The 72,089-nt window shown below is 38.6% G+C and overlaps 2 protein-coding genes across 2 annotated transcripts in view; both read right to left on the bottom strand.

Annotated features, from left to right (window-relative positions):
- tars1 (threonyl-tRNA synthetase 1) overlaps nucleotides 1–2,308 on the bottom strand; it is a 15,804-nt gene extending 13,496 nt beyond the window's left edge. Inside the window, exons 1-3 of the mRNA XM_051422945.1 lie at nucleotides 2,150–2,308; nucleotides 1,186–1,263; nucleotides 756–946 (exon numbers count right to left, since the gene is read on the bottom strand). Of these exons, the coding sequence (XP_051278905.1) occupies nucleotides 756–946; nucleotides 1,186–1,263; nucleotides 2,150–2,209 (329 nt within the window). The 5' untranslated portion in view covers nucleotides 2,210–2,308. The remainder of the gene's footprint in view (nucleotides 1–755; nucleotides 947–1,185; nucleotides 1,264–2,149) is intronic.
- Nucleotides 2,309–34,967: 32,659 nt separating this feature from the next.
- tmem8b (transmembrane protein 8B) lies at nucleotides 34,968–71,109 on the bottom strand. The gene is made up of 13 exons (XM_051422694.1): nucleotides 70,651–71,109; nucleotides 66,154–66,343; nucleotides 65,405–65,612; nucleotides 61,997–62,130; nucleotides 61,082–61,350; nucleotides 58,541–58,923; nucleotides 52,127–52,223; nucleotides 51,359–51,482; nucleotides 48,156–48,298; nucleotides 46,618–46,796; nucleotides 45,447–45,593; nucleotides 40,682–40,798; nucleotides 34,968–36,063 (listed from the first exon to the last, which is right to left on the bottom strand). Exons 1-13 carry the CDS (start codon nucleotides 70,733–70,735, stop codon nucleotides 35,728–35,730), a joined length of 2,412 nt encoding a protein of 803 aa, XP_051278654.1. The 5' UTR covers nucleotides 70,736–71,109; the 3' UTR covers nucleotides 34,968–35,727.
- Between the last annotated feature and the right edge of the window lie 980 nt (nucleotides 71,110–72,089).

Here is a 72,089-nt window from a genome sequence, read left to right as displayed (position 1 = left end):
ATGTATTTTTCAAATGTTTAATAACAAGACTTAACATAACATTAAATTAAATAATAAAGTCAATTAAAAAGGGATGCATCTTATAGTATGGTGCCACCCCTTTGAAGTTCCCCCCCATGCTTCTGAAATTACAATACAAAACTGTCTAATTGCCTTGGTCATGAGAACAGAGAAACTGGCTTAAGGATTAAAAACAGTATGAACCAATGTGCACATTGCATCATAAAGAAACTAGAGGTTAGGCTGTGGTTGGTGCATTTAAGTCACATAAAGCAATGCTTGCTTCCACTCTTACAATGATGGTGATAGAGCTGCTGACATTTCCTAAAGCATTTTACTGTGTTTACTGTGCAGTCTGCTCATGTGACCTTTGGTTATCAACATTTAATCTCTTTTAACACACTCTTGACACCTATTGTATATTGAACCATGCTAGCAGAGAGATTATTCTCAGACTATCCCAAGGCAATGTTTCCTCTACTTTTTAAACACTAATGAGTTTTTTATGTCAGCTATTTTCTTGTCTTTGGTTGGCGGGTGTCATTTCCAATTACTGTTTTCATAACATCGGTGTTGTGAAGTCTTCTGAAACTATGTAAATGATTACAGGCGGTACAAATAATTGTGACAGCTAGTCTTTGGAAATTACATTCCTAAAGAACCCTTGAGGTTTTCCTTTTTTGTGCTACAGTACATGAAAGCAAAGTGTCACATTTAATAAGTAACAATTACAGATTTCCCATCATCACGCTGACCTGATTCCACAGGCCACCTGGTACGGTGTGGTCTTCCAGGACTCAGCATCCACCACCTTTCCATCGGGCAGGGTCACCTTGATGGCTCGGCTGTTATTCGTAGCCCTCTCTGCCATCAGGGCTTCATGCTCAGTTTTTAGCTTTGTGTACAAAGTCAGACGCTCATCGATGTACTGAGGTGGTGGCGATAACTGAACAGCAACAAAAAAAGAGGAGTATGGGGGTTGGTTGATGTGTTCTACCAGATTAAATGGTTGACTATGCTAGAATCTGATCATAAACCTCAACAACCAACAAGCCGGTGGGTGGCTGCTTTCAAATATTTAGGCACGCAATGATAGATATACATAAATACTAGATATACACCAAGATTAAGTTATTGTAAAACAAGACATGATTATGATGTCTAATAATAGTATATACAACTCACCTCAGTCCTGCCTCCAGAGTCACCAGCAGCACTTTTAGCCTTCTTCTTTCCTCCATCTTTACCGCTTTCAGTTCCTCCCTGTCCAAAATTCACACCGTAAGGTTAATGAACTTTTATCAAGAAGAAAGAGGATTTAATACAAGTTTAGTACAAAGCTGGTTCAGACACACTGTATTAACATACAGATGGGAAAGATTGGGTACACACCTACACAATGTTTGCACTTACACAGTTAACATTATGGACATAGCCACATTAACACTACACAGAAATCTGTTATTTTAGAATTACTGGTAGTTATTTTGCCCATAGTAGTTAGATTATGACTGAAGACTTTTCGCAAAGGTGCTGGGGTAAAATCCAGCATGCCAGTGGTTCTCGCCACCTGACAGCAACCCTCCAAGTTGTAACTAATACTAAAGGTTATTGTAAGACATTGGTGGGAGTACAAACCAGTTTCAAGAAAGAGCTTTATATTTAAAAAACACCGCTTGGTCTATTGTGTGCGAGCCGATTTAAAACAGCGAGCGTAAGGGATTCATGCAAGGTGCTATTTATTACAATAACGCGTGTAAGCCTACAAATAATCAGTGAGACATGAAAGTGCCAGAATTTTGAATTGAGTTTGGCGTAAGGTGCTCTCCCTGACCACACCGAGCAATACGTGTAAGAGCTACGTTAGCCAAGTCAAACTAACGTTAGCTGACTGGGCTCGCTTAACTGCAATGTGCCCCAATTCACCAGCTAAAAAGATTAAAACAGAAATGAAACTAATGTTTCTGTTATCCTGAGAGTATCATATTCAGTAAAGCCAACATAACGTTACTCTTTAAAGCTATGTAGCTAGCCTTTAGCACCGCACTGCTTGTGGCTAAATGACAGCATGAATCTGACTACAGGCTAGGCTAGCTGCTAGCTAGTCAATACGACTTTAATGTAGCCGATCACGAGACTACAGTGTCACCTTTTTTCCGGCGTCCACTTGCAATTCGCTCATTTTCTTCACGACAGTCGGGTCAGCCATAACAAATGAAAAGCTACCTCACTTTAAGAGACTTTTGCAAGCCTGCATGTACTGTAAGCAGTCCGGGTGCCGGGTGATGGCTGATGACGTTACCCGGATATTGCGATTCTGATGCAACCTTGCCGTAGAAGTGGGCGGGGCGTGAAGGCGACCATCAGCAGAGTAGGGTACCTCCTAACTAGTGAATAAAACTAGTGAATATATATGAATATATATATGAATATATATGAATATAGTAGTGAATGGTTGCAAAAACATGTAGCAGTCGAGTGCAATCAGTAGTCTATTATTCATCCCAAAATATTTGCATATTACTATAATATTCTGTAATAAGACCCACAATGATGTGTTTTCTAATAATGCTAAATTTTTATTTCAATTTTTTTGGCCACAGTGGTTAGTATAACTTTTTGACATGACTCATTTTTAGAGTTGAAATTAATACACAATGTTCTTCCTTTATAAGTAATGATCATCATTGGGAGGTAATGTGTGTATATATCACTAACACTAAAGGAACTTAAAGTCAAAAATATGTCATAGAAAATGTGTAGGCTACTAACTTAAATCCCCTAGAAACCATTTAATCATCAAAGCAGTAGCCAATTATAGAAACAACCCCTAATGTACCATCAACCCTATCCCCCAGTAATAAAGTAAAATAAATAAAATGCTCTAACACTTGTTTTTAATTAAAATTACTTTTAACTGTTCATTTATATTTTCTGTACAATTTATTTTCTTACTTAAGGTCAACATCGACACACTACCAGGAGAAACATTTTGGTGGGAGAATATGAAATACTTCATAGGCCTATTGATCTTTATTATTTATCTTTTATTTGTTTATTTATTTTATTCATCTAATAGTATATTATATATATGGTATACGTTTATAAAATCTAAATATACTAGGATCAGCCTAACAGAGGACATGACCTCATGATCCCCAATGGTATGACACTAATCATGACACTAAATGACACTTACTTCATACAAGTACTTGGGTGTCACACTGGACAACAAACTGGACTGGTCCACTAATACAGAGGCCATTTACAAGAAGGGCCTGAGCCGGCTTTACTTCCTGAGGAGGCTCGGGCCCTTTATTGTCTGCAACAGGATGTTGCAGATGTTTTATCAGTCTGTTGTGGCAAGCACCATCTTCTTTGCTGCGGTGTCCTGGGGTGCAGGCATCAAGGCAAAGGACACCAACAGACTGAACACATTCATCAAAAAGGCTGAATCTGTTGTTGGCTTGAAGCTTGTCACCCTGGAGGAGGTGGTGGAGGAGAGGATGCTGGCAAAACTGCTGGCAATCATGGACAATCTCTCTAATCCCCTCCACACAACACTGGACAAGCTAAAGAGCAGCTTCAGCAACAGACTCATTCATCCCCGCTGCTCTAAGGAACGATACAGAAAATCGTTCCTCCCCACTGCAATAAGATTCTATAACTCATCTGCCTCTGTCAGATCCACAATTACAGAACTGGACTAAATCTACCCGTCACCTGTTGCACCCTAACACTCCACTCCACAATACTGGAACTATTAATATTGTTCCTTGCACCTTATCTGTACCTTATCTATACCTTATCTAATCTATTTTATTCTATTGTATTTTTATTGTATTTAAATGTACCTGGCTTCTATGACAAACCAATTTCCCTTTGGGGATTAATAAAGTCTATCTATCTATCTATCTATCTATCTATCTATCTATCTATCTATCTATCTATCTATCTATCTATCTATCTATCTATCTATCTATCTATCTATCTATCTATCTATCTATCTATCTAATGATGATGATGATCATCACCACCCCAGCAAAAAGGTCCAGGAGACTTCTATTCAAGCAGCAAGCAGAGCTTTCACTTGTCTCTGCTATCGTTGTTGTTTGGAAGTGCTCTTGCACAGCATGGCTACTAACAGCTCAGTTATATATTATATATTGGTGGAGCCATGTTTGCCAGTTTTTATTTCAAGCAAACACTTACCACACCTTCAACCAGAGAACTAGCTTACATGTGTGAAACCACCTGCTGTTACATTTGGCTTGAGCAAAACCTGCATACACACAGTGTGGCCCCACAGCAGTTTGAATAAGAGCAAGTTATCTTTTTCAGCTGATGTTTCTGTGTGAAATCACTGGTTCTGTGAAAAATTATTGCTGATGTGGTTGCCATCAGGGACATGAGAGGGAAGGTGTATTGGCATTGGTAGAGCAGTGTTGATCAGGAGTAAAAGTCTCTCTTCTATTTATTCTGAAATACAATTTCCTTCTGTTCAGTTTTCCATGCACCACCCAACTACCCTTGAGGCTCGCAGCTAAAAATGTCGACAGGGAGTTTTAGAGTTATGTTCTGAAATAACTACTTTTGGATATTAGATCATTTGAGAAGTGGAAAGAGAAGGAAGGGGGATGATCTCCTTAGTGTAAAATCCATATGGACGTCCCGATGCCCACTGTGCTGCCACTGGGCTTCAGTTGAATTATCTGTTGCTAGTAGCAACCACAATTGGCACAGCAACAGCAGTTGCAGTTTATATTTCTACATCCACCATTTTGTCTGTGATCTGTGACCAGGCAACTACAAGCATATTTTATTAAGTCCCCAAATGTCCTTGTTGGAACACCTGTACGTATTCTAATATTATAGCTAATAAATAGCTATATGTTTTGTGATTGCTGGTTGTTTGCTGCGACCAGTTTACTGCTAACCAAGCTTAGCTGTGGTTGAACTGAGGCTTAAGTGTTGCTAATACAACAAGGCTTGAGGGAAAGGCCCCAAAAGTGCTTTATTTTTTTGAGATACCCTTACCAGTAGAACAAAGCATGACAATGTGTTTTTTTTATGATTTCTATGTTTTTAAATGATGGTTACATCTCTCCTCTCTTGTACTCTACGTATGTCTGTTACTGTGATTACTATAATTAATGTGAACTTGCTATGGGGTCGCTTTGCTTTGTTTCGTGCCAGCATGAGGGACAATTTCATTTGTCAAATGAATTCCTACTGTACCAGTTCCTTTGGTCTCTTGTTTGTGTTATTTTATTGTTTCTGATTTGTCATTACTGTCACCAAATTTGTTGTTTTCACTGTTTTACAATTGATTCAAACTCTACAGGTCTACTGCTTCTACCATATACTGTAGTGGACCTGCCTGAATAGTGAGACCAGAAAGATTTTGAAATTTCATCACTTGCTGCACTGTGTAGGTATAACCAGTGATGTGGTTATGGTTTAGCTGTTTCACATTTTGGTTAAAAGTGCAATATGGGGCCTATTGTTGACATTGTGAGCTGTTTCATTTCATTTGAGTGAATACTGCAGTTGCTAGTCTAAAGCTGGGATCATTTGGTCACGGTCAGGACTACAATTTTGATTTTCTTCTTGTTGAAATATTTTTTTTACTATTAAAGATGGGGAAACATTGGGTTTGGGAAATATCACAGCAGCAGGCAAAAGAGGCCTTTATACTCTCACACGGGAGATGTCAACACATACATCTAGTGAAGGTGTTCCTTTGCCTCCAGTTTTGTCTGTTTTTGTCTGCATATATCCCCTTTATATGTTTTATAGATTTGTTTTATTTTGTTGGCAAGTCAAAATTTCAGCTCCTTATGCTCCTTTAATTGCTTTTAATTGATTTTTAAAACTATACAAACTTAATTATGAAAACCTTATACTTGCTGTGTTGTTGCTCACATGTCCAACATATTCATTATTTAGTACCAGTATGTTTTTTAATTTTTAATCAGATGAACCAACTAATCTACACACATAATTTGCCCTCGCAATGCATGCATAATCAAAATAACAAAGAACAGATTAGTCTTGTTGCTGATTAGAATCATATCACTGATTGCACTGCTTACTGAGTGAGTATCTGAGGTTATGTTTGTCCTATATTTTCTTTCTGCCTTGCTTGAAGGTGCCAGACTTCAGACAATGTGTGCATTTCAATTATAGTCAAACAGTGGTTTTAAACTTCTGACACTCTCCAAGGGAATAAAGAAGAAGCTGTAGCACACGGCGCTACCCTGCTGTTCTTGGCTTGTTGTGAGGAGAGGGAATTCTTGAATAATTAACCTTCACTTGAAAAGTCAGGCACCATGTTCTATTTCTTGGCTCTGTATTGGGCCTTAAATACAGTTCCTGTTCCAACCCAGACTCATAGAGTCGTTGATGTACAAGGTTAAACCAAAGGAGAATACATTACAAGCAATAGAACCAGTGCAATATATTTAAAACATAGTTTGAAGGTTTGATTGTGGGCATATACACATTTCTCACATAGGATAGATAATAACCAATAATCATCACATTTCTGAATGTAACATTTGATTTAATTTCACAGTCTAAACATTCTAGGATTGGCTCAGACTTAAGGGTGTAAAACAAACAGATTTTGATGATTTAATAATTTATTATGAGAGCTAGTAATTGCTAAAATAGCACTATTCTCTTTTTCTATAAATAAAGCAGTGCATAAAAGGTGTGATGAAAAAAGTGAAAAGGGGATGCTTATTATTTATAGTGAGAAAGTGAAAAACGAATGTGGCAGAGGCAAAGACCTTGTAGAAGTGGATTTATTCAGGGAGCCCCTGGTGAGGATAGGATTGATGTGTCATGTATTCTCTAATTATGTGGAGGCATTTTGAATATTTTATATCACTACAGCCATTAGGTGTCAGTAGAGAAACCCTGCAAAAGACAAACCTAAACCAGAATCCAATACCAGCCAGTCTCAAACACTCTGTTTTCCGCCTGCAGTTTGCACTCCTCCACAGTTCAGCAGCTGACATTGTCACCTCCCTCAGTGAAGTTTTGATATAGCCCGCATTTGTCTACAGGCATCTCTGGAGAGAGCAGCGCAGAGCTCCTGCCTCGTTCACTCTGCTCCACATTCAAAGGAAATTGCAGAGGCGAATACATGATAGGGTTTGTTCCAAATGCATCATAAATATTTTATCCCTCCATTGTTGTTTTTGTATGAGATCATCAGTCAGTGCTCTGGTCTATCTCAGATGAAACATTTCTCTGAAACAATATTTGGGAATACCTCTTGATAAGAGAATTTATAAATGTTATGGCTTAGGGTGGCCCAATTAAAACCTCACTAAAACCTCCCAAAGCCAACATCCTCTGAACAAAGCTGTGAATCTGTGATGCAACAAAGATGTAAAATCTGTAGTTGTAAAGAATGAATGGAGATAGATGATTAGACAGCAGGAGCTGATTATACTTCTAAAGAGCACTTAATTTGACTTAAGGTCAACAACATGTCACAACCAATCCCAATTTAATAATACAGGTCTGAAAGTGAAAGCATTCTTACAGCCTGGTCTGGGTGAGCCTGCTGGTTTCCTGCTCCAAGGACAAGCTCCAGTAAGAAAAATCACTGTCCTTCAGCTGCCCTCCTTACTGGAAAAGGATGACACCAGGTCAGAGACAAAGACAGGGAGAATCACCGCTCACCCCTACCAGGTAGCGAACCATCTGCTGCAAAATCCTTCATGAGATGGTCCGATCATCCCAGGCTTTTCCTGAGCACTGACACACTGCTCCCATAAGCGGCCCTAAAACTCATGCCCCAAACACACACACACACACACACACACACACACAGAGAGAGAGAGAAAGAGAGAGAGAATCTATGGACTCCTCACAACTCAATAAGTTTGAGTATGAAACCTGCTACTATTTCTATTTATTCAGCAATATGACACCGCAAAAACAACACCAAGGTAAACTCCTCTGTCTGTGCTTCCAATGAATGTGTTTCTTATATGGAAGTTAACAAAAATCTAAATATGGCATTTTCCAGTCATGTTCACTATTGTTTGAATATGTTTGAGTATTGGGTATTGGGTCTGATAATGTGCTCATGTGCTCTTATTGTACTACTACTGCACCTTATACCACTTTATGGCAGCTTGACGTTACGTAACCTCTTGTTAGTTGAGCATGTAGAGCAGCAGTCTGGGGATATTTTAAGCAACTTTAGTGATATTAGCAACACTTAATTTGTTACAGTCAGACAGTGAAGAACATCTGATGAAAATAAAACGTGTTTTCATGTCATTGTTTGAACTGTAATGGTATCAAACTGATACTTGGTATGGGCAAGTGCCCAAATGTAAGTAGTTGTACTTGTATTTGGTGGTATCCCTTGCAGAGAAAAATACTTTTGCCTTGAGTTTCTTTTAAATCATTTCAAACTTCAAATTAGTCTTTGCTTTATTAGCCCGATAAAAAACATTTTCCAAAGCAAACAACAGTGTTGCAGAGTGTATCAGTTAATGCTTTTAGGTACCCATTCTTCATGGTTATGGTAATCCATTACCAAAAAATCCATATAAAAAGTTACCGTATCTTTTTGTGCTACAGGTGTGTTCTTGTGTTCTGCTGTTAGCTCGTAAATCTGAGATATGAGAGTTGGCTGCAAAACAGAATTGCATTCTTAAGCTACATTATCCTAAAATACACAAAATTAGTCAACAAGGACATCCTGAAAAGTGTAATGTGAATTGATTACTCCATGAATCAAAACCAATGGTGATCAGCAGCCAACTGTTGTTATTCTACATAATTTTGATTCATTATTTATATTAATGTATCTTTTTTTTAATAGGAAGTTACTTTACAACTTTAATGTATCAATATCCAAACAGTGCATAATTCTCACCAAATAACATAAATAGAAAATGTCTCAATCCTTCATACTGTATGAATACAAATAACATATTTAGAAATCACTATTCTGATCTACATCAGCCCATTGCTACCCACTCCTCTCCACAATACATGCACATGCATACACGGAGACACACACGCACAGGTCTGTTTCTGGGTCGTTTGCCTTCCTCTGCGGAGCTTCCTACAGAGTTTCTGGTTCAGACAAAGGTGCTCCCTTTGAGTCAAGATTCAAATGCTGATGCACATGAAACAGCTCTGACAGCAGTCAAATGAAGTACAATAAACAGGGAAAAAAACTTTTTCAAAGCAGAGAAAAGAAATATGTTCTCAAAAGTACTTTAGCGCTGAGCTCGACTTGTTTTTATTCAAGGGGAATCACTGACATAAAATGTTTCCCTACTTAACAGTGAAATGGCATGAAGTTACGAAGTATACTGCTGTATTGAAGCAAAGCTTACCCATTTCATTGCATCCATTTATAGTGTAGATGCACCGAAAAAACATGAGAAATCAGGAGTGCAAGTCTGCATATGACCAAAAACTTATAAATTAATCATACACTATACCATTAAAATTGCAGTCACATTTCTGTGAGCAATATTTCTTCAAACCATGAGCATGGGTCACATCTCAGGCTGATGGTAGGGGGTCCAGATTATGCAGCTTAGACTGCCATCTCTGCATTGCCACATGATGTCAAATACACCAAGGGAAGGCTTTAGGAAGGCTGCCTTTTCCAAACCCTCTGTGCTGCCAGGGGAGAAGGTAAAAAGCAGCAGCAGAATGGAAAAAAAATTAAGATACTAGGCTTTTTTTCCTCCCACTTGCATCTTAGAAAGGAATGAGAATCAGTCAGTGTGGAAGACAATAAAATGTACATCACATCGCACCCAGAGGAACATTTATTGGCTTCTTCCCACAGCCAGGGGTGATGGCAGATCAACTGGTAGTGGTTAGTTTGAGGGAGAGAGACAGAGAAGGAAGACGATAGAAGGATTAGGCTTGATTCTGGTCCCTTATCATTCAGTTCAGTCTGCTGGCTCAGCAGCAGTAAGCAAATTGAAACTAACAGGATCTGCTATAGCTACTACCTCCTCACAGTAATATGTGAGCCAAGCCGGGCCTGACTGTCATTAGAGGATTACACTTTATGTCCTCTACCAATGCCAAAAGAATCCTGATGTACTTAAAAGAACAACCCCACCCCATCCCACCCGAAACAAAAATCACATTAAACATTTGATAATATGAGGATGTCTCGCTTAAAAGAAGCCAAGAATCTCTATTGTGATAGTTTTTCACGAGGTTCTACAAGGACAATGTCTTTGTTTCGAACTTAAGCAATTATTTATTACAGTAGTTATGAAGCTGGAAACACATTAGCCAGGAAATGCTCCCTAGGTACCATAATAGTGTCTTTAAAATTCATTTTGACATTCATTGATGGCATCACTGCGGTTCAGACTCATTGACCTGTCCATTTATACAACCATCATATGTCATAGGCTGTTTTGTATGCAGTGCCTTTTAATGTACTGTGTGAGCTAACAGAGCCAGAGACACTTGTGTACTTCAATCTTACTGAATATGTTGTAACCTTGGCTGTATTCAGACCAAAATAGATGCCTAACACTATCTATTACATTACACAATAGTGAAAGGAAGTTAGACTCATTTGGAATACCAAACATACATTACACTAGGTTTATTCACTTCAATAGTAGGATAAGCCCCTTGAGATGAAACAGCTCATTAGAAGCATAAAAACAAGAAGAAAAAACCTAATCGACCTTAGGCTGCAGCACGACTTTCCCTGAGTCATTCCCACATCTTTGGTGAGTACTGTAAGAAAGCCTCAGTGATCCACACAGGTAAGCCGTATTAATCTCAAAAGTTCTCATTTAATTTTACAAATTGAAAAGCTTCCAACAAAATTCAGAAAGCTCATACTTTCCTACAGGGAGCGAGAAACGGAATATTTGATTTTCTATCTTACATGAGAAGCAAAACAAAGCAAAATGTTATATGCAACCCTTACTGCAGATTTAAGCATTTGTATCTTATATACTTTAACACATTTCACTGTGACATGTTTACCTGTTAAATCCACTGCTGGTGATTCAGAAATGTCAAATGATGTTGATGATGTCAGCAAAGAGGCTTTCCAAATCAGGGTGTTTTCAATGCTCACATCCAATCCCAGAGCATAGCATTTACAGTTGTTGTGTGTCAAGAAGGTTAATCACTCCACCTGACCTGCTTGTTCAGAAATCTTGCCTCAAATCTTAAGCATTTTCCACATCCTTCCACATGGAATTGGTTTAAAGCAACAAAGACTCCATCTTGATTTTAAAGCAACACATAGTACAGTTGTTTCTATACTATTTACAGCCAGTGATTTTATTTTTGCAGAAGATTGGGGTTGAAAGTTCAATTTTAATCCTGTTGGATCTTAACACACCATTTGACAACACAGACTTTTTTAAGGGTTGCTAAATGTGTGTGTTGACATCAAAGGCAAAACTCTAAACTGCCTCAGCTCATACCAACACTTACTACAGAAAACCCTTTTTTCAGCACACAGTACCTTGTGGAGTTCCTCAAAGTTCAATATTAGGCCCTTTCCTGTTCATTTACTTGCTTATAGAGTCTTATAGTATGCAAGGCAATAAAGCGTACCTTTTTGAAGATTATAATTCTAGTTCTCTTGTTGAGATTGTGTAACAGGAATAATTTATAATTTATCATGTGAGAAAAAGTAATTGCTGATATCCTAATTTCATAAAACCTGTAACTCTCTATTTTGGCATCAAGTCACACATCTCTCACATTTCCACCTTGCTCTCGATTGCAGCACCTCACATCCTAATTGGTAAAAGCAGAAAAAATCACACCATTCCAATTCAGGCATCTCCTCACGGATTAACTATTTAGAATTGATTTTACATTTCGCTGATTACTGTTAAATCTAGTCCTGGGGAACATAGTACACATTTTAACTCTGCAAGCTTATTTAAGCCCTCTATTTGTCCTCAGGATCCCTACATGCTGGTCTTGAGTCAAAGTTTGAGATTAAAGATGACGTCTGTGTTTTTCAACTTGGAAAAATTAGCACACAGTTAAGTTTTGATACTAATAATCAATAATAAACTATATCTATATTTCACCTTTCAAAACAAAGTTGCAAAGTGCTTTACATTGCAAAAGATTAAAACACTACCACTAAAATCAGGCAGTAAGTGAAGAAAAGTAACTAAGTACATTTATTCAACTAGCTACTGTACTTTAATACACATTTCAGGTACTTGTGATTTACACATTAAAGGCACACTATGCAAGATTTTTACCTTAAGAAAACAGCTTTGAAGTCATTTTGATGGTAAACGAAACTCGTAGTATAGCGAATCATCCCGATAGCAAAGCAGGAGAGGGACGCCGTTGGCAGAACCAGCAATGCAAGTCTGAAAGGTGGCGTCCCGCCAAATCTCGCGAGAATCACAAATTGCTTGACGGTGCGACGTCACATACATCAGCGACATAAGAAGCAGCCTCAATGGAAGATACTAGCAGGCATTCATTCTGACGTTACCTGGTCAGTAGACATCTTCGGAGTCTATCTTTGCCTGTTCGATGTCCGACGCTTCCATCCTACTGAACATGTACCGGTATACAGGGGGGAGGGGATCAGGCCGTGAGTGCAGAGACGCAGAGCCGTATATAGAGACGGCTCTGGTGAGTGGTATTTACGAGAGTTAACGTTAAATACAAGTACTCCGCAGCGACTCTAGGGGTAGCTGTTTGACAAAACCGGAAAACTGCATAGTATGCCTTTAAAGCCATAATAATTATAATAATTATAATAAATGATATACGTTATTCTGCAGGATGAATCCTTTTACTTTTAGTACTATTGCTATATTTTGATGCGAATACTTTTGCAATTTTAAGTTAAGATTTTGAATGTAGGACATTTACTGAGTATTTATACACTGTTGTATTGCTATTTTTACTGAAGTAAAAGATTACTTCATCTATCACTGATTAGAGGAGAAAAACTGTAATACAATAAATTAAAGCAGTTGTAGTAGTGTTCCACTATCACTAAAAGGATTTTGTGAACTATTAAAAAAGCCCTATTCAGTGATTCATTGTATTGTTTTATTCTTTATTCTATCTGAAGAAGTAGATTTTGTGAATAGGTGGTCGGTGATAATCCTTCCCAGCACAAGAATCATCCACACACAAAAGAGCAGTGAGAGTACTGTGGAACATATAATGAGACATGCACAATTCACTAGCACCTGCTGTAGAATTCAAGTAATGGAGAGGGAACACGAAGCAAAAGCCAGTGAACCAGATAGCGCATGAATAAAGAAGTAGGGAGACGGATGGAGCAGGGGCTTCGAGTCCTCCCACCCCTCTCATTTCCTTCGAAGCGGGTCGGGAGGCATCCTTGGCTTTAATCAGGCTCACCTAAGCATACCTCAGCGCTGCCATGCCACAATGATGGATGGCCTGAAGAAATACCTGTAATGGCAAGCTCTCTGCTAAGCCTTGTGTTTGGCAAAGCAGGTGCTTGCTCTCAAAAAAGTATGGTAGTGAAGCAAAAAAACTATCCAGATAGAGACAAGTGAGTGGGCATGTACTTTTCAACAGTTTCACCCTGTTAATTATTGCTTTCCCCCACTGTGCCTTATTTGTATCTGGGGGAGATAATTGACTTTAATGCTCAAACCTGATGTCTTGAAGTACGGACACAGCTGAGAAGTGCATGCTCTCAGGGCATTTATGACATTTTCTGTGATATACCACACAGCAGTAACGTGTATGTCATTCCTTTTTGCCTCTGGACTGACATCATGTAGGGCTGATAGAAAGATGTCTTTTCGCTCGGTCCTGAACGATACATTTTGTTCTTTGAGAAGTGCCAAAGGCTCAGTTTAATCTATTCACACACTCTTTTTCATGCTGTTGCCTTCGAGGGCTGAGGCTACTGCTGCACACAGAGCAGATCTTGTAATTGTAATAAATAATGTATGATTAATATGGCTGATTAAACAGTCTGGGAATCCTCTCCCTGTGGGCAACACTACTTCTAGCAGAATAACAAAGATTACCTCAGAGCTTTCCGCTCTTGTCACACCATTGTCTGATAAGGAGTTAGACAGCCGCTCCAGATCAAAGAACACCTTCATACAATGTAGCTTTGCAAGTTCAGTTTTGAGTCAGTTTGACAATCTTGGTAGTACTACAAAGCGTGCAGTTTGTTGATTCTTAACAGAAAGTTTTCAGGTTTATTTAGTTGCAAAATAGCCTTGTACATTGCATTTATTTGTCGAACGTGAATTATTTCTTCCCCCACATACCAGCCCCATCTCCTTTATGGGGCCCCCTCGTGGCACCACGAACAACATTCCTTGTTTGTGTTGGGGTGAGGACCTTTGTTGCATATCATTCCACTCATTTCCTGTCATCTCTTTATTATAAAGTGTAAAAAAAAACAAACAAAAGAAGATGTAATTTGAGATATTATTCTTATTATTATGTCTTCTGCTCACCAGCAGCTGTTTTTGGCAAAATAGCACTGAAAAATGCACTGCACACTATTTGCTCAGCACCAAACAAAAAATAGACACAGTTACTGACTAGGTAACATATTAAATATTTAACAGCTAAAGAGCCAAATATTTCCCTCAGGAGTTGGTAGAGGCCAAAAACAGAGCTAAAATAGAGTGAATATTGAACATTCATCAGGTGACCAGAAACACAACTCCTGCCTTTGTTACCTAAACCAAGGCACACTCAGGATGCAAACACCAACCATCTGACTATTACTTGTGTTTGGTACAGGAACACAGCACAATTTTGAAAAAAACATTCACAAAATGTTGCTTCAAAAATAAACTAGACACCCATTACATATTTGAGAACAGTAATTAGCAATTTATAATAACCTGTTTTAGGAGACAGGGATCCTCCAAAGCCAGTTCACTGTTTCACACAGGTACCCATTAAAATGTGGGTTAGAGAAGCTGGGATGAAACTACAAATCCTAACAGAGAATACTACCTAAGCTACAGCTGACCCAAACATTAGCATATAGCTACAACAAAAGGTGGTACTCCACCAATTTTGCTCATCAATGTCAGTTATTCTTGGAGAGTACTGCTGCATAAGTGAACAGGTTTTATAAAGCTTTTTGTAGCTGTACGAAACGTTGGTTGGCGAGGAAAATCTGGGTGTGTGTAGTTAGAAACAAGTGACCTCAGCTGTCAATGTACATGTTGCATTGTGGGTAATGTAGGTGTGGCACCCTGGACATTTTAGTGTTTAATATTATACCCAGAATTATCATTGCATTATTTTATGTTCATATTCTTATTTAAAATGCTTTGTGACATTTGTAACAGTGGTAATGTTTGTTAAACTGCTTTTAACTTTAGGTAGCTCTAGGGCTATATCGGTTTTCCCTGATAGCTGTAGTGGCTTTGTTATGTTAGCGACTGGCACTGTAATCCTAGAAGCAAGTTAACTATATATATTTTTGACATAAAAGAAGAAAGCATGGAATAAAGAAATGACTATAATAAAGAATATCTCTGGTTATTCTGCATTGATTGTTAGCCCACCTTTTTTCCAAATTGTCCATTGTGAGTCCGACAATGTTAAAAGGTGAGCAATGCTAAATCGATGGAGTACTCTTAAGTTGTATAATGCATTTTATACAATGTGAAATACTGGGGTTGGATTTAGGCTTGTAACATTATTTTTCAACAAAAAATTTAGGATTTTCAATATCTGCAGCCTTTTACCCACTTTGCCAGTACTCACCATCATTTGTGGATCAGAAACGGTACTAGAAATCCTTTTTATTCTCTCATTGTTAAAATCCCGTAAAAAAAAAATTGCATTTAGCCACTGCACTCTACAGCCCCATGCTTCCAATCCACCCTTGAGTATCACCTTCTCCTCTACCCTCTACTTCAGTTTTCTTTTGGGGGCTGGTAACACATCATCATTACTTGCCTAGATAAGACATTTTGGCCTCCATTTCTCATTTAGAGTTTTTCTGTTTTTCTTTTTAGGACTTGTGGAATGCACCATGACTTTCTCCCTTCAATATCAGACACAAAGTATGACAAATTATATTTCCTGCCTGTTCTACCTGATGAGGACAACACTAAATCTTTGTAGCTATAAATTCTCTCTAACTGTCAAGTTTCCACGCACTTCAGACAAGGTCAGAATCTTCGTCCATGAATAAGCTCCTGATGTACAAAGAGAAAATTATAAACTCAAATGCTTTTGAGGAACAGGTTCTGTCCTTACACTTTGGCTAATACACCTGATGGGACCACTACCACAAGCGGTCAAGCGAGAATGAGACTGTATTTCTAATTTAACTGCCAGTGTCTTTGACAGATACTGACCTTTGGTGGACAGAGGTCTTTAAACACTATTACAGGGTTTTGGAGGAAATAGAAGTCATTTAGCCTAATGCCTGGCTCAGGCACTCACAGAATCCAATAAAGCGGAAAGGTTACAGGCTGTCCATTCAAGTCTACAACAGAGCACTTGCTAAGTGCTGTTATCTCGTTGGGACTCCTGAAAACTCAAACTGATCTGACAGCCAAAAACAGGAGAACAGCAGCTTGATTTACTATAACAGAGCCTTAAAGCCAAATTCAGAAATAAGCTAATTTGTTATATAGTTGTTGTTTTTTGTAATCAGGTTGTTAAGCAAAGTGCTAAGCAAAACATTCACTAAATATTTACAATGAAAAGCTTATGTCATGAACAATACTGAAACATTTTGCTACACTACATTTTTGAGAAACTCCAGATCCATAATAGCTTAAAGGAAAATTATAGAATTTTTTACCTTAGATCTAATGCTGGATTCAGGCAAATGGAAGACGGCAAACCAGATGGCATGTTAGTGGATGAGAGCAAGACGGTAAACTTCAGAGAGGCTGGCAGAGAATACATGCAACGATAATGGTAGATGGCATTGCTGTCCAAAGTTAAAATATTTTAACTTTTTGCCGTTCTCCACGACGGTATTTAATATCGGATGTTAAGTAGCTCCCTAATACAAGAAGAAAACATGGACAATCTGGACAAGGAGATGCTAATAACTAATAAACTGTATAAAATAGTATTGATTCAAGAATATTATTCCATTCTTTGTACGCGATCACCATAGCACCATTTTGCTGTCTTGCCATTCCGTTGGACAGTTTGATTGATTTTCCCGTGCTGTGGTGAAGGTGCTGTCCGTCTGCCTGAATCCATGTGAATACAGCATTATTCTCATAAAGTTCTGGACAATTGTTGGGGTCTTCATAACAAATTAGCACTTTGCAAAACCATGTATATCAAGTTTTCCAAAAAAATAAATCATTGCAAACAGTTGTCTCTGGCTCTACAGTAAACAAAAGTAAGACTGAAAGTAACCGCCTAAATTAGCTATTTATGCTAACTGCATAGCCGTACCTAAGGGGCAACCTAATAAAGCTAGCCCTTTAATTAGCCAACTGGCAAACTACCAATTCATCTGCAGTAATGACAAACATTCATTAGTAGTCCTTTCATATATAGTATGGTTCTACTCAAACAGAGATAAACAGACATTACAAAAATGAAATGAAATGTTTGGCTGCTTTGTAAAGGTTGTAATTGCTTTTCGGTCACCATATTGACAGCTGACTGTTTGTTCCAGCCATTTTCAGATTTTTCTTCTAGTTTAATTTTTTGAGCCATTGCCAGTCTCACACATGTAAACTCACCAGTGTGTGCATATGAACAGGCAGCTGTTTGGTTAGATGGCAGGTTGCCCGTTAAAGGTCCATTGTATAACATTTAGGAGGATCTACTGGCAGAAATGCAATATAATAGTCATAGGTATATTTTCATTAGTGCATTAGTGTACCTGAATATAAGAATCGTTATGTTTTTCTTACCTTAAAATTAGCAGTTTTTTCTGCAGACAAGAAACTTTAAGTTGATCCCATGCCTTATTCTTAATCATTTCCTTGTTTACTTTTGTTTGGACAAGCAATTTAAATGATTTACGTAAAAGTTAAGATTATTTGGATAGCTTTAAGCTCATGTTGCCCCCAACTCCCAAATCTCCTCAGAAAGGTAGCGAGTGTAAAAATAACCCATATTCATAATTATGAGAATACTGTTAAGACTCATTTAAAAAAAAAATCTTTAACACTCTTATTACGAGTTTAAACCCATATGACTCATCATCTCTGTATCGAATTGAATAAATAATATAATTAAATATAGTTTGACAGCAATTTGCTGTGATGAAACTGCAATTGTTTGCTACAGAGTAGTTGACCAGGAGTTGGCTGGTCTCCAAACAAAACACACTGAAGTGGAATATGTGAATGCTGCCTACCAATAAAAGAGGGTGTAGGAGGCATTATGGGATTCATCACAATTTTAAGACTGAGGGAGTGTGTGAATAAATAAATGCAAAAATCCTGCAGACATTTTGGCATTTCATAACAATACAAAATGACAAGTGAAGTGAAAATGAAGAATGGCTGTGATGGTATTTAGCTAATACCAGTGGCATGACTGGTAAACCTTTCCATACAGTAAATTATTAATTGTCATGTTTGTTTGTAGGGTCCTGAAGTATCTCCCAACATGCACTGGGCAGGACTCCAGTTAATAACAGGGCTGACACATATTGACTCACACTTTCATTTATGGACAAGTGATGTTTCCAGTCCAAACAACCTGCATGTGTTTGGACAACATCCAAAAGATATCCACATACACATTGTGAAAACAAATGCAAATTCTAACAGTTGAGCCACAATGTCACCTATTCCCAGCCACTCCAAATTTTGAGATGTGTCTTTGTGTCTGTGTTTTTTCAACAACATCTAGCAGTCAAAAGGATGTTAAAATCCCCCCCAAAAAAGAAAGCTGTCTCCAAAGAAGGACATCAACAAGGTTAATGGTCTGGTTTGCTTTATGACTCTGGAGGATGATTACTTTTCGTGGTAATTTGTTGTTTATATGAATAGAAAAGCCTATAAATAGTACAGCCTTGCAGAGTGACAATGTGATTATGGCTTTGGCAACTCAAGATAAGCAAATCGTGTTGCTCTAAGTAAAAGCTTTCCTGGGATTCACTTTCCTTGACCTAGAAAATACCGTCACTCCCACTCATCCACACACTTATTTCCCCTCAGGATGGTTTAAAAAGTCAGTTACTTTTGGAGACAGCAGGTCCTCCACTGTCCACAAGTAACCTGACGCTTAAGATTTATTTATTTATTTTAACTATACATAACTACTTTTATTCCCTCACAGTACAAGACTTGCATAAGGGTAATAGCTACATATCAGAAATGTTGTTTATTACTGCCACTGCTCGGTTCAGGCTATGAGCTGAAAAGTGAAAAGTGCCTCAGTCAGACAGTCTTTGCCAACCAGCAGTCCTGACCAAATCTCTGATTGAGATTTCTCTTGTGATTGTTAAATTAACAGTCCAATTTTTGATAGACAGATAGTCCTTAAGGCAATAAAACCAGATACAAGCTTGATATTGTTTGTTCCTGCATAATAATGTGTTTTTAGCCATGCTAGCAGCATAGCCCTGGGCATGGAAATGTTGTACTTACATTCATGAGCTAGTGATCCCCTGACTATTCCTGTAGCGCTAAAATTAGGTTGACATTTTGAGTGACATGTTTCGACAACTAATTGATGTATTGTTATGATATTTAGTTTGCTCATTTATGTCCCCTTCAGGTTAGATTCTCCTTACTTTTCATCTAGTGCCACCAGCGGATCAAAATTGAATTTGTCCATTACTTTGCTTGTTTTGTGACCAAATGCCCACATAACTATAATCAAATTCCCATTAACCTCGGCTGTTCTTGTTTAGTGCTAATCAGCAAATATCAGCATGCTAGCATGCTAAACAAAGATGTGTTTCTCAAACCACAGCAGTGGTACATAAGTACAGCCTCAGAGAGCGACTAACTTGGCTTTAGTCTGTTTAAATTATGGATCCATTATTATCTAACATAGACATAACTACATGCTGCAGCTGATATTTCACTCCAGACACTACTTGACCTGCTAAATGTTACACGGAAACATATTTATTTTTATGCCTCAAATGGACACTGGACTTTTTATTGGATTGCATTATTTGCCATATTTGATGATAAGGTATGAAATAATGCTATACCATTATGAAAGCTGTTCTTTTTCAGTCTGCCTTTTAACTTGTCAAGTTGTTACGTGTTTGAAAAACGCTTGTTCAGTCTGTGAGTTTTGGAGCGACAATTTAAAAGACTGGTTCCTGTGAAGAAGATGATTAGCTTTTACCTATTTGTTTATGACAGGCTGTGGAGCCACAATAGCTTGATTTGACTCAATCATCCTTATGTAATGCAGTCCCCAGTGAAGCATGCAATGTTTCTCTTCTCATAACAGAAATAGGCTATATGCTTGCCTCTCAAGTGAAAATCCTTTGTGACTCAGAAAAAAATTTGGGTTTGATGTGGTTATCTAACAAATAACAGATAAAAAAAAATGCTGCATAAATTACACCATGGAACTGCTACTCTGTGAGTGGTCACATCAATGTAATGCTTCTTGGCACAGGCACAGGCTTCGACATTATTGATCATGTTTCCTAATTGCAGATATCTAGTGCTGTGAACTGGCTCTCATTTTGATTTGATCCATTATCTGTAGCAGCCTATTCTGTGCAGGGTTTCAGGGGCAGTGGAGTCTGAGCTCAGTACAAGAACTGACAACATGGAGTATTACATGAAAGAGGCTAACCGTGGCTCAGGTTTTACAATGAACCTGGCACCTTAGGCGAGAAACGCATAAAAAATCAGCTAAAACTGCAATATGGATCCATTCACTCAGCAAAAATGAACACTAGTGAGCTAAATGATGACTTTAACCCCTTTTTTGTAGTTTCTCTCCCATTATATTGTCATTTTACAAGCACATTTACATTACTAATTACATATATAGCAGTAACGCATCATATCACTGTATATTTGCGTCATATAGCATACACTCACAACTTATATTTTATATACTAGTGCAGTGCCCGTAGGAAGTATGTATTGCTATAGAAAATGGGAGGTTAAGTTGCTTTTTCATGGATGGCCAAATGAGGTTGTGTTTGAAGGTGGGACGTCAGGGACATTTAGGTTTGTTGTGAAATGTGTAGCTTGATAACTATTGTGTTTTCATATAATTTGTCTGTTAGCAAGGACACTGTAGGGAGATGAACCCCATTCCACTAATGTTAAAGTACCACACCTCATGGTCAGCGCATATAAATTCTGAAAGAAGAAAGTGAACTACATTTGAAATGGGATGAAACCTGGCAGCATAAACAGACTAACTTGTAGCATAGCCTAGTAAATGAACTGGGCAGGACATATTATTTAGCCCTGTAATATAGGCTAGCATACATCAGAAAGGGAGAGAGAGAGAGAGAGAGAGAGAGAGAGAGAGAGAGAGAGAGAGAGAAAGAGCAATGGCAGTAAGGGTTTCCACATCAAAAAATTGTTTTGAAACTACCAAAATAGTGTGAACGGATAAGCCGGCGGCACGGAGCGAGGGCGTGTCGGTCAGACAGTCTGATAACTGCACAGGTCTCTCACTCAACTTAATAAAGAGAAATGTCCCACAAAGCAACGTTACAGGACCAAACGACAGTAACGTAGTAACTGTAACTGTCTTTGGCAACTTACATGAGGAAAAAAAATACCACAGCTGTACGTGGAGAAGCGTCTTTCCTCCTGTCTGTCCTCCCGTCTGTCCTACCGACTCTTCCGTTACATTTCTGCCTGAAAAACAGCGTCTGTCACCGGCGAAAAACTCACGGAGTGTATGTGATCAAAAATCACCGCGACCGCCAGCCCCCTGGACCGAGACATCAGTTTACTTTCCACCGGAAAACATTCTCCGTCTTGCGAGTGAGGGAGTCAGACAACGTCCAGTTTACTGCTGGTGATTATGTATAATTATGTAATTTAGAGTGAAAAACGTAACTTCGTCACTTTCCAGGATGTTTGGTGGGTCAGGATCTCAATCACTACACATTAGGGCTCTGCAGTGATTGGCTCTGGTGCGCACGTGGCTATGGTGGCTATGGTGGCTATGGTAATGCTAGCGGAATTCTAAATAATTTATGAAATAATTTATTAACTGTATCTTTGTAGTCTAAACAAAGCCGACGTTGCACACCCTTAAACCACACAGCAGCCATGTTGAAACTCTCAGGTCAGTCTGATCCTGATCTGCAGAGATATTTGAGCCACACACACACACACACACACACACACACACACACACAGAGACAGACAGAGATTCCTTGCTTTATAGATAGATAGATAGATAGATAGATAGATAGATAGATAGATAGATAGATAGATAGATAGATAAATAGATATACACATATATACATGGCAAATCTTCACATTTGCAGAAACGCAGCAAATCTTCACATTTGCCAGAAAATATTTTCCATTTTGTCTCTTTTAAACAACTGTGTCCCTTACTCGATTGTCATTTCCAAAGACATGACAAGAAAATAAACCAGGAATAGACAGGGCACTCAGGAAACATAATAACAGGAAGAAAATATATAATAGGATAAAAAAAGGCTTGGTGAATCAAATAAATACTTAAACTGTCAATAAAGTTCATGCTCGTTAAAAAAAAATATGTACAAATTACTTTACATTGCTGTTTGAGTTTGCAGCGATAACATCTACCTGACAAGAGCGGAGTGATCGGTCTGTCGCGCTGTTGGTTTTGCATCTGTGACTGTCTCCCCATCACAGCACCTAAATGACACCCACAGATGGCAACTGTGCTCCAGTGCTGTTAATGTGCTGTTTTTATGACCTTTTCTTTAAGCCTTTTCTCTCATCTGTACCATTTTCTCACTACACTATAATACGGAAATCTTGACAACTACACCAGGCTTTTTTCTTTTAGTCATTGCTGAGTCTGTTTGCCAATGGCTGAAGACATTTGAGGTCTTTGGATATTTAAACTCCTAATAATGTGAAAAAACGACTGTTTTTACAAAAGCACCATTGACACTAATAGGAGTGTGCTTTCTGCTGTTTGCCTTTAAGTCAGGAATAATTTCCTTCATCGTGGTGGCATTTAAATCGACTTTATTTTCACTTCACCACTCTCTGAGTCACGCAAACTCCTCTCTGTGAAAAAAGGATTCATCATTATTCTGAATTCCCTCTATCAGTTTTTCCCGGCTGCAAATTTAATGATGTGGTCCCCATCATATTTTGCAACGCAGTCATGAGTGAAATGTGAATATAGAAGTGAACTAAGGATACACCTCTGGGGTGCACCTGCGTACATTACCACTGCAGATGAAGCGAAATTATCTATTCTCACTGCTTGTTCTCTCTGGTTGGTTTTTAATGTACACACTGGTTAATGATTTAGAGGAATCTATGTTGTGTATATATGACCTTTTATATAGGGAGAAATGCTCTGAAGACAGCAGTATTAGAAAAAATGTTGCACAAAGTAAATTAAAGTAAAACACTTAAATGCTATCTGCCTGACTCTCTATTTCTATTCATCAAGACAGTATACTTTCGGTGGCACTCCACACTGAAATCCTAATGTTTAACAGATCTTGTTAAAGCACTTTTTTCAACCCTCAAGTAAAATAGTAACATCACTTTTCATTGCTGTGATCATGGTTAAACATGGCACAGAACTGTTTTAGATTAGATGAGTTTTATCAGCTTGACAACAAGACAAAGATAAGATTAGTCTTCATGTTTAATAACGGTGACAGAATTACTTATGCTTTCATGTAATATCCACCCTATGACTCCAATACCCTGCCTGTCTGTCGGTCTTATGGGATCATTCCCTAACCTTAACCAAGTAGTTATTATTGTAACCATGATGATAGGATAATGACATGATGACTAACCCCTAACCTTATTGGATTTGTAATTTTAAACCAAGCCATGATCTTTCCCTAACCTTATACAAGTTGTGTTTCTGCTTAAATGCTTCTGTTTGTCGTTCTGGAGGGGCATTATAAAAAGAGGTATTTTTAACCACCGACCACTGCCAGCCTCACATATAAACTAACCAGTGTGTGCAGCTGTTTGTTCAGGTTGAGCAGGTTACCCATTAAAGGTCCAGTGTGTAACATTTAAGAGGATCTACTGGCAGAAATGAAATATAGTATTCATAGGTATGTTTCCGTTAGTGTATAATCACCTGGAAAGAAGAATCTATATGTTTTTATTACCTTAGAATGAACTGTTTCTATCCACAGATTTTGAACCGCCATGTTTCTTTAAACCAAACACTGGCTCCATATCCAGAGACGGGAAGGTTATCTGAAGGAGTTTCAAGGTGATGGGAAGACTTGTTGGATTCATATGCATATATCGTTTTTAGAAAGGGTTCAGATGCCAAAATGTTTGGGAACCAACTGTACTCCAAAAGAGGGGAAATCAGAGTATTCACACAAGCTGGGTTTCTAACAAAAGAAGCGTGTGCAGGCTGGCAAACCAAACCTGTAAAAGAATTCACATAACTTCACACATCACCTGCAGCTTATCAACAGTGTCATGTGGCTTGTTGCATCATCTCAATAATGAGCATGTTTTGTCTTCATTTCTATCCGTGCCACCCACTTAACTCCTTTTTTTTGTTTCTGGCTGCCTTCCAAAATCATTTCTAACCAGATGTCACACCCTCAGCAAATGTCTCTGCCACAAAACACCCTGAACATCACTGAAAGCCAATTCTAGGTGAACAAGGAGATCAAGACCTGCATGGGTTGATAATGTGAAATGGACCCAATTTTATATATACATATTGCTATTTGAATGCCAAAAAACTCCATATTGCAGATTAAGCAAATGTTGCTCCTGGCTCAGCATTGGCACATTTACCACTTTTCTCAGCTTGCAACTGTGTGAGTATCAGCTCCATGATTTCCAAGATAGCAGCACATTCCCAACTGTCAAAAACTAAGAAGAAATTTGCTTTACAAAACACTGTACATTTCCAGTGTAACAACACACCATCTTCTTTATCGAAGAACCTATAGAAACAGCAACAAGCTGTTCAGAGCTGACCAGACTCGACCCAGTGATTGACCCAACTTGCTGGGCTCCCTGTCCCTCACCTCCCAAAGCAATATTCAGAGCTCTTAATTGGGAAGACTGTGGGCTTATAGCAAAAAATGAGCCAATCAGGATGTCTTCCTCTCCACAGGAGTGGAACTACATGCTGGCTGTGGAGCTTGTTAAGGCACTGTAGCATCATGGGAGCAACAGCACACAGCCACACACAGGTACACACCAAACAAACAGTTACTCATATCCCCACGTCTCTCCACCATTATAAAGTATCAAGTAGAAATGAATGTGGTATATTAGAGAAAAGTACATAACATCATAGTCATCATATTACCTTTCAGACCTTCCAAATCAAAGCCATTTGGCCAAGTCAAACCATGGTACAATTAATTGAATGTTTCCATCAGATGCCATTTCAGACGTCTTATGTTGTTGTTATTTCACCATCAGTTCATATTGGTAATGGATGTGGATTATGTTGCACTCTAAAGTAGATACACAACTGAATCTACGGTACACAACCACGCTTTGAGCTAAATGCTAACGTCAGTAAGCTAAGATGTTCAAAATCATAATGCTAGTATTTTGATATTTAGCCTCTTTCTGTGTATAGCTAATTCATCCATTCATAACAACTGGACAGGGGGAGAACTTTTATATAACTCACCCAAGTTAATATGAATTATATTAAGGCCTAAAGTTATGCGAAATTAATGTCTTGGCCTGTGGGATGCAGTCACAGGCAGCTGTTTTCAGTAACCATACTTCATTCAGCCCGCCCCAGCTCCACCCACACTCCTAGCCCATTTTCGGATTAGCGGAGAGCTGGTGTAGTCAGGATTTCCAAGATAGCAACAGCCAGTGACCACACTTTGAGTTTCACAACGGCTCTTTAGAAACCAATGGTAGATTACGTCCATTTTTAATTATACAGTCCATGAATGTTTACCATCTTAGTTTAGCTTGTTGGCCTGCAAACATTACTAATTATTGCCAAACACAAAAAGTTGAGGTTGACAGGAATGTCATTAGTTTTGCAGCTTTGATTATAAACCAAAGTATTGGACAAATTAAAAATATAATTTGATAATGGCAGAAAATAAAAGTCAGGGGATCAAAGTGATTAAAATTCATCTTGAGAGAGACAAATTTCAAAGCAATCCATCAGATAGTTGTCTAGACATTTGACCCAAAACCGCAAATGTCAACCTTGTGACATGTGATAAATCTGTGGATGATAAATTACTTTATAAAATAAAAATAAGTAGGATTCATCCTCTGGGGAATATGAATCTGTGTCGTGACTGTACAATAATTGTTGAGATACTTCAGTCTGGACCACAGTGGTACCAACGGACCTAGTGTGGCTATAAGACTAACCAAAAGTCATAAAAAAACTCCAACCAAAATTCATCCAAAGAAAAAATTAAATAAGAAAATTGGGATGTGCAGCAATTTTAAGGCTCGCAAGCATGAGTATAGCCTCAGTGGCCGTGAGCTTGGGATATGAGCCCAAAATGAGTGACAGATACCCTGTGAAAAGATCATAGCACAGGTCACATCAGACCTCGCTGTCCAAAAGAAGGCAGTGACTGATGAGCCCCAGAAAAAACACATCTGTCATATCAACTTTAATCTTCAGGGGTGCTTGTTTTCATGGCTCCAAGCCAACAACAGGCTGGGCAAAATAATAAAAACAACAGAGTCTATATATACAATAATTTCACAGGATTTGACTAGTGTCTGTTATAGAAGAAACGATGGGCAGGTGGGAAAAATCCAATGTTTCGAAACATGAATAAAATGCTAATGATATATGATATATTCACAGTTTTCCAATGAAGATGGAACACTTTTACACAAAGGGGTTAATTATATCTGCAAGCCTCATAAACTATATGAGTTACACACTCATCACTAATGAATGACACCTCAGCAGGTACAAAGTTTGTTAACAAAGTTTGGTAAAAGTAACTCAGTTTTTTTACCCATATAATTTAAAGTGATTTTCATAATTTCACAACACTCAGCAGCTGGCACAAGCCTACATGTGGTGTGCTGATAGGTTTGACTGTTTAGCATAATGCCTAAGTCCCTGGAGGCAACAGGGAGGCCAGATGTGTCTCATGATATGAAATAATACCATAGACCAGGGGAAAATGCTTTCAGCTCTCCTGCAATTATAAACAGGGGGGAGTTTGGGGAAAGCTAGTCTATCAGCAACATGCTTTTAAAAACAGAAATGAAAGCAGTTTGCTAACTGTACTGATTTACAGCTTGTTGCAACACAAGTGAGAGGTGGTTTGTACATTTGGGCATGGAAATTAATTCTTGGGAACATGTGTATCGAAATAATGTAAGCTTAGAGGTCTACTTTAGGTTTTGGAGCTTTCTACTATATCACATGGTCTTGTCAACAAATTAAGAAAAACTTTCTTAGCTGCAATTTCAATGACTATAAATATTTTACATATTTCCAAAACTGACAGAAAATGAGAGTTGTCATGAGATTTCAAATAAACCCGTGGCGGCCACTGTAGATAAAAATGGCTCATTCTCAGGTAATACTCTCTTTTAGCTCTGTTTTTGACCAACCAACTCTTGAGTTCTCTAAATTCCCCATGTTGCCATCTAGTTGCTCTAGCTTTTATTTCTGCTTATCTTGAGCAATTTTATGAAAGTGACAAGAGTTAGCCAAAACAGTTAAACAATGAGGTAAAACTCACTATAAAGCTCCATAAAGCCGCTAGTGATACTTCTCTGTGGGTTCATGTGGTCATTAGGTACATGGTTATTCTAAAGATACCAATTACAGCCACTTCAAGTAAAAGATTTTAACTCTTTTCACATCCAACTGTATCAGTTACATAAGACATGACATGCTTTTATGCAAACAATTCCTGTTAAAAGGATAAATATGGATTTTATGAAGGCCCTGACTGCATTTGTTTTGATGTTAACTTGCATGAAACTGTGGCAAACTTTAGAACATACTCAAAGACTTGGCATCTCAACACTCACAACAGTGTTGACATTGAGGAGTGATAATTAAAGCCCCCATCCCTATGATCAGCAGTCAAATCTGAGACTAAACTACAAGGACAATGACCCTTCATTTTGAAGTCGCAAGATCATTGCTTCTTAGACTGCGAGCATCATTAGCACTCTACAAACCCAGAGGCTTTTCACTGAATCAAAAGCCAGTCATCATTCCACCCTGTATGACAGATGTCTGTGTGGGGCTACACACTATATACCCACGACAGACCTTATTAAATCTCCAAGCTCCAACATTCAGCCGATCCCTCTCTACACAGCATCTGAAATCTAGCATGACCTTTCAGGTCCCATCAGACAGCCAGGCTGTCTGCTTGATGTGTTTGGGTCCAGTATGTGCTGACAGGAATCTGGAGGAGGAGCAGAGCGCAGCCAAATCAGAGATGTGAAGCTACTTATTCAGATCTGCCCTGTTTTGACAGTTTTCTTCCCCCTCTATACCTCTCTATTTAGGACTCACTTTAAAACTTAATTTAAAATTTCATGTGACATTGAATGATCAGTATCTAAAAGATTCAGACTAGTCAGAACCATACTGTTCTATAATGAACTCGTGGTACCTCTTTATATATAATGATCTGTGAGTTGAGAGAAATAATCATGGGATAACACGTTCATTTTTATCTCAGGGTAACAGGAACAAAGTGCAATGGGACACGGAAGTTGGATAATCAGCATTCAGCATGCACACATATAAAATTACGACATAATTGGACCCCCGCTTCACTTTTTTGAGCGCACTGACTCTGATGTGTGTTCCATTTGTCAAATTTCAGGTTTTATTTCCTGTGTACCTGTGATTTTCTTTCTACATAAGCATGGATTATGTAGAAAGAAAATCCTAGGAAATACAATCTTAAAAAGCATTTGTGCTCTGTAGTTTTCTGCACAACCATCTCATTATATAGTATTATTTCCTGTGTAGTTCTAATATACTGGTAATATGTATGTTTAATGTTTGAAATAATTGTATGTGAAGTCTGCTCCCAGTTGTAATAAACAAATTCTACAAATAATTTGAATGATTAATATCAGCACCAAACATGTAATGTGGGTAGCAATCCCTGCTGAATAAAAACGACAGTGTATAAAAACCTTGTTCCTTCTGTCTTTAGTCAAGTAGTGGAAAACTAGCTGGTTCAAATGTTTTGGTTGCCCTTTATCTTTTTTGATAATCAATATTCAAATATGTATTATGTTATATAAGTGTTGTTTTATTTGTTTTTATCTCCACACAGTCTACAAACAAAATTAAAAAGAGTCTACAGCCATGCTAGCAGCTCTGTTTAGCTGCACAGCAGTGCTTTGAGCTAAATGTTATTGTTAGCATGCCAACATCCATTACATCTTGATGTAAATCAGGTATAATGTTTACCATGTGCACCATCTTAGTTTAACAAGTAATCATGCTAACATCTGCCAATTAGTGCTAAACAGATGTAGCTGAGGCAGATGAGAATATCAGTTTGCAGGTATTTGATGATCAAACCCAAAAGTATTTTGACCTGGTGACCTATCATAATTAAAAACTAAGAAAATGAAAAAAGGCAACAATAAAGTAACTTGCAAGTAAAACATGGACAAGCAGTCCTGAGAGACAACAGCAACAATAGGATTTGGCCTGGTGATTTCTGTATATGATATCGATTGGCTGCACACTGTGGCGTGATCACACCTGCAGGTAGTGGCTGTGCAGTGTGAACCAGCTGCCATAGGGATACCTAGACAGTGTCCAGTTAAACATTGGTCTGTTGAGATGTATGTGCATTCCCTTTACTTTGACGTTCCACACGCCCAAACTCACAATCAGTACTAGTGTGCATCAGCTCACTGACAAAATAATATTTTATATATAGACTTCTTCCTCCTCCCCATTAACAGCTATGTTCAGTGCTGGGCTTGTTCCCCTGTACAGTATTTAACCTGCAGCCCTGACTTCAGTAGTTGAGATCAAACTCAAGAGTCTCCACTTTCCCTGCAGTCTCTGTGCTGTTTGCTGTTAAAGAACAGCTTTTCTGCCGCCTCTAACTGATAGAGCTACAGCAGCTGTAATAACTTCATTGCTGGTTTTGCTCTTTTTCCTAACTTCTAATCTCCCTCATGGACATTCACTAATCTCTCATTTATATTTAAATCACAACTTTATGCAGAATGTCTGGCTCATGAGGCAAATGAGGCTTGTGGCTGTTTCAAGCTCAATTTAAGTGAGTGATAGCATGATGAAGATGCAGGAAAAGCCAAATGTTTTGCCCCCTGAGGGGCAGGCTTTGACCTCTCCATGAAAAATGAGAAATAAGAGAGAAAAGGGAGAAACAAACAACTATATTTGTTTAATTACAGTAATTAAATTGACCCACAACATATGTAACAGATTGTTTATTAACTTAACCTAAACTAACCTAGAATCATTATGGACCAGTGTTTGCACCCTAGAATGCATCTGGTCCTATAAAATGACCTCATATTTCCTGGTTGCTATGCAGTCATGTAGAACAAACATTGGACCTGTGACTCTCACCGGATGGATGCCAAAACCATTACAGATTGAATAACATGTTTAATGGTGGTAAACAGACGTTGTAGGTCAAATGCATCCTTTGGCTTTCTTCAAATTCAACCCATTCTGAATGAAAAGAGGCAATATGACTCATTAGTTCTCTATCAGCCCTTCAGCATCTCTGCTCCTTAGAACACATTATGCATCTTTGTGTTGACCTTGGATACAAGTGGTGCACAAATTGCATTTCTGGTATAGAAAGTCCTAGCTTTTGGATGCTTATGATGTGTGACATTCAGGTGGAAATTCTAAACCGAGTAAGCAGGCAGTTTGTCCCTGTTTGAAATAAGTTGTCATAATTTTCAAGAGTGTTCCCTCTGCAGCATTCAGTAATTCTGTGACTTTCTGACAGATGCACCTGCAGTTTGAGGTGCATCTTTTGTTCCTCTTAGTAGCTCTGTTTGCCGTATTTTGTTGAGTTTTAAACTCACATTCTCTGAACTCCTGTAATGCTACCACTTATCGCTAATTAGTATTCAAATGAAAATTACTTGTCTGTTTTGCTGCTTTGTAATTGTGCTTTAGTTTGTTTAAATTCACAGTCCCTTTTTCACAGGGAATCTTCAGCATTTTGTCCATTCACTGTAGCATAATAAAGCATGTGTGTCTACTTCTGACCTTTGTTAATCGCTATGAAACTTGTTTTTGAGAATAAAAATCTAAACTTTAATTGCACACATGTCCATTTCCCACCTTTCTGCAGGGTTAGGTTTTGCTTATACAACCTTGTAACACTGAAAGCTGACAGACCTTTAAGGTGAGCCTTCGTATTTGTGAATATGCTGCGTATTGTAGCTGCTAAAGGTGTTTGACATTTTATGCATGTATTAGTTTGTGCTCCTTTAAGTATGAATGAGTGCCTGATGAGTGTGAATGTGAGTGCCTGATTTGCATCACTGCAGACTCTAATTAGCATCTATCCTGAATATATAAAATCCATAGAAAATATTTGGACTGTTCTTGAAGATTTTCTTTTAAAAGAATACTTTATAGACATGATAAATATGCCATAGTTTCGAAAATAATTGACATCTCCCCATTTAGGTAATACATTTTTTTTTTTGCCACATGGCTCTAGGGATGGCAATGTCGGTCTGCCAGTCAGTCAGCCACTTTGGTCCAGACTGAAAATCTCAGAAATAATGAATGTATTGCCACCAACAACCAGTTGACATTTTTATCATTTAGGATGCATTGTTGTTGTGAGCATGATGGCATGGTGACATTGGAAGTTAGCTGAAACTATTGCTGTGCTTAATAACAGCCTCACAGAGCTGCTGTAGCCTCGTTAGTCTTGTTAAAGCAAGGGTGAGACGGACCTGCAACATGTGGACACCAGAATGTAAGGTAGCAATTGTCAAATAAAATAAAAAGTAGCAAAAGTCGTATTTTGATGCTGTGGAGTTCATCGTATATCTATCTCAGTACAGTAGCTCTGTACTCTGTATGACTGTAGGATTTAACCAAAGGAAAAACAGCCATGCAAATAAGCCGAGCTGAAATTGCTCTAGTGCTGTAGGTTATGGTGTGTCACAGTAATAATCCTGTTAGATATGTTAGCCAAGAATCCATGAATACAAAGAAGGTACTTGCTTTGATTTCATGTGTGGTAGAAGTATAGGGATATCCACTGTTTGAAATTTCAATATCTAAGACCTTGTCATTTTGGTCTAATTTGTGTTATTAAGTACAGTCAAAGGCTTTTATTCCCGCCAGTGCACCCCACTCTGCACTTGGAATATCGGATCTCTTATTACATGAATTTCCATTACTTGGCTTTTCATTGAATTGACAGGGAAGGAAGTGACTGAGAAATGCCCTGAAATATACACAGCTTTACAAAGTTTTGTGTTGATTTTACTATTTCCTTTTGCATTTGAATTTATTTCTCCTTTCAGTATCAACTGAATCCTTTTAGAATAGTGTTCCTTAATTTATCTGCTCACACTAAAAAAAGAGAGCCAAACTCCATTTCTTTTTCATGTTATGAAGAGAGCAACAAATACTCTATTTAATATACAGGTTGAGTGGGCTGTTCAGTTTAATATATACTGTTTAATATACCGTAATAAAAGGATATAAAGAATATAAATATGAGTATGATTCAACAAAATTTTGATAAAAGCATGAAGCAATTCCACTGTGTATTAGTCATATTGCTACGTGACTATTAGACATCTAATTTGTGTGCTTGTGCTTTTATTCCTTTTAGACATAGAGTGGCGAGAAGAAACGTTAATGTAAGGACTTTAAATGCCCTCCAGTGACCTCATTCCATCAGATTTTCAAAGCTCAACAGAAACACTCCAAGTAAGGAATTGATGCATAATTAGCTGCAGCAGTGGCAGTTCTGGTAAAAATGAGGAATCAGTTTTTTCTCCTCTGTCTTGCTCTGTAAATAAATTCTTTGCTTGCAAAGCTTAAATTAAAAGTTGTTGATTAGGCCATTGGAGTGAGGGTCTGTGTGTTTGTTTTACTTCTTAGCTTAAAGTCTACCTCCACTCAAACTTATTATTTTTTGGTTCCTAAAGTTGAATGTTTGAGCTTCACTGTGCATAATGATGTATGTGCAGACTTTGACACTAGAAGGATGTTTTCAAATTTGTCTGCTGAAAGTGGAAAGTTTCTCTCTGCTCATAGAAAATCAGATTTTAATGGGCGGATCTAAGAGCATGATTTGTGACATCACAAATAGTTTGGAAGTCAACCCTGGTCCAGTATGCAACTTCCACAAGTGTGATGTAGAAACTTGAAGCCTACAGTGCACATACACTGAGAATCTTGTGTCTTAGGAGGTAAAAGAAGTAGATCCCTTTTTAAGGATTTTAATGTGGACATTATACTTTTTTTAGGGGAAAAAACATCAGACACACATTATTGTTACAAGAAGACTACTTGTATGTCTGGAGGGGATCTTTAATCACTTAGTAAATCTACATTGATCAAACATTACTATCTATTTTTTAGTTAATGTTTATTTGAATATCCTTAAAGAAATATTTTCACATTTTGCCGAGAGTTAGATGAGAATACCACTTTAATATCTATCTGCTCCAGTTGGGAGATGGTTCCCTCACTAATAAACACATTATATCTTGTTTGGTACAATTAACGATGTGTATGAAAACACATAGGGGGTTAAGCTAAGTTGTTTCTGGGTTGTAGCCTCATATTTAACATACAAATATGAGTAGTATCAATCCTATCGTCCATCACTTGGTAAGAAAGCAAATTAGCAGATTTTCCAAACTATTCCCATAAGGCCCATGTTGATTTTTAGCCATGCTAGAGACATGGCTCTAGGGATGTCGACAATGTTGGCCAGTTGGTGTATTCACCACTTCGGTCCAGACTGAAAAATCTCACAATGGATTGGATGAGGTTCCCAGAGGATGATTTCTACTGTCTTTGGTGAAGCTCGCTTTTCCTCTAGTGCCAGTCATATCTTTCACTTTCCCTGTAAACTCAATCTACTGAATGGATTGGTACATTTAGTAGAAATATCAGTGTGCCTTTTATCCTACTGACTTTGGTAATGTAAGATTTTTAATATCACCACCACGAGTTTGACATTTTAGTTTTTAATAAAATATGACAACTGTCCCCCCAAAAAGATGACTTGTTCTCACTTTGATCCCCTGACATTTAAAGTACCATTACCTGGTGAAAATTTACATCTTTCATACCTGAATAACTAATGACATTCCCATAAACCTAATTATCAAATGTGAACATGGTAAAAAATTATAACCTATGTACTAAACATCAATATGCTAGTATTATAATTGTGAGAATGTTGGCATGTTTATGTAAGCAGTTAGTAGTCTCACAGAGCTGCTAGCATGGCTGTAGACTCTAAATCTTGTTTTATTAGTGTGCTATTAGCTGTGGTACAGTTGCAAAAAATAATTATTACTTTCATCTTTCTTTTCTCAAATAATTTTATAAGACTGTGCGCTCACAGGATGATAAATACTGATGGATCATGCCTAATAAGGCATAAAGCAAAGAGTCATAAAAACTCTCTGTCCTTATATAAGAGCGAGGCTTCATATTGACAGTATGCTCTGAAGCTGCCTTCATACTGCTGCTCTGTAGGAGAATTATTTATCTCCTGCTCTATTCCTGGGAGGATGCCGTTGACAGCGTCTCATCTCACTGTCTGAGTACCACCGGCTTCCATTAGGGCAGGAATTGCAAAATGATGTCTTTGTGGGAGGTTCACCAGTTGCACTACGTTTAAAAGCTTTGAAAGCAGAAGTAATACTCAGGCAAAGAAAGAAAACATTTATTGTTTATGAATGTGGTGTCACACAGGTCCTGTCAGAAAAGAACAGGGAGGTGAGGTCTTGGTTTGAGGTCTCTGAAATAATCCTGCCTCCCCTCTTCTCTTTCAACAGGCAGCTGGACTTTGGAATTGTTCCCATCAAGAACAATCAGCACATTCGTGTAAAAGCAATACATTGCAATTGCAAAAGACAGTCTAACATTCCACATGACAACTAGATTTTACATTTGTGATGCCCACTGTAGTTTATATTGTTATAAAAATTTACAGAATAACATTTTTGTGTCTCAGTGCAAAAGATATATTCCAAAAGAATTTCAGAAAAGCCGTGCCCTTGATAAATGTCCCCCCACCGTCTCCCCTGATCTGTGCCCAACAGTAAAATAATTGGCCTGTTTACAAGACCACCAATAAATAACCAATAGAAGCAGTTTTACAGTCACCGTCAGATAGCAGCAGTGTTTCAGCTTTGACTTTAAATACATATTCACAAACAACTGTGTGTCACTGTACACCCACAATTCATCAGAACAACTTTAACTATAGATAATAATAATTACAGTTGTATTGATAGTAATTACCATGACAATAACAACCAAAAAAAGAAACCCAATGTGTCACATCTGCATTAAAGTATTTACATTGCTTTTTCAAGTTCTGTGGCTTAATTTCCCGTGTGTGAATTTCCCAAGTAAAAGAAGGCAATGAAGTGTCTCTAAGGTAAAAGGTTGGGAGTGGGGAGTTTATCAGCTGGTACAGATGCTGTTGATGGAGATGATGGCAGGGTCCACCAGGCCCAGCTCCTCATGCTCGTTAACGCACAGCTGATACCCGCAGCCTCGCCTACGCTTTAGCGGGGTCACCTTGGCATCGGGCTTGGCGCGGGGCGGCAGGAGGAAGCCCACACTCCCTGCGATCAGCATGTGCCAGATGCTGTGGATGTAGAAGTAGTTCTCCTCGGTCTCCACAAAGGCGTAAAGGGCCACGGCAGACGTGGCGATCATGGTGCCCGGGAAGAGGAAGAACACCCAGCGCTTCCAAGTGGGCGGGTAGCAACGTCGCCTACGGATGGTGCGCACCGTCTGACAGGCCAATAGACACATAAAACAATGTTTACAACTTCACCATTTTGACCTATTTACTATGAAGTTTAAAATAGCAAAGTTTAAACCGAAGATGTTTTTCATGGCTTGCGTTGAGGTTTTACAGGTCCCTTAGATTTTTAATACATTCCTAAAAGGAGTGGATATCTAACTATTGTTTCTTAGGAGGTTTCCTGGATAACATGTTCAATAAGTACACTTGATGAATACCCGCTAATTCATTTTACTTTTATTATTCATTATTTACTTTTTTTCTTCAGTGTCCCCCAACTGTCCTGAATTCTACTTTCAACTGTCCCAGACTCCAAAACCATTGTCCCAAATTGAATTTCTTAATAACTTTGTTTCAGTAACTTAAATCATTTCAGCTACTCACTCTGGTGTTTGCTAGTTGTTCCAATTAAATTTCAATTCTGTTTTATTTGTTTGTTTGTTTTTTGTGCCAAATCATAACAGAAGTTATCTCAGGATGCTACACAAATATTACAGGTTGAGACCATAATCTCTGTAAAATGATTCCCTGCGCTTATATCAAAATACAAAAATTGGAAGCACCCTCTGTGTTCAATATTCTTTTACTTTTTGGTTGAGTCACTGTTTTTTGTGTATTTATGTTTGATCAGTAAATGCACCACTGCAGTGCAGATGCAAATCTGTTTCTGATTGGTGTACAGCGATGGAAATTCACATACATACAAGGTCAAAATTACTATTATTTAGCCGAATAATCACAAACTCACAACAGCGACATCATGTATTTCATATTCATATATAAGTAAAAATGTTTTAAAACAAATCAACAAAGACAGGAAGGAGATCAAGAAAAACTATTTAAATATTAACAAGCTCAAACAAACTATTTACATATAAACTCAAGGATAATCCACAGGTCCAGATAGAAAGAATGAGTGAAAGGCTCAAACATGGCCCACATGCCACATCTACTGACTGCCTGTGCACAGCGAAAGAGAAGAGGGAGAGACCTCGACGCTGTTGGCAGGAGAGTCATGGACACAATATACAATAAAATATATCTGAATATAATCAACCCCGATGGTCTAAATAACTTGCTAAATGTATCCCTAGTTGCTTTTTAGGAATAATATTAAGAGGGTTGGAAAAGTCACTAATTGTAGTGAGAAAGTTGGCGACTCTGACTCTGTATGATTTATTTTGTGTGTGTAAGCATCTGTCTGACATAGCATAGCACTTGTGCCGGTGCTACCTCACATTTTTTTAAAATTTGAACACCTAACACCTAATAATATTTCATGACGCATGACCCCGGAACAATAAGTAACTAATTTTAAGAGCTGGAGTTTGGTGGAGTTTATAAGAAGCTGTTTCCAAAAAGAAATTCCAGGAAAGAACTGCACAATGCAAATAACTTCAATGATTTAAAAACCCAGGTAAATAATTATTTAATTTATTCCCATGTTTGTTGAATTGTCTGTAATTTACAACCAAACCAAATCAGAAAAACATTTAGTTTTTATTTATGTTAATCTGACCTGCTCACTACTGAGTAAAGCTGGATTTATGCTTCTCCAGGCTGCACATAAGCAAACACACACAGGAGTCATTCAGACATGTTTTGCAAGTGTATAAGTGGGGGTATAACTTATGTCCAGTAGGAAACAGAGTCACGTTTAGCAAATGGCACGCAGAAAAAAATTGGAAATGGAAATAAATTCCACTGTTAACAGACCCCTACATCTGTGAAACATATGTGAAAGAATTTGGATTTATTAATATGACAGGATGGGTAACAGGATGGATCATTAAGTTCCTTCAAGCATCTAGTATGAATTTAGCTATATGCTCTGCTAGAAGATCACTTGTGGAAGTATTATGCTGCACAGTATGTCCAAAATGCTCTAAATGCTTTACTAAAGAATTTGCTCTAAATGTACGTTAGCCTACATGTTGTTGAGATTTGAGATGTGTGCACATCAGCTGCTCTGCGTGTTTCTCTGGAAAAGCACAATACCATCTTAAAACGCTGTCTTGCCTTTGCTATAAATTGAAAATAAATTGTGCCAATTAATGTCATTTCAATTGTTGCTGTAATTAGTCTCAAATTAAACAGCCCTTTCCAAGAAACGTGTAAAGAAACAACAGTTATATATCAATTTCTTTCTAGAAAATTATTAGGAAACTCTGGGACCCATAAAATAAACCATTTTACAGTTTATTTCCTTTGCAACTGATCTCAAAGGCTCTGTGTTTAATGTTCTCATTTCCTTAATTTAATGAACACATGTCATGTAGAAACAGGATATTGAAGTGGGAGATCATACAGGGAGCAGTCATTCAAACATTGAGACCAATAGGATTTCAGAGTGGGAGCAGCAGGCAGTTTACTTTGATTGGAGCAACAGAGAGAAGGGATTCCTCATAAATCTCCATTGGTTTTATTGTCTGAAATTTGTATTCATGACTACTACTGCAGCATAAAGTCCATCAAAATGATCATAATAACCTGATAGCTGTTTTAAATTGGTCATCATTGATTGGCTAGTCACCGCTTTGGCCATTTTGTTATTTATGCTCATGTTCCTTTTGGCAGTAACTGGATATGATGTCTCTATTTGTTTAATATAGAGAATGTGCTCATTTTGTAAGTGGCTCACAATTGCTGAAAGTGTAGCACAGAGAGACTTGGACATTTCATTTCATTTCCTTCTAAATGGTGTTTAGAGAGTGCTTCGTTATTGTATTCAGTCTCTATTTTCATCGGTTCATAAACACTGATTGCTTGCATTATATTTTCTCCCAAAACATTACTATAAAGAATCCCTACATTGTCGAGGGAAATGTAAACCGTTCATGAATGACAAGAATAATTACTGTATTCTAGCAGGAAAATGGCTCTGATTGAGTTATTAAGCTGTATACATTTTAGGTTAAAGACTAATACTCTATGTGAATCCCAGTGAAGAAAAACATAAAATGTGTTTGACTGTTCCAGTCCCTTTGGACCTACACATTTCAGACCTGGACGGTCTTTTCATGCATAAGTCGGGGGCCCTATTCAGTTCGGAGAATTAGGGATATTTGGCATTGACAGAATTGAACTTCTCCTCTTTTGCTTAGTGTTCATGACACCACTGCAAAGCAGCAAGCGCTTGCTCTGTGCCCTCCGCTTGACTGATCTAATTCGGTTGTGTCTGGGAACATTCAGAATGCCAGGCTTTGCAGAAACATGACAAGTTGAAATGAAAGGGCTCTTGTAGAAAATGTGTGGTGCTGAAACTCAGAGGTGCAGCACTGAGGAGAGACTGTCGAAATGTAGACATACGCTATTGAGCAGCTGATAAATTATGAAGTGTCAAGTAATCAAAACGTGAGGCCAGGTTTATCTTTAAAAAATGCCAACACTAGCATCCAAGATCCAAGTGACTTTTTATGGAAAAGTTGTGATGCTGAGTTTACTATTGTGGCTAGTTAGTGTGCAGTTCATCGTCACTGGAAGATCAGAGATTGTGTCTGTCTGTCATTTTCAAACTGCACAAAATCTGTGTCTACTTCCATTCTGTAGATATTGTCACAGTATATCAGACCATGATATTTGCATTTTGTGTTTGTCAAATAACACATGTCAGTGAGTCATCTATAATTGAATTACTAATGTGCCAACACCTAAGGACAACCAGGCAAATAGTGGAAGCCAATGGCGTTTTATGTAAATTTCCAAATATACTCACATTTGAATGATACATTAGTGCCGTGCATGAATTTTGAGGCGCTGTTGTTAATCTCAGAAGAGAAGAATTCCGTGTATAGTAAAATATACTGTCTCCTACTTATGGTGGAGTACTATGTAAAACTGGAGGGTTTACATAGTGGAATTAAACAGTTCTTCATCTTCCACTGTTTCTGTAGGATCCTACAGCTCACAGAAAGATAACTCTCAGAGCTACAACTCCCACACTTTATTCAAAGCAAAGCTTTCTCCAAGGAAGCCACAAACCTTGTTTTCAAACTCATGTCAGAGGTTTGGTGTTAAAGGTTTTTTTTCAAGAACCTTGCCTGAAAGACTATTATTTTTTATCTTCTCAGTTCAGGGAGCACATTATGACTCGGAGAAGAGTCAGTGAAAGTACAAGCTGACTTATAATGGAACTACAAGCCATGACTAATACCCACAGGCTGCAAAACTTTTAAAGCCCCTTCCATGCTAATGTAAAATAGCTTCATTGGTCAGAAACCCATAGTTTTTAGCCATGCACATGTTCCAGCCCCATGTTCCAGCCGTAAGCTTAAATGATGGATTAAGTCCTTTTACACTTAGTGGCATGAGGAACAATAGAGGGACAGTGCTGGCACATTTCATCTGCATGTCTGAACAAGCTTGTCTATGAATGTCAAACACACATTATGTATTAAAACGAATAATCTTTTATCCTGAGCAAAAATTCCTTGTAGACCAGTGGCTCACACAGTGTAACAAGTAAAATTTTTGGGGGAAGAAATCAGTCTTAACTCCCGAAATACAGGATGAGAAGCTTCAATTTTGTTATATTTCCATTAGATGTCCCAATTTTTGCTGTAGAGCACTGGTCTACTGTGCAGTAAATATACAAGTTGCCCTTACCCATGCCACGGCCATGATGCCCAGAGCAAACAGGCTGGGTCCCAGCAGGTTCCACAGACCGTGACGATCTAGCTGCAGAGCCATGGACAGAGACATTGCCCCCAGCAGATACAGCACCTTGACAAAAAAAAAAACCACATGGATCAATAACAACCCTCTATAAACACTGCTGACACAGTTACTTCCACAGTAAATCAGGGGATGGTTGTGTGTGGTCAAGAAACAGCACATTGGTGGTTTTGGAGAGAAAAAAAATACTGTCCAAATTGTAATTTCCTCCCCCACACGTATGAAAAACGGTAACAAAAGCTTTGCAGTTGCATCACAAATCTTTTTGTAATGATTGACGGTTACTGAAACACCGGGAGATGATTTTCAGCTACTGTGCATGGAACTCTGTTTTCATTATTTCTGCACCTGTGTCCTGTTTTTTGGATGTGAGAGTTCTACTTTTCCTAACACAGCTGGTGCATTCATGGAGGTCTTGTAGAGAACTGTGTTGCTGAAAAAAGGTTGAGTGTAACACAAACAGGCAGGAAAAAGGAAACATATGCTTTACTGTGTCGTGGGTGCAAGTCCGTTTTACAAAAGGTTAAGGAAAAATCGTAGTATTGTGAAGGAGACTTGAAATATCATGTCTGCAGTTATTTGGTACTAGGAAGGAGTTAACAGTTTGTTGTTTGCTCTGGTATGTTAACTAGCCAGCAAACTGTTTGAAAAACCATATATATTAATAGGCAGGGCTGTAGAAAGTCTATATTTTTCTTATGGCCAAGCAATCCAATGAAAGGGTGATCACCAACAGTGAATTGATCCTACTAACATGTACTGTCTGTGTAAGTCTAATACAGTTTATTCCTCTGTGCAATAGCCCTATTAAAACCCACACTGTTGCACTGGGTGACATTTTCCTTCATTATCATGAATACACACACTGTAGTTTATTTTGACTCAATCCCACATACAGCAGCCTGCTGCAGTAAATATGCACTAGAGCACCAAATGTGTATTAATCTGTGACTGAATAGCCCCACAAATGCACTATTTACTGTTTTATATACAAGACTACAGTGGCTAGTTGTTTTAGGAGATTAGCCTTTTGTTTTAAATCAAACAATATATTTGTGCTCTATTGTTAAAGATTTACATCTGACAGAGCAGTTATTGAGAGACACGTTGTTTGTTCTTTAAATGGGATTTCTTGACAATAAGAAAGATATAAAATAATGCCAGTTATCCTGTAATGTTGGCATTGTATTGGTAGTGGTTTCAGAGTAATACACCAACTGAACGTCCTCTCTATAAGTAAGAGCCACAATATAACAATGATAACGAAACACTAACAATAGAGGGCCATGCTATAAATAATGCCAACTTAACTTTGTTCTGTCAAGCTCACAATTTGACATAAAGCCACAGGATATGAAAGAGATAAAGTGAGAGGGAAAAAAATCAATACCCTGTGCTACACATGCTTTGGGAGAACTTAAGCCTGTCCAGGATGCCTGAGGTCTGCGCTCTACTGCCTGGCAGGGAACGTGAGGAGAAATTGGGGATTTTCGAGCAGGGAAGGGATGACCCGTCTGCAGGAGAACAGGACTAATTGGCACAGAGCAAGGAGGAGAAGAGCAGCGTGGTACAGCCCGAGGACTCTGTGCAGCAAAAGTCATCAGTCATAGTGCACCCAAACATGCATGTATACATGAATTATATTCAGGCATGAATGCGTGGACGCTCACAGGCAGGGATTTTGCTGTAATGAATCTTTATCCGTCAATGTGACGGACGAGCATGTAGGAATTCTATTTTTAACTACCACATATATTTTCATGCTTATCAATATACAGTACAATAACATGGACTTATACTGTATTTGTGCATGTGTGGCTTACAACATGCCTAATGCTATGCTGCTACAATAAGCTGTCTTAAAAGGGTAGCACTGAACAACCATGGAGAAAGTGAACTGAATATTGTAAATCATTTTAGCATTGATTTCATTCTGTATGTGACATGTCTGCTTACAAGCTTTTAGAGCTTTCAAACAAATCTTATGGTTATGTGCAAAAGACCTTGAAGCTTCACCATCTCTTCACCACATAGAAAATAATAATTTATTATTGCTGAAACCTTGAGTTTCTGCATGCTTTCACCGCTCTTTGCACTAATTTTACAGATTTGGCTGCCTCTACCAAACATAACAGTTTACTCAGTTTCAACATCAAGGTGGCTGTTCAAAATTCCTACCTGCACTCAATAATGTCTGTCCATCTGCTGATTTGTTTGTCTAAATATTATACATAATTGTGGTACAATATGCATAATTTGAATAACAAACACTTTATTCGGAGAGCCCGCCTACAGATAGTAGTATTATAGTATTTGTGACATTTAAATAGCTTGTTAGTTGAGATTCAGCAGCTCATTTCTGACATTACACCACTGCGGTTTGGGTAAGTGTAGACATAAAAAACATCTTGGTAAGGGCATGTGTGTACGTGTATTGTCACATGTACTCTACAGACAAAGTGAAACAGTTGAAATGTTACCAATTATCTATAAACTATTTGCAGGCAGTCCATCCAAATAAAGTGTTATCCAATGTTGCAGCACTCATACTATCAGAATGATGAATTTTGAAAATGTAAATTAATGCTATGGTCATTTTTTTAAATTAGTAAATGAACACAATCTCTTTATACAAGATATACAAACAATATAAATTATATTTTATGGACTTAAAGGACAACAGATTAGATATGATTTCTGTAATTGTGGCCATTTGTAATTGTAACGTTACACTTGCCAAGTTAATTGGCAAAATCTGGGAATGCATGGACATCACTTGTGTGGTTAAGATCATCTCACTAAAATGTTCTCATGCTTCAAGTCCTGTTGTACTCAGATCTCAGCAGTTACTTCGGTGAGAACAAGGTTATCGTAACCGCTCAGTAAAAGAGGGTCAAATATACAAAGAGGAGATTGATAATGTAATAAAACGTAATTATCCTTTAAATTGATTTATGTGATTGTGACGCAATAACCTTCAGCAAGTAGAGATTAAAATACCTCCTGAAGCTCTTTCTTCATGTGAACCAGCAAAAATGTCCTTGCGCGATATTTTGCTGACACATTTGTGAGGACCTTAAGACCTTTGAAGGTCCAAAAGTCATACACACATACCATCAGGTGCTCCCTGGGTCCTTCACCCTCCACTGCTGCTGTGGTCACTGATATAAACAAACAAACACACACACAAACAAACAAACAAACACGCACACTGTCTCTCTCTAGTACACAAACACACACAGTTCTACTTGCCAGTCCTGACATGTGCGATTTGATTAGTGACTGCGTACTGCAGCGCTCAGCAAAAATGAAAACTCTAGAGGACAGCAGATGTTCGTACACCCTCCCTCCCTCCCACTACTCCGCCTTCTCTCCCCCTCCCCCTTCTCTCTGTTTCATTTATGGACAGGGACACACACACACACACACACACACACACACACACACACACACACACACACACACACACACACACACACACACAGATTTCCTGAGACTGCTCCATCTTGGTGTGCAGCCAGGGAGTGACCCAGGGAGAAGGTGCACCTGTTAGTGTTTACTGTTATCCACCGCAATATGTCAACAACCAGAGGATTTAGCACTGCGCGTTGCTGTTTCTAACACATTGATCTTTTCATTTATAACTAAAAATTGAGGCATATGCAGCACTCGTTTATAGCTCTCCTTCACAGCTCTACTACAGTCCTCAAATCCCTCTTTGCTTCAGGGCTTATCTCAACTTGTCCACCACTAGCATGGAGCTATCAGCTTAGGTCTTGCCAGACTCAATACAAGCCAGCAGACATGCGTTTGTGGTCAGAAGACGTCTGGTTCCAGACGTCTGAGTCGCTGCCCACATCTAACAGTTTAAGCAAATCAAAGAGGCCTGGAGTTGCTCTTGCGAATGGCTGCCTCTTCATTTAGAGAGACAACCGAGCCAATCAGAGCCTTTCTGGTAACATCGGCTGTGCTCCGCGGCAGCTGGTGTGCTGCTTTTTACATAGCAGCAAGAGCGTGGAAAACCGCCTAAATGGAGCGCAGGAGACATATGAGGTGGCAGGTACAATGTTCCCTATCAGCTAATAATAAAACAGTGGAGATGCTTTGGTAAACTTTAATCTTTTCAAAGCTTTTGAGTGCTGGCAGTACAGTACAGTAAAACATGTGTTTATTAGTCTGTATTGTTAATGTCGGTACACATGTATGCTTTACGTGCACTGATTCAGGTCAGCACAAGTGTGATGTGCTGTTTTGTATAGAGAATTAATAGAGCACAAACCTGCACTGTGACAGTCAGATTTTAAGTGCACTCATTATTAAGCTGTGTTGGAGGTTGCGTTCATGTTGATCATGTATACCAATGTACTAAAAGAAAGTGGATTTTAACAATCTACTGACACGTTAGCAACTTCACAAGTGGACATGATGTGATAGCTCACAGCTCCTACACTTTGTCATGACTTAATCCACTTCAGCGCTGAGCATAGGATGCAGTGTTCTCGACTTCCCACAGAGAAAACACAAGCTCACGAGTTGTATTAAAGTTGAAACAAAATGGCAGTTTGAATATCAAGACAAACGTTGTCTGCACTCACTTTGACAAACAACAGTTCTTGACTCTCCTATCCTCTCCTTTGTTATGTACCACATACCAAGACAAATGAACAAATGAAATTCCTTGTATGTGAAAACCTACCTGTTTAATGATCGACTTTAGCCTGGCCATAGCAATGACAGTGACCCACACTGACATGAGCGACCCGAGGAAGTCACAGAACTGCAGGACGTCATACTCCATGATGCAAAAGACCACAATACCTGGCTGGTCACATGCATGGTAGAACTGTCAGAAGAGAGGGGGAAGGCAGTGGTTAGACCAACAAGCATGTGTATCAGTAAAAAAAACTGATTTAGTGATATTAAACTTATTTCTTACCAGAAAAAAAATACTGATTGCTAGTAGTGAGCTAACATATGCCACATTGTTTGACAACATGAATGTGGTCTCCCTGTTGGCGTAGTCTGACTGTTTCCAATGATAAGTCTTTCCGGTTTGGTCTGGTTTTCGTAAGTGTAGCTACCTCTATCACAACCTGATAGCTTTCTGAAAGTGTCTGCTTCTGTGTCTCTTAACAAGTTTAAAGGCAGGATTTCAAAACACTAGAAGGTTAACGTGTCAGCAACAATTTTGTCTTTTGTCATTGAGAGTAAAAATACTGAAGTTACATTCACGGTTTAAAGCAATTTACCAGGAATGTGCGCTTGCAAGTATTGATAGGCCAACACAGCGCCTTGCTGGCTGGTGTCGTGTTGAAGCAAAATATGAGCCTGGTTCAACTTGGCAGACCCCCCTGCATTGGCACCCCCCGCTGCACAGTTGGAATGCCTCCATTCATTTTTTTTTACCAGCCTTACAAACGTGTGGAGTGCATATTCTTCCTCATTAAACATTAGCAAAGCCAATTTATTTAATATTTAAGATTTGTTCAGTGTTTGCGTTCATCTAGCTTACAGTCATCTTCGCCCTTGCCTCTATTGGCGTATTGCTATGCTTATTTGCGCGTTATGGCTGCCATCATTGGAATAGCTTGCTCATGTTAATGTGCGTCCTTTTGCACACAATACAACAACTCCACTGTTTACCTTTAACTTGGCAACTTGCAATCATAAAAAAAGCAGCTGTGCTTATCATGATCAGCATATTCCTTTTTATAACTGCATCTGAATGGAACATTGTAGTTCACTTCAGCTGCAGATGAAGCGGCTTTACAATTGTTTGTGCTGGTATCAGACCCAAAAATATTTTATAGGTCAACTCTGTTGTTTTAGAGAACAAGCACCACTTTGTTTGCGCGGCAGTCACTCACAGTGGAGAAAAACATGGTGAAGATGTAGACTGAAGCCTCCAGCAGGTAGTGGCTTCGGATGGCGATGGCCACAGGAGGGACGAACATCAGGTTACTGAGACAGAGCAGCAGGGTGGAGAGGAGCTGGAAACTGTAGGAGTATGCCTCCGAGTTGTCTGTGCATCCCCAGCCCTCCCAGCCTAACACACACAAAGACACACACGCCACGCACACAGTCAGTGCTGTACTGTATGTTGATCTAAGAAAGTAGAGATCTAAGAGAGTAGAAAGCTTCTGTGTTTGCAGCCTTTATAGGTCAGAAAAAACTGAGGTTAAAGCAGGTTCCATCTTCCTCAAACTCTAAACAAACTTTAGTAAAGTCTTCTTCAATCTTTTTTTTCTGAATGGATGGAAAGAAATGATACTCTAGATGAATCAGTGTATTTCAAGCCTCATCTCTACAGTATATCTTAAAATTGATAAAATATTTACTGTCTCTCTCTGACAAGATGAATGCTTCATCAACCCTGTCTTACAAACACACTTATTACAAAATAATCTAAAACAGATACGTGTGAAGGTGTTTATCCTGCACAATAGAGCCTCCTGGTGTGAACTCCTTCCTATGTTAAAACAACCCAGCTTTGCCACTTGAATTGGACTCTTATCAAGTGGTGGATTGGATAAAACAGTGTGAATTAAATATTTGTGAGCACTGTTGAACGGAGGGTTTGCAGTGTGAAGATGGGCCAAGGGCAAGTGCTGAATGCAAAGTGCCTGCCAGGAAGCAGTCACACATATGAAGTATGACAATGAATTTAACTGAAGAGAAACCAGCTATGATAAAAGAAGATCAAAGGCAGGATTTAAAAAAGGCTCAGAGGACATGCTTTGTTTAGTTTCATAAGCTCATCTTTTATTGAAAAGCTGTTCGTAATTAAGAGCCTGTTTTACTGTCTTATCAACATGGCTTCTATTAGAAGATTAACACCAGGCCGCTGTATGACTCATTGGACAGCGGCACATACCATTTAATCGTTGTGCTGTCAGTTCAGTTCTAGAAGACAACCTATGCCATCACACCTCTGGTCTCTCCCATTTCCTTGTCACTCTGCATGATGTATTTTCAACAAATTAGAAATTCTTTGCAGCAGTGATGACCCAATTCCCTCACAGAAAGTTTTATCTTATCTTGTATGCAAAAAAAGCTTTTCACTGCTCAAAATCACTTCCAATTATTAATTCATTGTCATGCTTTTTGCTAATTATTAATTACTGATTAATAATTAAAGCATACAACATATTTATACAATTAATTCTCCAGTTCTATCAAACAACTTGCATGGTTTTGTTATTAACTGGCTTCCATGAATGGGCTTAGTGAATATGAATGCAATTTGAAAATAAAGTGGGCATAAATAGACCACCTAATCTGAATTTAGTTCACATTCACATTGTGTACAAATTCGAATCAACAAAGAGGGGAAAAGTTCTCCATGTGAGCCTGAAAAATACAGTGAAAATTAAATGTGTTGCATTTTTTAAGTATGCATTGTTACCTGCTTTGCATTCACATGCAGCATAAAGGTAGTTGTTGGTGCGCAAAAGCTTGCATTGTCCGTACGTCCCACAGTCATTGATGCATGGAGTCAGGTATGAGCGCATATACACCTCGGCAGTGATGTTGGTGCACGCCTCAAATCTGCAAAAGTCACAGACAAGACAGAACATTAGATAGAGGTGGAGGACCATCACTGCAGCACCACTAGTGAATTTAGGTACTTTGAAATGGATTTCAACTGACATATTCTGCACTCAAGCTAGACCATTTTATTTGTGGGTAATTTTGTGGCTTTTTAGCCACGGCAGATGCGTCGGTCTACAGACAGCAAAGTTGGCCTGTCAGTCGGTCCACCACTTTGGTCCACGCTGAAATAGCTCAACAACTATTGGATGGATTGCCATTCAATTTGCTACATACATTTATGTCCCCATTAGGATAAACTGTAACTATGGTGATCCCTTCACGGTTCATTTAACCGCCACCATCGTCATCATCATATCAAAATCTCCAATTTGTCCAGTACTTTGGTTTATGGCCAAATCTGGTAAAACTGATGGCATTCACATCAGACTTAGCTGTACTTTGTGTTTAGTTGTAATTAGCAGATAAATTAAGATTGAACATTGTACTGGCTAAATGTTAATATGTTACCATAGTTATTGTGAGGATGTTAGCGTGCCTCACAGAGCCGCTAGTTTGGTTGTAGGCTTAATCTTGTTTTATGTCCTCCAGCACTATCATCACCACAGCCCGTTGGAGATCAAAAGGTCATTTTAATGTTAGTCAGATGCCAGACTACTTTACTCTGTTGGGCTTGTGCAATCTCCAAATTCATAAAGCAATTACAAAAGTAATTTTCCACAAATTATGTCTGTGCTTTATAGACGAACAAGGAAGCTAGAGTTCTACGGTGATAGTTTAACCTTCATTTGGTATCTCAATTAGGTACCCCACCAGGAATTTTCCACTTATAATCAGAAAGAATTTCTAACTTCTCATGTCACAATCTCCTTTTTAGTATTTCAGCCTGATGGTTGTTGTTATGCAGCTGTTTCGTAGCATGCAAACAACTCAACATATTGATAATTTGTTTATCTCTGACACTACATGGGATAAAAAGAAAAAAAAAAACTTTGTGCTTGCGTTTTATCTTTATAATTGCTAGCTTATACAATCAGTCACAAATAATGAACCTCCAGGAGGTAAAAAATTTCTTTCTTCGCCATTTTTTAATTGACACAGCTGCTCACTTCTTTATTTTTAAATGATATCAGTCAACTTAATTGTAGCCTTGAAGAGCACCTATCATTCACACTACCTATTTTATTCTCTAACAAGACCTCATTGATTTAGCATGTGGAAATGTGTGGAAATCTAAGACATAGTTATGTCAATTTTTTCCACATTTTCATACCTCAGGCGGGCTCTGATGTGAGGATGAGACACTGTCCCACACCATCTGTTATTATTTGTTATTCAAATTCAATTGGAACTCCCAAGTGTCCTGCAAAAATCTGCTTAATTTCATTCTGTTCACATTTTTGTGCCATTAAGGTTTCTGCAAAACAGCTCAATCTGCTGAGTAGCTAATACTTAAGAACTTATGAAAAACATTGCCTTGGACAACTTAATGAAAACATTTTCCACACGTTCTCTTTCCGACATTCTCCACAATGACTTTAAACAACCCTCAGAGAAAGAGTGTGTACTTACTACATTCATCTGTGGATTGAACTCTACACCAAGGTAGAGAGAACAATAGAGATCACACGATATTTTCTAGTCAAGAAAAGATAAGAACTGTGCCCTTTATAGAAAACCCCAAGATGTCTTGAAGGTGCAATGCATTATGGTTTGCCTAGTATACTAAAGGTAAACAGTCTCTGCCTCTTTTAAACTAGATGCAGGAATTCAATATACCCTGCAGATTTAATGATGTTTCAGGGTGGATTTTCAATATTTCCCACTCCAGATAAGACATATTTAAACCATTTTGTTTGAATGGCCTAATATGCAAATGTTGAAATGTGAAAAATCTGCTTTTTAAACCTCAAAATCCAACCCTTTTCCAAGTCATATGCTAGGTGTACACCAGAAGCACATTTATGAAGCCAGTCCCAAATTAATCTGGTGGGTGACAGATGGGAGAGGATGTATTACGGAGGCTGAACCATTGAAACAGCAAGTCTTCATCACGCCAATGAATTATTAATTTTGGTAAATAAACCAGTGATTCTCATACAAAGATGAGTTTTTAAGAAGTATTGACTGTCCTATTTTGCAGTTGTCTTCCTGTAATTGACAGCAAATATTGTCTCATAGAGGTTGCTTTGGGGCAGTGGGACCAAGCCGGAGAATTTTTTATGAGACTTAAAAATGTATGAGCAACAGTCATTCAGCTGGTGTCAGGGAATTTCTGCTTGTAAATGTCTTGTTTTGGGGACTTTCTGGATTGACTACCCCAGAGCACATAATCTACACCACAGTTTTCATTTCAAAGGAATAGTTCTGGGAAAATACGCTCATTCTCTTTCTTGCCAACAGTTAAATGAGCATTCTGAACAATACATATGAAGCTACTGCCAGATGCTCCACCCACTAGCACCTCTAAAGCTCTCTAATTAACATTTTATATGTTGTTTGTCTAATCTGTGTAGTGGAAATTAGTTGTTTTTTACACTTTCATTTTGCATGGATTAACCAAACAAGAAATGGCAGCCAACCAGCAGGGACTCTGGGAAGTTACTGGTCCCAAACAGTCCAGCCCCCCATACAACGTTGAATATACTTTTTTATACTTTTTTGTACAGATTCAACAAATTAGCTATAATGTGTTGATCAGTGAGCTTGACAGGAGCTGTAAGGCAGATTCTTACCTTTGGACAGAGCTGGGCTATCTGTTTCCCTCTGTTTTCAGTCTTTATACTGGGCTAAGTTAATCAGTTTCTCGTAGAAGCTTCATATTTAATGTACGGCCATGACAGTGGTATCGATTTCTAAATAATGTCAAGAGAGTGAGTGTTTTCCAAAAAGTGTCATACTTTTCCTTTAAAGACATAAAAAAGTTTTTTGCCAGCAGTTTTTTTTAAATTAATAATTATTGTAGCTGAGTGATTTTTTTTTTCAGTGAAGGAGAGTGGAAGCCTATGGGATAAATAATTATCTGTAGGAATACAGAAGCAGTATTGCCTGTCTTACCCATGTTCAGTGCCACATAGAGAGCGCAGACTGAGATACCAGGTGCCTGTTTGTGGGTAGGGAATCCTCAGTTTGGTGATATTAGCTGAGGCGTTCACAGAAAGGAAAAATCCAGCCACCGATTCTGTAACAGAAAAAAACAACGATAGAGGAGTAAAATATAGAGTTTAAAACTGATTTTAAGAAGGTAGAAAGGGGTGGGATAACACGCAGGAAAAGGGTTGCAGGTTGGAATCAATCCTGGGCCGCTGCAGCATGGACTCCAAAAGAGCTTTACATGTACACACAGAAAAAGGAATCACAAGAAAAAGTTACATTTTCTGAAGAAAATTCAATTTACAATTCCACTTCTGAAATGTTGTAGTCAAAACATTTGAAATTGTTGAAGTTGCAGTTAAAATACAAATACTGAAAGAAGTTGAAATGTCAGCCTTGTGTGGGTGATAAACTGAGCTTGAAGAGTCAGTTGAAGTGGAAGTCCTAAAAGATCAAGTGACAGTTCAAGTGATTGAAGTGAAAGATGATGTCTGTTGAAGTGTTGGCGGAAGTTTAAGCAAAACAGTTGGTGAACTGTGCATGAACAGTCAAAGTTTTGGGAGTCAGAAGAGCTGGAGAAGTATTTCTGTTGTTCAAAGGTGAAGACCTTAAAGAGCCTAACACTCATTCAGAAGGCATTAATGGCTTTTGATGTAATTATGGATAATCAGGTTATCCATTTGGGGATCACAAAACATGTGGTTATTTTGTTCGAAGTTGAGTTTGACATACCTGATTCACATGTCAGTGACGAGTTTTCCCGTAAGAAAAGAGGCATCCCGTGGTTCAGGCAGCCAAACACTGTGACATTAGCTCCTTTCAGCGTAGTCTGCAGGAGGAAACACAAGCAAACGTCATTCATCCATCCAACCATCAACCATCTGCTGCCACCATGCTGGTGAGATAACACTGTTCATGATTACCTCAGGACTCATTCTCCCTTAGCTGGGAGATAGTAAACTTTAAAACTAACAAATCAAGTCAAACTGCTCTCCCACTGTATGCCTGGGGCACCTAAATGGAGATGTTGGCAGTTTATCTCCTTAAAGCATCAATTATACATTAACACGCTTGTGCATTAAGAAAAGAATCCTGGAGAATTATTCAAGCGCTGGGAACTGCATATGCTTACACAAATTGGCTCATTCTGCAGAGAGGTGAAAGGAGACCACTACAGTCCAATTTGGTGTATCAGTAAAAGAACAACGGAAGAGACAATAGCAGCAAGAAATTACTGCATGTGTTCATAAATCATCAGTGTGCATCCAGGCATCAAATTTGACACTTCATAAGTTTCAAAAATTTCTTTAATTTATTCAGTGTCTCTCTCTCTTTTTGGGACTGAAAAGGAGGTGCAGCAGAGCTTTGAAATGTTTTACAAATACTGTGAACAAAATGTGTCCGACAGAGTTACCAAACCTGAAACTGGCAGTCAAAAATATTAAAAGTCATTCTTTTTCAAACAGAAACTTTGCATGCATTTGCTTTGTATCTAGAGGGAAATGCGCTTGGCGGCAGGGATAACTTCAGGCTATTATTTCTTGAATAAATAAGATTTCTATCACCCCCCTAGCACAGAATGAGCATAGTGTATATGCATAGAATTGGTGAGGTTGTTGATTAATGCAATGACTCAACAAACACTTTGCCAGGTGCTGAGATTTCAGGCTTCCTAAACTCTCCATCTGGCCTATACTCTTGGTAGTGAGACTCAATCACGCCCACTGGCATTTCAAGGTAGTCCCCTCCCTCCTCCTCCCACCTTTCATCCCGACTGTGCCCTACACTTTGAAGATGAAGGAATGAGCGAGAAACACTCATGGATGGATTACCAGACGGGCAAACCAAACAGGGGGGCCCAGGGGCTGCAAAGGGGTCAGGAGGCCCCCAAAGGCAGGCTCTTTACATGAAGTGACTCTTATCATAATTTCTAAGTAAGTTAAAGTAGACATGCTTTTAGTCAGACATGGCAATGTCAGTCTGTGGGTCCACCACTTTGGTCCACACTGAAATATCTTGACAACTACAAGATGGATGGCTATGAAATTTACAGATATTCAAGATCCCTAGAGGATGACTTCTGATGACTTTAGGGTTCCTCTGAGTTTTCCTCTAAAACCACCATCAGGTTTCACTTATTCTGTGTTATATCTTAATGTCTATTTGATGGATTGGTGCAAAATTTTGCACAGACTGGTGGTTCCCAGACGATTTCTAGTAATAACTTTACTGATCCTGTGACTTATCTTATTCTTTATCTTATCTTGACAACTGCTAGGAAATTTGGTACACACATAGGTTTAATTGTAATAATTTGAATCTCCTGACTTTACATCTGGCACACCTCATCTGGTCAACACTTTAATTTTAATTGAATGTTTTGGTTTATGACCAAAAACCTGCAAAACTAATGACATACCAGCTATACCATATATCAGCTTGTGCTAATTAGAAAATGTTTGCAGTCTAACACGTTAAATCAACACAGTGAACATGGTAAACATCATACCTGTTAAACAGCATGCTGCATTATCATTGTAAGCATGTTTGCATTTAGGTCAACAGCCTCACAGAGCCGCTAGCATGTCTTTATACTCCTATTTATTTATTTGATTGCTATTCTGTTTTGTATGCCTTCCCATTACAAAATAACTGACATAAGGATGTTAAAACGGTTTTCACCGATGGAAATGTGAGGCTTTGTACTTTTAAATGACGTGTAGTTTATTTGTGAGGAACAGAAGGCTATCTAAATATTATAACAAAACCCCTCCCAGTCCGATGTGTGATCATGCATTAATGAAATTACTACATTTATTACATAGATGAAGCCAGTCTACTGTCACTTCAAGGTTGATTCGGTCCCGTCACATGTTACTATCACCTTGTTTCAACAGGAAACATCAAATTAAGGAGAAAGATGCTCTCAAGATGCAGATGATTATTTTGTGATATGTTTGATCCTTCTCAAATCTGTCATCTGAACCATTCATGTGCTGTAGAAACCAGGAAATTCCTTTGTCCTGTGTGTGGAGCTGAAATAAAGATTTTACTGATAACTTTGGAGGCTCAATCTGTCTTCCAGTTCCATCTCATATCATTTCCCCTGAAGCTGAATGCTGACTTGACCCTGCATCTTTGCTGTCCAGTAACTAGTGAGGACTTTAATCATTTGGCATCACTTGGCATTACTGTTAATTTATGTTCAATTTTTCTTGTGCTTGTCTGTTTTTTGTGGCCCATTTTAAATTCATGGCTGGAATTTTAATGTTAATTTTGTTTGGGGTTGTATTTATTGCTGTTACTTGTAAAGCACTTTGTAACATTGTTGTGAACATTGCTACATTAATCACGTTTAATATTGTGATTTATATGCCCGATCCATTATGCAGCTGTTAGTTATGACTGTGGAACATGAGTGGCAGAGGCATAATTCAATCATGAGCACTATCTTCCAGCAATGCAATGCTCAAGGTTCCTGACTGAAGCAAACAACTTCTGAATAAACATTTTTTCAGTATTACTACAACAGGACATATACTTCAACTCTGATCATGCAGATAGAAAAAAACTTTTGACGAATGCCAGTTTGTCACTGTTGTGTACTCATGTGGCTTTTGCTTCCCTAAATTTCCCCGGAGTTGTGCTGATGACAAGTGCCAGGCAGGACACAAAGCCAACTGATGCAAGAGCATGGATGAAGCTGTCATGTGTACTTTATGGTGCACATCCCAATGCCCAAACTAATTAAATTAAACTCCATGATGTGTTTTAATTTTGCTCAATAAAATATTTAACTGTCTTGTGTTTTGATTCATATTGGACATTATTATTAAAAATAGAGGTTCTGAAAGAATCTCACCCTCTGATGCTGCTTAGCAACAGCAAACACAAATATAATATATATATATTCAGCTTTTCAATATTTTCAGTTCAATATTTTCTAATCTAATTAAACATAACTTTACAAACAAGTCCTCATATATGAGGGCACAAAAGTGACACGCAGACCAATAAATAAATGAATGAATAAATGAGCATGATACATTAAAAATAAATAAATCAGATTGCCTGATAAAAATGTAGATGTAAATGAAAATAGAAATAAATAAACAAGTAAATGTTGAGATAAATATATGCACACATACAGAAAAATATTTCTTTATTATTTTTGGCAAAGGAAATATATTTATTCATATATCATGCTCATTAGTTAATAATTTATTTCCCATGCCACATTTGGGCTCCCATACTTATAGGATAGGGTATTACTGTGAAAAACCAACTGTAAGATAATGTATAATTCAATTCAATTCCATTTTTATTATATAGTAATGTCTAGACTGTCCTCCTTATGAAATTTAAAAGCTCACAAGGCATACATTCATACTGTCTCAAGGACTCGGTCATTACACCACTTACATTGTCTTTCTCTGCATAAGCTCTACCTAAAGAAAACTTTGAAAAAGGGATCCAAAGTGATTAAAGCGATCCACTGCCAGTTGAGGTATAAGTGGAAGTAAAAGCCATATGCATTCCTTTCACAGAGAGTGATGCAGAAAGTGATGCAAGGCAGACAAGCAGCTCCAGCTATTGTCTCCTAAAGCCCTGCAAATCTGCCAGAGTCCCCCACTGGCAGCAGCTGACTGGATTTCTGCGCCTGTGACAAGCAAGTGACAGATCACCGCTGAGGGGGGAGAAATCTGTCCATAGAATAATATAGTATGACAGTCTCTCTGTGGAATACATCTTGTGGCTCATACAACAATCACAGCAACTAGGTTTCACCACAGCATACTGTCTCTGTGACATCCGCAAAATCCACTGAGTTAAAATCAACTAACTATACACACTTAGGCCTACACAGGGGTATGGGGTGACTGGACTGTAGGATGAAGCACATTAAAAGGAGGAAAAAATAAAAACTCCGCCTTTTAACGCCAGGATGATCTTTCTATGAGGTGACAGTAGCGACCAACCCACTGTGTCGCCACATCAACCAAAAAATCAATCAATACACAAATTAATTACAATTATTTCCATTTCCCTAAAAGTCAACTATTTGTGTTTTTCCCTGTCATTTTGGGGAAATAAGGCTGTTTGCTTTGTTGCCGGGGGTTAGATGAGAAGATCGATTATCAATTTCATCTCTGTGTGTTCAGTGGAGATGAAAGATGTGTTTAGCCTAGCTTATCACAAAGTCTGGAAACAGGGAGAAACAGCATACAGGCGGCATGCACAACAACTTCACTCAATCACTTTTACATCCCTGAAAAACAATTACGTTCATTATTGATTAATCTGTCATTATTTTCTTGATTAACTGTTTTGTCTATAAAATCTCAGAAAATTGTAAGAAAAAAAATGTCCCAAAGAAGTTTAATATCAGAGAAAATGAAGACAAACTAGCAAATGATTAAAGATTCACGAATCAACAAATCATCTGATTTACTAACCCTTTCAGCTCTATTTACATGGTGTATATGTCTGTTAGAAAATGGATTGAAGCTTTTTTTTTTCTTAGAGCTCATGGCCTCACTGCAGTGGAAGTGCTGCATTTAACCATGTGAAGTTGTTCTTTTACCTTAACTTGTAAATTGTCCTATAACTCTGAATAGAATTCAGGTGATAGTTGGATTTAGTGGTGGCTAGTTTGCTGGCAAACAAGACACAACATGTTAACAGATTGGGTTTAAAATTGAGAAACAGTAGTTCACAAAACAATCTCACCACACGGTCCCTTCAGCAGCTGTTGTGGAGCTTTCGATCCTATCACGCTACTGTTTCCACAGTCAAGAATGAAGTTTCAATCTCAACTTTCAAGGAAAAATGAAAAAAAAACTTCCAGTGCTCTGAAATGAAACAAACATCTATGATTCCATGACAACTGGGCCACTCTATCTACTGACGAAGATCACACGCTATGATCGAAAGCTCCAGAACAGCTACTTAATGGACCTCTGTGGTGAGATTGCTTTGTTAGTTTTACAGTTCTAGGAAGAGTGTATTTTTCCTCCTTTTTTGATCGCCTCCTGCCTCTGCCTTTTGTGCTAAGCCACAGGTACTGCAGGCTAAAAATATCCCTGACCAATATCTGCTCTGAATGCTGAGAGAGGAAACCGATATCAATCTAACTCCAAGGAAGACAGTGAAAAAAAAAGCATATTTCCCAAAATGTCAGGATATCCCTTTGAACTGAGCAATCAAAGATATTTGTTAGGGGTTTATGCTTCATCGTCTAGTTATTTCAACAATGCCGACTTGCTTTCTATTAGGAGTAAAATGTTTAAATGTCCATCTGCCAGCCTGTAGCCCTCCAGTTTCTGGCTCCCTGTAGACCTCCAGAGCCGCTGCAGGTGCATTCCTAATGCCATTACTATCTGAAGGACAGCTTAACAAAGACATATCAAATCCTGCTTGGCTGATTTTTGCATTTCGTTCGCTCTCAATTACAAGCATATGTCACAAGCCCAAACACTGGCGCCTGTTTCATTGTGAACTTTTTCAGCTCCCACAGCAAAGTCTATGACCAGACGAGCATCCATATTTAGCAGGCTAGCTCAGCCAGACACTTTGTGAGCCCAATTATTCATCCTTGCTGGCTGGGGATCCTCCCTGCTAACTGTTGCATATTTACTTTACTGATTAGTATCTGATCCTTTGCAATAGTAAAGCATACAGCAGGTTAAGTGTGTGGATAGCAACGGAACCCTCTCTAACAATAGAAATGTCCTTTTTTTGACTGAAGCACCAGGTTATATAGTATACATCAGTTATACAATATATAAGCAAGATAAGATATCAAATAAAATGCTCAGTCTTGCCTTCAGTGCTTAATTGTTTTTACATACATTGAAGCAATATTTACATATGATAAAGCTGATGAGAATAGTGTGTCAACTGATTATAAGTGAAAAGATAATCTTGTTCAAAACAAACAAATAGATTTAGTTGTGAAAACCTGTCAACCAATTTGAGTAATAGCAAACTGACTGTTAAATTTGTTTTTTTACAATGTTTTATTTTTATTTAACCTTTATTTAGACAGGTAATCATCATTGAGACTCTCAATTTCCAATGAACTGACAGAATCCAATTATCATGCATTATGCAAAAAGCAGCAATAGTGTCATCAGAGGAACTCACCATGTTGAGTTTGAGCTCCATGTTGAGGACACCTCCACTGTCTAAAACAGGCATCAGGTTGATGGCGAACACAGCGGCTCTGTCAGGTGGTATCGATATATTTGGACCAAAGAAGACGTAGAAGTGAACGGAGAAGGTGTCTAGCTCATTGCGCAGAGTCGGACGGATGGGCCAGCACTTGTTAGTGTCGGTGGTGGGGGCGAGGTAAACGATGCTGTCCTCCGAGGTGTGCAGGTGACTGCCATTCAGCAACGGGCTGGGCAGGGCGGCCACTGACAGTGTCTCAGACAGGGAGAAACCCATCGCCGTTCCAAAAGACTGAGGCATGTTCATAGAGGAGCTGGGCTGTTCTTGGTCCTTTGACAAATTGGTCTTGGAGCAATCTGGTCAGAGGAGGAAGACATCAAATCACAGAGGAAATCAATCAAACTGATTCCTGTATGAGCTCAACATTCTGGTGGATTTTCACTGGCTTGTTGCAGATGGTTTGAAAAATGCACCTTGTAACATCTAGTGCAATGTAGTCATCCCTATCATGAAATAAATCAGTGTCTATGAATGCACAATGAAGAACCAATCCCCGGCAAATCTCAAACAGGCATAACCAAGTCAGTTATTTTACTTGCATTATTATGCATTCTAAGCAACCAAGTCTTTTGCAAATGTTTGAAATGATCCCCTTCGGCTGGCTTCCATAATGTAAACAGCCAGGTTCGGCACTGTACACTGCTTTTTAATGAGACAAAGATTCACAGTAATTGCAAACAGTATGCTTTCACTCAACACAAAGCAACTCACTGCAAAATGGTCATTGATGGCAACTGGCAAAGTACCATCAAATACCACCAATCCCCAAAGGAAAAGGATTTCAAAGGCTTTTCTAGCTCAGCCTCGTTTGCATAGTGTTGTCTCTGAAAGGGTTTGAAGTATTTTGATGTCCGTTCAGGCAACTGAAGCACTCCTAAAAATACTGAAATACCAAATACTGTTGGCTCGAGGCAAGTGTAACTTCAGTAGAAACAAGAAAATCTGTGTAAAATCATTAAAGACCCAAATATATAGCACATATTTATGTATGTATATGTGTAGGTGGGTGGGAGTGGAGGGGCTGTGAAAACATACAGTACCATTTCATAACACTCATAATCCAAAGAATTGGCTTCATTTTGCTTTTATATACAGCATAAAACATAAACTCTCTTCAATGCCCGATGATCCATTGAGGCCAAGACACCTGCAGTGAAAATACTGTATAAACAACAATAATAAATAATAAAGTGCAACCCAGTTTCAACGCTTCCTGTGTAGCCAGCGCCCGTGATGCCTTGAAATTGGACTGAATTCAAATAAGGGCAAATTATATTTCTAAGACAGCTCATAACAACAATAACAATAACAGCGAGAAAGGATGAGAAGGTGAGGACTCCAGATGGTCCCTGAACCTGAGGTGTTCTTCAATTTAAATCCACAAAAGGTCAAGTAAGATCTGCCTGGCAGGCAGGGGGAAGGAACAGAGTGTGAATAATTAGTGTCTGTGTTGCCATGGTGACAAAGTGCACTGTATAGTGTCCAACAGAGGGAGGGGATCGCTACACAGGAGTAGACTTCCCACAGATTTGTGAGCCATCCCTGTGGAGTGAGCAAAAAGAATATCTCAGCTCTGCACAACCCCAAAACAGCATGTAGCACTTAACCGTGGTATCACTGGCCTCTTAGGAATCCCATACGAATCACCTCTGTTTGGGCCCCGGTCTTTTCTTGTACAAGCCTCTTAATGGTCCGACTGTGTCTGGCCTTCCTTTTCCCATCAAAACACATGTCCAAAATTAAATTTTCTGCCTCACATATCTGTGAGAGGCACGAGCATCTTGGACACGCTTCGAAAAACGTGTGGAGATTTTTGCTTTCATACGGGGACAAAATTAGACCTAAGAATTGGTTCTTTTTAAAGAGCACCTGTGCAAATTGAAAGCCACCATCTTTTATACTTGGACTGTATTATTTTACTGGAAATGATATGCTGCAGAGATCTACTTTGAGCTTTTGTTTGGCCTAATTTATGAGTTTTCAGGTTTATAGAAGCCATTCCAGTATCGTCTTAAATTACACATCAAAAGCAGCGGGAAGAAAAATTATGCTGGAACACTGGAAGCAAACAGCTCACAGATTGTGGCGATAAACACAATTTATTAGAAATCCAACACATTACTTCTAATCATCAAATAATCATTAAATAATTTTGTTTACTTGGCAAAATTGGCAAACTACTCTCATTTACGAAACTGTGTGAAAAAACCTGATGGGACTTACTGTGACATTAAGACAATAAGTAAGAATACCAATGTGCTCAAATATCATTACTATAAAATAATAACTCTGCTATAAATTAAGAAGGCATATTGCTGCGTCATTTTAGGAGGAAAAAAATACAATAAGCTGCGAGGCAACTGAAAAACACAACAAGCCAGAAATAAAATGCATGCGATTAAAAAGAAACCCTGAACACTCATCAATCACATGTTGCCTGTAAAACAAACTCACCTGTGACCTGCACCCCAATTCGGAAGTAAACATTGGAGTTGGTGAGATATCTCTCCACCAGGATGTAGTACCATTGTTCCCAGGCAGGTACGAGGGTGTCTAATTCACAAGGGTTCCACTCCCTGCAGTCAAGGGCACTTGAGTTATGCACCGGCGGCGCCCGCGCTCTTATCTTCAGCACCACAGGACAACTCTCGCTACTCTTGTTCTTGGTGCTGCAGTTTACCAGCTGAACCTTGACCTTTGATGTATAATTGGGGATGAACACCCTGCACAAGCACACACACACACAGACAAAAACACACACATACACAGACACATGTTTTAGGTGATAATTCCACTAGGCTATACACTATATCAGACAGCAAAATGTTAAATAAATAACATTTAAGTTTAATGTAATTTGAATTAATGGTCTTTTGGTCATTTTGCATGTCCTTTAATATCAATTCTGGTTCTTCTTCATCTAAAAAGCATATAATTGTCATGGATACACACGTCCAACAATGTACTTTGGACCTCAATAATCTGTATATATAATATTTAAATCATAAATTAAAAATATAAATACCCTTCACATAATTTTGTTTATGCATAACTTGAATCTCTTTCCTTTAGGCACCTTCAAAAGAGCATAAGAAAAGGAATCATAAATCTAGAAAAAAGAAATTAATATTGCTCTGCTGACATAACTGAGGTGACTTTTAGAGAAGGGGAAGTTAATAAAGGTGCTCAGACTATAAGCACACACTTTGAAATTGCATCTTTTTAAAATGAAAATGCAACATAAGCTTATATAGAAGATTCTGGGAAAATCATAACAGATGAAGCAGTAGAAAAGGGAGGTAGAGTGTGGTTTTTTAAAGCCAACTCATCCTGACTTTTGGTTTTTGGAAGCTCAGCTAGAAGACTTACTTATAAAGTGCAGATCTATTATGGACGGGGATCATCTGGTCGATGAAGTATCCAGGATAAAGCACTGAAATCCCAATTAGCCTCTGGACAATGAGCTGAGGTTGGAACAGATACTGGCACTCTTCAGAGAGACCCTATGAAGATAAAACAGCAGTGGTTTAGATGATATTTTAGTGGTTAACTCGCCAATATTTCTTAAAAGCTGGAAAAGAGGAGATTAGATATCATTCAGACTGGCTGAAAATTCCTAATGGACTGTGTGCATAAAGCCACCCTCCTGGATTAATATCACTCTGTCCTCCCTCTGCCTGCCACACAGCGTAACATGCACCCGCTATTTCACTCATGTTGTTCTGAACCATTAATGCTTGATGTGCATTACTCTGTGAGATGAGCCGAGCAGACAGAATGACTGAGAGCCAGGAGGCCGTGCATTGTTTCTACACATGATCTGCTGTGAAATTTGTTTTAAAAAGGACTGGGGGCCTTTTTCACCTGACTCAAAAGGACAGGTGTGAATGCCAAATGAGGTCCTTCATTTCTGTCAACCAGTCACTAACCCCTCCTGCTCGAGCCACAATTACTGTGGCATGTGGCATTAGTCCGGGAGCTGCTGAGGTGACCCTTTGATTTATTACAGCCTGTCAGATGGACCTGCACATGTGTCTTGTAGAGCAAGTTGTGTTTTAATTAAGGCTCAACCAATATGGGTTTTCGAAGCCCAGTGTTTTCACAGTAGTGTAGACAGCTTTTGATGGTGCTCAATAGCTTTAAATTTGACCATTTTCATGCCAAAAAAGATACAGGCATTAATATATTTTCTGCAGAATTTCTTGGCAGGATGTTAAAGCTTCTAAAAATCAATTTAGGCCATAGAGCACTAAAACCCCCCATTGAAACCCTGACTAATTGCATTATTTTAGCTCCTTCAGTCAGAATGACCCACTGAGAAAATGCAATTTTGGGGAAAACTCTGGGGTATACACTCAGTTTCCAGTTTATTAGGTACACCTGAGCAATGCAGTGCAATCCACCGCAATAGTGCTGCAATAATTTCAACCTTTTACAGCCTTATTGAACTCTAAGGTCATTTTTAAATCTGTTAGTGGTGTTGCATTGAGCTGCACCATATATATATATATATATATATATATATATATATTGAATGCTCCCATTTACACACATTAATAAAATGAAATAGGAAGAATTTATTACAGGAATAATATGTTAGATAGCATTAGATTGTAATAGATTGTAGATGACTAATTATGCTAATTTACAAACAAGCAAATGATAATTGTATTAGTAAATAATGTGTAACAAAAATTAATCTAATTGTCATTTTTATATAGATAGCTTCATTGTACTGACACTAGACAACACTACCTATATCCAGTATTTTATACAAGGCTAATATATACTGGCAAACCACTATGTCAAGCCCAAATTATAGTGATCATCTTAAAACAGTAAGATCTTTTTAAGTAAGTGCGAGAAAAGAAACGCCTCCAGAATTGTGATTGATTATATTAAGATTTAGTCTTTTTCACTGAATTCCCACAACCTTTGTATTACTGTTACTACAGCCTACATCTACATAGCATCACCATAACCCAGACATAAGATAAATTGGTTGCCCTACACTCTGATGAAGTCGTGACAACAAGTGTCAAGGAGCACAAAGATGCTTGGATGGATCGGTGAACATTTAATATAATTTACTTCTCTTATCACTTCCCATCAATTTCCTCATTTACACCGAGCTTTGTATGATGCATAATTACTTCAAATCAGGATGTGATGCACCTGGTCTTGATATGTTAGTGATGGGAAAAGTGTCTGCATGGTATCAAATGTGGCTTTTTGTCTTTGTAATGACATTATGAGGAAAAAAAAAAAAAAAAGAGTGAATAATGTAAAAAAAATCCAATCCAATAGTTACTACGTGGAGCTATACAGGTGAAATAGTTCACAAAATATATGCTCACATACAGAGAATAATTACTCTCCAATCTTATATATAATGTGGGCTAAATTCAGCATTTGACTGAGATTGCTATAAATTCAGAGTGCATCCCCTCTGTTCTGCTTGCATTGCTTCCACACCCTTCCTTTCTGAACTGAAAACATCACATCTTGGTTGCTTGAAAATTGCTTCAGAAAGCAGAATCTGGAAAAGGTACGTTATTTCCATCTATACAGTGTGTCATTGGAGGCTAGCCACATTTTAGCCATAGCAGCTTCTATTCCCAGTGCCCCCAAAGCAAACCATTTATTTTGTTGCAATGTTGATAGCAACTTTTGATGATATTTTTGATTGTTGTGCATTCCAGGTACACCTTTCAGCCAGTTGAAACCACAAAGGAAGCACAACTGAACACCATGCCAGAGACAAATAAATTGCCTGAAATGGAAATCAGCAGGTGTTTATGTGGCCAAATATGAGAACATGATGAGATGAAGAAAAGCTCTCTGACACTGTTTTGCCTCTTTAAGCTCTGCAGCACAAGCTGGAATACTAATCCCAACAAATACTTACATCATTTTTATGTTATGCGACCATGAAGAAAATATTTTTGATGTAGATCTCATTTAAATAACATTACATAACACTTCAGTTTTACCAGTCCCCATTAGTGAGTGATGCATAACAAAACAGTGATTCAAGCTTTTCATTTGCTTTTCATTTTCTATTTTTCTCCATGCTAACATCCAGGGATGGTGATGTTGGTCTGCTGGTCAGTTGGTCCACTAATGTGGTCCAAACAGACATATCTAGACAACTATTCATTGGATTGCCATGACATACATGGTACTTAAAAAGGACGAATCCTATTGATTTTGGTTTACTCAGCAGGTGAAACTCTTCACTTATCTAGTGAATATATATCAACATCTATCAGATAGATTGACATAGAATTTGGTTTAGCTTCATGGTTCCTGTACAATGACTTTGGTGATCCTCTGACCTTTCCAGTAGCACCACCATAAGGTTGATATTTACGGCTTTGAATTAAATATGTTGACAATCATTGGACTGGTTGCCATGAAATTTGGTTCAGACATTCATGAAATAGCTTTGGTGATCCATTATAAGGTCAACAGTTTTAGCTGTACTTAGATGGTTAACATTATACCTGCTACAAATGTGCATGTTAGCATTGACATGTTAGCATTTAGCTCAAAGCATCACTGTGCCTATATATACAGAGCTGATGATAGGTGAATCTAGTAGTTTACTTAAACAGTAAAAGCAACTGTGGCTGAGCAGACACACTAAAGAAGACAGTTTTGTCCCACCATTTGTTTATAAGTGGGCACCTGGGAAGCACAGTGTAACTATATTGCCAAAATTATAACTCACAGATGAAACTATGACATTTATGTGTGATAAATGTTCAGGCTCACCTTGACTGAGATCTTGCCTTCATCCTTGGGTAAATGTGCGGCCAGGAACCAGTCTCCAGGGAGCGGGCTGGTCACATTGAATGCTCCTGTTGTACGGTTTGGAAGAGTCCAGGTAAGAGTCACAGCAAAGGATCCTGGGACGACTGTATCCCGAGGGAAGCTGGTGTACAGGGGGTTGATTACTGGAGGAGCCCCCGACCTGAAGTACCTATTAATCACAAATTCAATCCACGTTAGGCCTAATATTTTCTCAAACAACAGAGGCATCTGCCAAAGCTAAAATCCATCCATAGGATGACAGCTGAAAGCACAGATGGCATTTTCTATTTAAAACATGAAAAATTTAAATCCGAACCATTAATGATCTTATCCAGCCCCACATATTTGACTGTGATAACCACTTACACGTCAATCAATTCTAACATCACAGGTTCACAGAAGAGTCACATGAGATGCCACATGACTAACAATGCTTATCAAAATGATAAAATTAGACAGGCAAAATTAAAAGCTGAAAGCAGCTAATGCTTTAACAGCAGTTCCTCCATATGTTGAGGCAGCCAGTAAAAGCTGACACTGATCAGGTTTAACCAGCTGCTATAACCTTTTTCCCACAGGTAAAGTGTAGGCTATAAGATGCTGATTATTATCTTATCTATTTATACCCCTGCTGAAGGAGCAGCCTTCAACTTCAACAAAAGAAAAGCTTTAAGATAAAGAAAGATGTTGTGGCAAACTCGTCATCTTACACAGTCACATTGCGGTTTGGGCAGCTGTCTCCAAATGTGCCCCCCTGCTCCTTGAAGGTGATGAGGTTCCATACGGCCATCATGGTGTCGTCAGGCACATTGAAGTGGAACAGTTCCACACTCGCAAAGGAGTTGAAAGCATTCAGCTTACGAGGCGTGCGGGTGAAGTATTCAGTCACAAAAAGGCAATCTGTAGGTAAAAGAAAAGAGGAAGGTGTTACTGAATATTTGTGAGGATAAATGTGAGGAATATAATTTATTTGATCAATTAGATTAGGAGTCTACAACCATGCCAGCGGCTGTGAGCTAGAGCTACGAATGCTACTGCTTTGATCTAAATGCTTGCAGGGAGAGTATGATGCATATCCTTTTTTACCATAGAACATTCACAAGACAACGCTAACAGGCTATTGTTAAGACGGTATAATGTTTACCATGTTTACCACCTTAGTTTGGTGTGTTAGCATGCTGAGGTTGATAGCAATGTCATTAGTTGTGCAGGTGTTTGGGAATAAACCAAATTGGACAAATATAATTTTTTACCTAAAAAGTCTGAGAACCACAAGTATCTGTACCAGAATTTTTGCTAATCCATCTGGTAAATGTTGAGATATTTCACAATATAAGTGAAATCTTTGACCTAGTGCCTTCTAGATTTCAGATCGATATATAGCCATCCCTAGCCACGCTGCTATCGTGGTTAAGAGGTAAGATTCAGACCTTTGCTTATAAAGACTGAATCCTAAGTACTAAACCATTTGCCAATTTGTCCACACTATCATTCTTGTAAACAGAACAGAGGCATAAGCAGCCTCTCTGACTTAAGTCTACAACGACAAGCGTCTCCTTGAACCCGGCAAACAGTTTGTGGAGAGCTAGATCATCTAAATATGTGATCAGAGACTTTAACTCCTTTTAAAGCAGCTGAGGGAGATGTATGCATGCAGGCTCGCGTCCTGCATAATATCAAATCCTTGGATTACATCCACCGAAGGCTCTGCATATAAAAGCTGCAGAACAAGTGACAGGTGTAATCTCCCATATTACCTACATGAGCCTGGCTGGCTTCGAGCACACCCAGCGGGTGGGCAAAATCTGGGGGAAATTGTGTGTGAGTCATTTGATTGCTGTACTAGAACATACTGCATCTGTTAGATTAGTGTTATCACGAATATAAACATATGTAGATAAAGAAGGAGGCAGCGATATATCATGGGAACAATGTGGAGGCACCTTGATGTTTCACTGGAGGAGAATGTTTTCCATTTGTAACACACTCCCTTTGTGTTTGTGCATGTCAACCATCTGTACTTGGAATACCTGTGGTGATGTCTTTCACTGTTTTTCTTTGTTTCGAGGGATAATTTATCTCACCTGCAATTTGTACAAAAATAGTACAATTTTACAATACTGTTTTTTGGAGATGCAATGAAGAGCCTGTGCCACTAAAACAGCGTGAGCCCAATTCATTTAAGAGTTGCAGCGAGACAGTAAGCCAGCTCACTGTACTAATGCTGTCATTTGCAGCTGCATGTTTTTTTATTGCTTCTGCTGTTTTACCTTGATGATGACACGTGGTAAAGAAAACCAAGTGACCCTCGCTGAGGCGTGAATGCATAAAGGAAAAGGTTTTTGTGAATGTGCAGTGTGTTAGGAAAAAGAGAAAAATGGTTCTGCACTGCTCCTCTCCCCCACACTATTACCAGTCCTCAAAGCTCGCACTGGCTCTCACCTATGGAAGCAACCTTGAATACTAAAGGCGCAGAATAAGGAGGCAGAAACTCAGAAGAATGAAGCAATCTTGCTGTCAAGAGCTAAAGCCTAATCCCATACAAAGCTCCCAGCCTTAATTTCACTCTCATCCCAGCCTTCCTCTGGTCTGCTATCTGTGGTATATGATGCCTTCTTAACATTAAATAAGGTCTTCTTTGCCCTACATTGACACATATGACTGAGGCTGAGGAGAAACTAATCACATGTAACAGACGTTACAAGTGCTATAACTCAATAGGTGGAGTATGGCGCTATTGCTGGAGTCTGCAGTAAGCCCACTGTATGATCTGCTTGTCTGATTGAAAACAGACAGGGTTTCTTCCTAACTAATTAAATTCCATCTTTATTTTTTAGACTTTTTCTCCAATCTTTGCTCTTCTATTGTAGTTTTACCTTCATACTGTACAATTATTTAAGTTTGGTAAAATCACTCTGATTGAAATGCTCACAACTCAAAGATATACACCATGGGATTTGTAAGGAGACATAGCTTCATATTAAAGGGGTCAAACACAAAAGAAGTTGGGAACCAATAGTGTAAACAGTTACGTTTTGGTATGCTGAAATGCTTGACAAAGGTCACTGTGACAAAATGTAGCTCTCTAATAGCTGTTTTAAGTCATCATTCATTCTCCTACAACATTAGTTACAATAATAGATCAGTTTTCTGAAATATACATTTTATTGGTAGTTGTCGCAGCCTTGTGTCTGCCAGTTATCACATGTTAATGTCTTGTAAGTACAAGATGCAGTTACACAATTGACAAGACAGGCTACATTTGAAATATCTGTTGTTGTGACAAATTAAATGCATGACTGAAACCAACATGCCAGGTTATTATTAGAAAATTAGAATAATAAACGTGCATGTCTATTTTCAAACCCCCTCTATGTGAAGAAAAAAAACATTCTGCAAAAAAAAATAAAAAAGAGCACAAGTCTCGGAGACAATCCAGCAGGCGCACACTGTGACTACACTTAATGTGAAGGTAAACATGCCAAAATATCTAAATATGCTTGTTTATTTGCCAGCTAAATGAAGACATTTCATTTGAAGATAAAAGGCAGCAGAATGCTTACAGGCTTTCTAACAGCACGATACTGAATTCAGTAATCTTTTCAATGAGCGCCTCCCAACCACTGTTTTACCTTGTTAGAGGCTTAATACAGACATAATCCTGCTTTTTGTCATACAACTAGAGATTTATCCTTGAATGCTTAGCTGGATAGTCTTTAAACTTGGATTTCTTTTGAAACAGCAAAGGTAAAGGCTGCTTTCAAAATTCCTCCTATTGAGGGATCTGAATTTTAAGATATTAAAAAGCAGATTTAAAAGAAGAATCATCTGCAACAACAACAACAACAACAGAATTTGGTGTAAACTGGCCGTCAATTTCCACTATCCTTTGATTCATGTTCCCCTCACCCACCAAAGAACAATTGCATCAAAAATCGAACACACAGCCATGAAAATTACAGGACCTTATTCTTCCAACCTCGCAGACGTCAACACCAGAACTGTCACATGTGAAATACCAAGATCAATACAAAACACCCTATTTATCAAGCACGGATAAACTGACTTCAAGACATTCAACCAAACATCAAGGATCTTTTTTTTTAAGAATCATACTGCATTCTCCTCTGTATGAGCACCTATTCTCAAATGTCACTTTGATCCTCCCCACACTGGTGTATATTAAAACAAATAGCCCCAGCATGCCAGAAAGAAGTTAGAGAGGGGGGAATTGATCTGGATGACTTCAAGTCCAAGGATTTACCTAAACTGATGGAGCAAAACAGCAACAAGTCTATCAGGGGGACTGCAACATCCTCGGACAGACCTCTAAGATCTCTGGTGATCACAGCCAGTACAGCGTGTGCTGTAGGTATGGATTCATTGTTGTCCCACAATTGAGCTCTGAGGTTTTTGTTTCACACCTCTGTCTTGAAGCAGCAGAGACAGTTTTGGTGGATGGACACCAAAAACTGTACAAAAATACTCTTTAAAGAAGGGGGGGAAATACATATATAGAAAGAAAAACATGTTGTACTTTTGGGTCACATTTTATGATCAGATGAGTCGAAATTAAAGGGATTTTAAAGGTTTAACTTCAACATTGCCACAGTATCCAGTTAAATCTGTACATTTTCAATTATGTTGAATTAAAAAAAGGACACAACAACAATTTAACTCAAACATTGCCTCACTGTGCGATAAATCCAGTCATATTTCGCATCATGCCAACGTGTTTTAACTTACTACAACAATGAAATAACAAACAAGCAAAAGGGAACGACAATGAAAGCAGTCCAGCCCGATGTGTTTTTCCTGTGGCCACAGTATCGTAGCGTACAACCTATAGGGCATCTGTCAGTGTGTTGCGTGCCATTATTAGCAGCAACCGTCCCCATGCGTCACCTAACTGAAGCCAGACTCTGTTCATAAAAACGTTTTGGTTTTTTTGTGTACGTGTATGTGTGTGTGTCTGTGTGTGTGTGTGTTTCTGTGTGTGTGTGTTGGTGGCCGAGACTAAAAGCAGCAGCTGTGTGGATGTTCAGGAGGCTGAATTCACAACCGGAGACGGGATGCGATGCTGCCGCTGCCGCTGCTGCCGCTGCTGCTGCTGCTGCCGCTGGTCTCCGGCAGGATTTCAGCACCCCGACAAAAAGGAACAGCTCCTCGTGAATCAAAGCAACACACACTGAATGGAAAGCACTCACCTCCAAGAGCGCAGAGATAGGTGTAAACAAGCAAGAGGAGCCTCGGAGGGCTACATCCTGAGCCCGGGCGCTCCAGTTGCCACATCGTTAAGAGCAAAATATTTAGTGATAGGGCTCCAGCCCGGGTGCAGTTCTCAGTCGCTGTGCTGGTCTACATTTTTTCACATTTTTGCCAACGACCAGCTGTTTGTGCATGACGTAATTCAGACGACGGCAGGACAGCGCCTCCCCTTTGGCTTTGATTTGACAACCTCAATATGTCGACTTGTTTTCATTGGACCTCCGGCCCTGTCAGTCCGGGGGACGGTGCAGACGTAGATTGCACCACAAGGATCGTCACTTCGGCGTCCGGGCCACCACATACACACACACACACACACACACACACATACATACACACAGGGCCGGGTGAGGAGTACCAAGGCTGCAGCTGCCCTCCGGAGGCTGCAGCCTCTTCACACCCAGGACCTGGGACAGAAGGTTAGGGTGAGGTGGGGGATAGAGCGTCTGACCTGGTCTGGGTCTATGCAGCCTTCTGAACTCAGATATGTCCTGAGATATCAGACTGCTTTTATCTTGTTGAATTTGCAGCTTCTTCTGCATTGCAGTGTGTTTCTTTTGCAACAAAACCGGTGTTTCTATCCATTAATATGTTGGAATCATTCAGCTGTTTCTTTGTACAGTATATTTCATTGTGTTAACCCCCCCCCCCCCTTTACACAGCTAAAAAAGAAACTTAACATTTTTGTATCACCTCCATACTTTTCTTAATGTCCTGAGAATTGCTTATAAACATGATTTTGGGCTGATGCTGTGTTTCAGAAGTCTGGTACAGAAAATGATGCATTATATTTGATGAAATCTCAGACTCCTGCTGTAAAACATGGTGAGATACAATCCCTAAGGTTTATATGCTCCATATCTGTGGTTGTGTACTTTCTACATGGCACCACCATTCACAAGTGGCAAATAGGTGTATTTGGATTTTGGTTATTGTTTTGTAACAGATGGGAAGAGAAAATATTGGTTGCTTTGCACTTATAATTAATATTATATTCATATAATCTTTTTTACAAGCACAGCAGTGGATTCTGTGCAACCCTAAACAACAAGGAGGTAAAACCAATGTAAACAAAACTAAATGTTAACTGTTCCATGGACAAATAGAGACAGTTGCACGTAATGGAAAATAAGAGACTATCAACATTATTGTGTTGTTGTTCAGTTTTATTCAAATTGAAAAACAAGGGATATCTTTTCCTCCTGAATTAATCCACAGTAGTTATCTCCAGGACTTTGAAACAATCATTTTCTCTTTCATGTTCAGCAGGTGATTGCAGACTCAGTGGGAAAAATGTAGTTTTCACCAATCTCTGCATCAGACAATAATCCATTTCCCTCCAGGAACTGGACATTAAGACTGACCCACATTCTCAGTT

Source organism: Dicentrarchus labrax, unplaced genomic scaffold (genome assembly GCF_905237075.1).
Source record: "Dicentrarchus labrax unplaced genomic scaffold, dlabrax2021, whole genome shotgun sequence".
Taxonomy (NCBI): Eukaryota; Metazoa; Chordata; class Actinopteri; family Moronidae; genus Dicentrarchus; species Dicentrarchus labrax.
This window is presented reverse-complemented; position numbering and strand designations above follow the sequence as displayed.

What these genes read in the sequence shown, in the direction of transcription:
- tmem8b (XM_051422694.1), bottom strand. Translation starts at nt 70,735, where the DNA reads ATGTGGCAACTGGAGCGCCCGGGCTCAGGATGTAGCCCTCCGAGGCTC. An exon ending in TGGAGCTCAAACTCAACATG is followed by an intron (nt 52,224 to 58,540) that starts GTGAGTTCCTCT and finishes TTCCTCCTGCAG; the next exon opens with ACTACGCTGAAAGGAGCTAA. An exon ending in TCACCATGTTTTTCTCCACT is followed by an intron (nt 45,594 to 46,617) that starts GTGAGTGACTGC and finishes CTCTTCTGACAG; the next exon opens with TTCTACCATGCATGTGACCA.